This window comes from Dendronephthya gigantea, unplaced genomic scaffold (assembly GCF_004324835.1).
Source record: "Dendronephthya gigantea isolate DGI-Jeju-01 unplaced genomic scaffold, DenGig_1.0 000011F, whole genome shotgun sequence".
Taxonomy (NCBI): Eukaryota; Metazoa; Cnidaria; class Anthozoa; order Malacalcyonacea; family Nephtheidae; genus Dendronephthya; species Dendronephthya gigantea.
This window is the reverse complement of record NW_021163021.1, coordinates 2,319,619-2,391,707: the sequence shown is the minus strand read 5'-3', so window position 1 is coordinate 2,391,707 and position 72,089 is coordinate 2,319,619. Positions and strand designations below refer to the sequence as shown.

At 36.6% G+C, this 72,089-nt stretch overlaps 4 protein-coding genes and 1 long non-coding RNA gene across 5 annotated transcripts; 4 read left to right on the top strand and 1 right to left on the bottom strand.

Moving 5' to 3' along the window:
- Positions 1-11,394: 11,394 nt before the first annotated feature.
- Positions 11,395-12,057, top strand: LOC114518690 (stress response protein nst1-like). The gene has a single exon (XM_028538695.1). It carries the CDS (start codon positions 11,395-11,397, stop codon positions 12,055-12,057), a length of 663 nt encoding a protein of 220 aa, XP_028394496.1.
- Positions 12,058-27,864: 15,807 nt separating this feature from the next.
- Positions 27,865-30,270, top strand: LOC114518689. Its single transcript, XM_028538694.1, has one exon. It carries the CDS (start codon positions 27,865-27,867, stop codon positions 30,268-30,270), a length of 2,406 nt encoding a protein of 801 aa, XP_028394495.1.
- Positions 30,271-35,866: 5,596 nt separating this feature from the next.
- On the top strand, positions 35,867-37,986 carry LOC114518552. The gene is made up of 3 exons (XR_003686502.1): positions 35,867-36,020; positions 37,524-37,640; positions 37,903-37,986. It is a non-coding gene; the product is annotated as an uncharacterized LOC114518552 (long non-coding RNA).
- Positions 37,987-63,859: 25,873 nt separating this feature from the next.
- On the bottom strand, positions 63,860-65,029 carry LOC114518688. Its single transcript, XM_028538693.1, has 3 exons — positions 64,802-65,029; positions 63,975-64,580; positions 63,860-63,883 (listed from the first exon to the last, which is right to left on the bottom strand). The coding sequence occupies exons 1-3, from the start codon at positions 65,027-65,029 to the stop codon at positions 63,860-63,862; spliced, it is 858 nt and encodes a 285-aa protein (XP_028394494.1).
- A 1,439-nt stretch (positions 65,030-66,468) lies between these two features.
- On the top strand, positions 66,469-67,782 carry LOC114518687 (ATP-dependent DNA helicase Q-like 3). The gene is made up of 2 exons (XM_028538692.1): positions 66,469-66,696; positions 66,892-67,782. Exons 1-2 carry the CDS (start codon positions 66,469-66,471, stop codon positions 67,780-67,782), a joined length of 1,119 nt encoding a protein of 372 aa, XP_028394493.1.
- Positions 67,783-72,089: the final 4,307 nt, after the last annotated feature.

Genomic DNA, 72,089 nt, shown 5'->3' with positions numbered 1-72,089 from the left:
CATTTTCTGGGTCTGGTTGATAGATCCACCTGAAAATTAATTGATTGTGCTCTTTCCTGAACTCTATCTCGAGCCCTTTGATGTTGAATTGTTTTGCTTGGTCCACAGGTTTTAATAGAGTATAAATCTGAATCCTGCAATATTATAACAGTGTACAACGACAACAATAACAACAATAATAATTTAATGCGCCTCATACACACCACCACTGTTATTTACAATATTATATTGAAATATAAAGCACGTATTTAGCACAGGTAAATCAAAAATAGCATAGCTAATCGAGTCTGATTACCCATGGTAGAGTATATCGCTTTTCCATGAAACTTTTAGCGGTGGCACGTTTTTAAAGATGCTCTGGCACTTCTAAATGAGTGCCAGGACATTATTAATTATCTGTCTATTACTTATATAATATTGCAAAAATCAATAGGCTCCAATTAAACTTTCCACAATCCTCCTCTTCAAAACTGACTTGTTTAATGTTTTTAACTCATCATCAATGGCATTCCATGCCTTTGGACCCTGAAACCTGAGACTAAATTTACCAAGTATTTCTTACAGCTAATCTTGTATAATAATTGTGAACTGAGGAAACATGCTTAAAAATGCTTTGAAATAATGGCAAGAGGTTATCAGAATAATAATCATACATAAATAAAACATTATGAAGAAATACAAGGTAAACAAATTTCAAAATCTTAAGTTGCTTGAACCGAGGATTAGAGTGTTCATCGAATTTAGAAAATGTAATAATTCGAACTATTCTTTTTTGTAAAATTATTAATGGATTAAGAGTAGAAATGTAAGTGTTACTCCACACCGAGACCCCATAACTTAAGTACGGATATATCAAGCAATAATATAATTGAAGGGTCAGGTGTGAAGTAACATAATGTCGGATTTTAGACAAAATACCAATGCTTCGTTTAATTTTTTTCGTAACATGCTGAATATGATTTTTCCAATTTAAGTTAGAATCAATATAAATTCCAAGATATTGGGTACTACTTTCTTGTTTTAATTCAGTTGGATACAGTATAATATAAATCTTCATTGTAGTCTGAATTTTCTTTTGTGGTGGATGAAATCGAACAAAATTTGTTTTGTCAATATTAAGGGAAAGTTTATTACAAATAAACTAATCAGAAACTTTTCCAATATTTTGGTTAACAGTATATTCAAGATCCAATAAACTTTTGTTAGTACAAAATAGGTTCGAGTCATCGGCAAAAAGATGGAAGTCAAAAACTTTTGAGCAATTATGGAAATCATTTAAGTAGAGAAGAAATAGCAAAGGACCAAGTACAGAACCTTGGCATACTCCACAAGGGACAACACATTCGTTAGATTTAGAGTAGCCAATTTGGACAAACTGTCTTTGATTATCAAGATAAGAAGCAAACCATTCTTTTACTACACCACATACACCATAGTGATGAAGCTTAGTTATTAAAATGTCATGGTTAACAGTATCGAATGCTCTGTTCAATTTCATATGTTGTAATTGGATTAAGGAATATACTATTAGTTTGAACAGTGGAATCCATATAACTTAAAGGTAACCTAGTTGTTTCAGGAATTAAACTGGCGAGGTTACTCCCAATATTTGAAGAATAATCATTAAAAACTTGGGCAATTTTCTGAACGTCCACAACTTCTACATCATCTTTTATTATTTTTGAAGGTACACCTATGTTTTTCGCTTTTAATGTCACTATGTCTTTTATTCCTTTCCAAATAGCTTTCGCATTTTTTATGTTCTTTAGAAAAAAATTGTTATAATATTTTTCTTTACTGATTTTTAATAGCTGACTTACTTTATTTCTATATTTTTTATACTGCAGATGATAAATTGAATTATTCGTTCTTAGATATTTATTGAACAGATTATTCTTAACTCTAATTGAAATTTGAATACTTTTCGTAATCCACGGTTTGGAATTAAATTTTATCTGTGTTTTGCTTAGTTTCTTAAGTGGAGCATGTTTTTCAATAACCTTAGTTATTACTGAATAGAATTTATCAAAAATTACATTAACATCACTACTATATAGTATAAGTTCCCAATTTACGGATTTCATTTCATCGATTAAGGAAACAACATTTAATTGAGAATAATCTCTTTTATATACATTAACATTTCTTGGGGGTGTCCTAAGATTGTTTATAATCAGAAAATTAGGAAGATGATCAGAGATATCGGAAAGGACATTACCGCTAACAGTAAGATACTTCACGGAATTAAGAAATATATTGTCAATAAGTGTTGCAGAATGGTGTGTTATCCTAGTCGGCTTAAGTATATATGGAGTATAAAAATACAAACTCATAGTGTTAACAAAATTCTCAGTAGGCACATGTGTTGAATATTCGATAAGATTAATATTGAAATCTCCCATAATCACACATGTCCTATTTTCCTGTTGAATCTTATCTAAACATCGATATAAATAATTAGTAAATGAATCAATATCAGTCTTGGGGTGTCTACACAGAACCCCACATGTTAGTTTTCCATTTTTCTAAGGCTTGGGCATCATCTTTTGATATACTAAAGTCATTTCTTATACTGTAATTCAAATTATTTCTTATATAAAATCCCACACCACCGGCGTTGCTAAGGCTAGGTTGAGATAAGGTTATATCCAGGTAAATCATTATTAGTAACACAAATTTCACCAGTTCTTATTTTAGTCTCCGATAGACCTATTATAGAAAATGGAAAATGTAATTTTTCAAATAAGAGTGACAACTTATCAAAATTTGCCGATAAACTCCTTATGTTAATATGCATAAATGATGATGAGTTGTTACTAGCTTTCAAATTTTGAATATCGGAGAGTCATTAAACGCTTCAGTGGAATAATAATTAAAATCAATGTTAATTGGAATTTGAGAGTCAATATCAATATGCAAGAGATGTGAGATTTGATCGAACTTAGACAGGATCTCAAATTGCGGTAGTGACTCTAATCTACTGTCCTGATATTGTGGTAAGCAATCATCCATCGTAATGAGCAATTTTAATTAGAGATTGTAACAAAACCAAGTTAAGAAGTTAAACAGCGGAAAGCAAAATAGGGCCCAAACTTTAAAATAACTAACAAACAATCAGACATATAAAAATTTAACTTTGCATGCAATGAATACAACACAAATGCAATGACCGGAACTAATAATTGCAAATAGCCTGCCACAAGCATCAAAGTAAAGGTTTAAACTAAAATTAAGTAATTATTAACTTGTATATGTCGAAATCATAACCCTAGAGTAAATAGTAACCCATCTACTCATTATTATCACTATTATTATTATTATTATCACTATTATTATTATCACTATAACTATTATTATTATTATTATTATTATTATTATTATTATTATTATTATTATTATTATTATTATTATTATTTTTATTATTATTATTATTATTATTATTATTATTATTATTATTATTATTATTATTATTATTATTATTATTATTATTATTGTTGTTGTTGTTGTCATCATCGTCGTTGTCGTTATTATTATTATTATTTTAGAACATCAATCATCACGCCTGATTTTAGTACCCCATTTATAAATGTAACTCGTGGAGTTTTACAAGGTGATTGCCTCAGTCCATTGTTATTCAACTTATGCTTCAACACCTTTATCCAGCACATAAAGTCGGAAAAATATCAACAATTTGGTTTTTCGTATAAACTTCTCAACCCGGTTCATTGGTTTCAATTTGCCGACGACGCAGCTGTAGTAACCAGCCAAGAATCTGAAAATCAAATCCTACTAAAACGTTTTGCGATCTGGTGTCAATGGTCAGACATGATCATACAAGTGGACAAATGCAGTACCTTTGGCATCAAGAAAGCTCTCACTAAATCAATTCAATACCTCCCGAAGTTATTCATTAATAGATGCTTAATCCCAGTTACGCAAATTGGTCAATCATTTTGTTATTTAGGAAGATTCTTCAATTACAAAATGACAAATGACGAACACAAATCAGAATTACTCTCCTTATTCACCTGATGAAAGATATAGATCTGAAGCCACTGCACCCAAAATATAAAATTCTTTTATACAGCCGTTATGTACTTTCAAAACTCTCGTGGCATCTCACAGTAGCATCCATTCAAAAAACCTGGATTTCTGAAAACCTGGACTCAGTTTTCAAACAGTACATCCGAAAATGGCTTGAACTCCCTATCTCTGGATCGCTTAGTTACGTTTACCTAACTAGAAACAAATTTGGTCTTAACATCATTCCTCCTTCTACTAAATTCAACCAATGTCAAACAACTATCCGCAGTGTCTTGAAATCTTCTCCTAAAGAATCAATAAAACACCTATGGAAATCTTCTTCTAATCATACTAACACTCAATATGATCAATATAATTCAACGAAAGAAGTTGTTAAGTCATTCAGAAAAAGTCAAGAAGATAAATTAGAAAATCAACTGAAATGTCAAGGTTCGTTCTTTTCCAGCATAACAAAATTCTCTCTACCCGAAGTAAACTGTATTTGGTCAAGGTGTCAATCGAAACTACCAAGAAATATTTTCAACTTCAGCATTCGGTACATCAACAATTCACTACCAATCCGGAAAAATCTACATAAGTGGGGACTCTCGTCGTCTTCTGAATGTTCATTCTGCCTTAACCCTGAATCATTGTTGCACGTTGTCTCTGGTTGCAGTTCCTACCTAGAACGATTTACTTGGAGACACGATTCAATCCTAAATTTTCTTGCCAATAACGTTCCCAAGGAATATATTCAAAACATCTATGCTGACTTGCCATCATTCCCGAATCCCTCAATAATTACTGGTGAAGAATATCGTCCTGATCTACTAATTGTGACCAAAGACAATTGTCTTTATATCCTTGAACTAACCGTCGGGTACGAAACTAATCTAAGAAAAAATGCGCAGCAAAAACACGTGAAATATAAAGATACGATTACGGAACAGCAGAAATATTTTAAAACAGTAAAGTTCGTCAATCTGTCGATTAGTGTTCTTGGTGTTTTTGAGAAAGAATGCTCAGTCTTCATTGATATGTTGGAAAGTTTAAAATCCGACAAGGCTGGTGTACGATATATAATCAGAAAGGTCATTAATATTGCAATTAGGTCAACATATTACGTTTTTTGTTGTAGAAACAAGGATTGGACAAACCCAGATTTACTAAAATTTTAATCTGCTTGTTATACTGTGTACTTGTGTAAATGTAAGGTGTAATAATGCATAATGTATAATCAAATTTTTATATATCAAATTTTTATGTATCAAGTAGCCAATTGTAAATTACCTTTAACAGTGAGATTTACAATTGTAAGTATGTATTAAAGAAAATAAAGTTTCCATTGTTATTATTGTTATTATTGTTATTATTGTTATTATTGTCGTCATCGTCATCGTCATCGTCATCGTCATCGTCATCATTATCACTATTATTATTATTAACGTTGTGTTTAACGTTTGATCTACAGGTGATATTGTTCATTGTATCAACGTTACATCGCAACGTTGTGAGAACGTTGGTTGAAAGCCGAGATTAACGGTTGTTCAAGGTGACAGTTTCGTCGTGTCAATGTTACATCGCAACCTTGTGACAACATTGGTTGAAAGTTGAGAATAACGTTTGATCAGGGTGACACTTTCGTCGTATTAACGTTACATTGCCAGGTTGTGACAACGTTCTTTGGAAGTCGATATTAAGGTTCGATCATGGTTACATTTTTGTTGAATGTGTCTATATATGTTTGATTATGGAAATGCTATTAACATTCAGTTCGAAAATTTCGCATTGCGGTTTTTTGAATTTAAAGTTCAATTTATCATGAAATCGCTGCGCGATGTACGTTCATCACCCAAACGGTTCAGTTAGCGAGAATCTGTGAGTCTTAGTGAGACAGTTACGAACATGCAGGCGGCTCATGAATTACCGGTAAAACATACCAATTATTCCATATTGCGATGATGGACGAAATGCTATATTATATAAAAATATATTAATATATACGATTAAGACGACAGAAACATTTCAATACCGAAATCCGAATAGATGCTGCGAGCCTGTGAATCTGTGATATGTCAATACCATATATGGTCAGTGCTGGGGACCAGTCGATAAAATTCATAGGCTCAGATTGCGATCACACATACACCGCGCGTTCGTTTCCGTTGCAAGCTTTACTTTGCGAGAAAAAAATCTCCCTTTATTTCAAACATAATCTACCTTAGTTTTGTTTGAAATTTTCTTTCCATTGGAAGTATCAAGGTCATCAACGTAAGTAAATATTATTTTATAGTTTGTAATAGGAATGAAAATTTGTGTAAATTATGAAAATGTGTCTTCAACTAAAGTATTTTACATTTATCGTTTTACAGCTTATCTGAGTCGATTGTATAAAGAAAAGGTAAATCTGATTCCCGAGTATTCATATACCTGTCGCAAAGGTAAGAAGAGATTCTCGATTGTTCATTATTCACAAAATATATGACATGTTTTTTTCCTTCAAATCAAACGCGGCGAGATGGACGAGATGGCATATAATATGATGTCAAAAAGTGTATTGCATTGTATTATTGTATTATTACCTATCTAAATTATAAAATAATTTACATGTTTATAGCTTAATAATTTCGTTTTCCGATTTCCTAGGCTTTCAAAGGTCCGTCTTAACGAAGCTAATCAGCTAGACACCTAGAATGTATCTTAAACACACTATAAACAAGACATGGACATACACTAAGAAAATGCTTGATCTCACACACACTATAACGCCATAAAAAGGCACGTACATATACTAACTAAGAAGTCGCTTGATCTTACACACACTATAACGCCATAATAAAGCACAACTTTAGTCTATAAATAAATTCATAGACATAATACTGTAACACACTAAAATCTAAGCAATTAATGTTAGCAGGTTCATTCAGCCACACAATTGCGCAAATCCTCATTTCTTTCGATAGACACCTTCCTTTTGCTTTCTGCAAGCAGAGCAACAATCCTACCATCGAGTGTCCACACTCAACATTAGAACGTTTTGATGTGGTGTGAAATAATTCTAAACGCTTCTTCGTCAAACTCTCTGTGATACTAATACCAGTTGATTTTAACTTTCGTTTATTTCCAAACACCTCAGATTTTATATTGAAAACAGCTCACAAATTAAACAGCTCACAAATTTTACGATAATTGACCTTGGCTTCGTTGTACTGGCTAGCAAGGTCTTTCGTGGCAATCTATGAGATCTATCTAGGTCTGATTCATTTATATTTAACCCTAATTTGTTTTTAACAACATCAATAATTTTCGCGTCTGTATTTTCAGTTGCGCCTTTAGGTGATTCAGAAATCCCACGAAAGACCAAACAATTACGTATTCCATATTGTTCTAAATCGTCATATAATTCACTTAGGTTATTAAACAATTTCTTCATCTGATTACAAGTGCTTTCAAGCGCCATATACTTATCTTGCAAATCTTTATAATCAAAGGATAAACTCTCGTGAATTTCTTGCCTTATCTTGCTAGTAACTGCCTCATTTCCGCCAATCTTATTAGATACTTTAGAAATAAAGCTTTAGTTTCTGCAAATGTTATTGATTATAGCAGATGATACGGCCTCAGCGATGGAGTTCAGAATATCACTGTCTTTAGAATCAAATCTACTATTTGTTGCTGCAAATCTGCTGCTTTTTTCGATTTCGACATAGTAGAATATAGTATTCTTAACTTTAGTAACTTAAATTATGTTCATATATACAAATGTATTGCTTGTGACTGGCAAAAGTAAATATTAGTATGAGTATTATGAGTATTATGCTTTATCCAAATTTAATAATTATCCAACAATCACTGTAAACATAAATATACACAGTATCTCACACTTAAATCGACAAACATATGGTCACTGTCACTCTTTTGAAATTTCAATTGTTCATACAGGTATTGAAATTCTCTTCAATGCACGTGCTTGGAGAAAACTCTTTTTAAAGCCCAGAGATTGCAACATAAATGCGGGTTTTATCGGCTTGTTATAAATGTTTCATTAATGATATACGCACAAAAAATGTTGAATTGCTCCAGGATATATCTTCCAGTGGTAGTTTTTCAAAAGATTTAATTGGTTGTCTTTTAAAAGACAATTGTTGAATGGTTTTATAACTCCACTCCTGGTGCATCCACCATTTTAATTTAGTAAATGAAATGGATTAAAAACAAAACAAAAAAATGTTTAGAAATGACGGTAATCTAGTTCTGCTGGTGTGAAAGACTAGACTGCAAATGCACAACAGAGAACATGGTAATTTTCGCCTGGTCGAAAGGACAAAGGTATACTCTAAAAATTTCTTCACAATTTTTTGCATTTTTTGTATTCGCTGACATAGTATTTGTATTTGTATTTTTGTATTTAATAAGATCCTCAGTTAGCTTAAGCTAGTTTACACGAGGTCTAATTGAAATAAATTATGTAAATAATCTACTAAAATTCTAAGTAAAACTCCTATAGATTAAACGAATAAATATATGATAAATATTTATAGCTATTTTATAATTTGAGTAAAAAGAGATCTAAAACATACTATATAAACCATTCAAGCTGCTTACAGAAGACAGATTTAAACCGAGACTTACAGGCTATATTCCTTATTTCACTATCAAGATTGTTCCATATTTCAATTCCTCTAACTCTAAATGCCCGGGCTAAAAATGTTTTCTTCTTGAATTGAGGTTTCTTTAATAATAATTTATCGTTCCTACACCTTAATGAAAACCTTGTGCCATGTTCATGTAAAATTTCTAATACACGAAGATGCATATAAATTGTGGAAGGTTCATAGGTGTATAATGATTTATGTAACATCATGACAGTTTGGAGATGTATCCTTTGCCTGACAGTTAGCCAGCCTATTTCGCTAAGTAAATCTTTTCTAGAGATTTCATTAATTTTATAATTTAAAACTAATCTAGCCACCTTATTCTGAAGCTTTTGTAGATAATTTATAGAATCCTGGTTTAATACAGCACCCCATACAGTACAACAGTAGTTCAGTTTAGACAATATTAACGCTTCAGCAATCGACTTTAGAACTGTAGGTGGCATGTATTTCTTGAATCTGGTTAATAGGCCAAGACACTTGGAACAGTCTTTGAGGAGTTTCTCACAATGTGGCTTCCAACTTAGGGTATCATCAACCAGAACACCAAGAAGTTCATAGGCACTATAACTCAATAGAAGGTGAGTTATATTTATAGAAATATATCTGTAATTCTTATAGTGTTTTATTTTTAACGTGTACCATTTGTATTGTGATGATGATTCTGTGTGTCCATGTTACCATTATGTTAATGACCTGAATTTATTATTTTTGATATGATTTCATCTTGAGGTGGAGCTTCAGGTGGCAAGGAGGATGGTAAAGTTGAAGAACCCCCAGTTAAAAAAGTGAAATCCCAACATATGCAATGTTATAGACCAAAGGTTAAGTTCAAAGATTGTTGTGCCGAGATGAACACTGATAATTTTTTGAAGCACAATACAAATAACCATAATGGTGAAAGGAAATCCCAAGATGTGTTACAAGCATCACAAACAAAACTTTATTTTGCTACGGTAAACTGTTAAATTGAGTGTTACTACATAGTCTATGTTAATAAATTTATTTATTTGATGTCATATTTAACATGCCTTGTATATCAATATCATGGATAATATTAACTCAAACATTTATTTAACTGATATAACCACTCATGTTGCACTGTACTTTGGAATTAGAAATTGACAACATATATAAAAAAATATTTGAAAGCAATGAAAGTGAGAATGAGGATGATTCAGATACAAACAAAAAATGGTTGGTGGCTTGTGTATGCTACTAATTGATACAGAGTAAATGAAAAAGTTTATTTGACAGACTATTTTATTCGTTAGTAAAAATCATGTAAATCGTTTAAAAAATGGTGTTCTTTCTAGGTTTTTCAAGAGGATTTAAAGGAAATTCCAGTTGATCAGGTGGAAGAGGGAAAAAATCTCTGATTTTGGCTGAAAAAATTGCCTGACCTTCAGAAGGAAAGAATAATTAAAAATGACCCGTACCAACCAAAGCTTAACCGCTACCCGGAAAATTTCCCAAAATAAGTAACATATGTTTTCATCAATGGGGTACAAAGAATATCCCCATATAGAGTACAGTATAAAAGCGGGCTATACATCCTTTTTGTTTGGGCTCTATTGCCTAGTGGACGAGGAAAGAAGAAAGCGTTGAAGGCTTGGATGACTGAGGTTCGTTTATGGGATAGGAGAAGCGTTGGGAAGGATAAGAAAGGAAAGCTGCAGCAGCATTTCTCCTCAGATCCCCACAAAGCTGCATTGAATGATCTGGCACACTTTGCCTGTGATATGAGAAATGTTAATGTGATACAGAGTAAATGAAAGTGGACTTTTTCCTCCATCAGTCCATGTAGGTCCTATATGTCACTAGCCGCAGAACTTGAGATTTTTGTTAACTTTGTAAACAAGATGGAAGATGTGTGTAATCCAGTCCATGACACAGGTGAGAGTGCTTTTAAACATAAAAAATGTTCTCTAACGTTTACAGATGCCACTAACTTCTGTTTACTGCACCCGTTAGTATGGCAGATATTGAAAGGTCATTTAGCAAAATGAAGATTGTAAAAAATTATTTCTGATAAAAAATGAAAAGTGAAAGGCTTGAAGACCTAATTGTCCCCTCAAATGAAAAGGGCTTAACAGATACAAATTGTCTTGATGTAGTTCTGAGAAAGTGGGCATCCAGAAAAAATCGCAAACTTTGAACTCAAGTAAAAAACTAAAACTCAAAATAGAACTGTATTGAATAATATATATATGTATGTAGAGTGTCCCCTGTAATCAAACTTTGTTAGAATTCGAATGCACCTGTTCGTAAATATATGTAGCAATTAAGTTAAGGCTTTGAAAAAAAACATATTACTTTCAATTTTATGCAGCTGGGTTTGCATAATCCCCGAGCCAGTGCGAAGCGCCGTGCGAGGGTACTAATTCCACTGGGAGATTTATTACACCCGGGTATTGTGACAGAACATAGCGGAATCCAAAGTTGCTCAAATTCTATGTCGTGGACCGTGGACGTTCAATGGTCATGGTACTTGTGCGCATGCGCGAAATGTAAGCGAGTAAAGTACTGGTAATTAGTAACTCGCTGATTGGCTAAGATGAACAGTTTGGATTAAAACTAAAACGTCAGAGATTTAACTGTCTTTAAAACTTTTTTTAAAAAGACATTTCGTATCAAATCAACTCTGCTGAATACAGCATTTTTAAAAGAAAAAAAACAAACACTCTTAACAAACGAGAAAATTTTCATTTGGAAGATGGCGAATAGGGTAAGTGAGAAGCTAAAAGATGGGAAAAAAGATGCAGGTAATGATGATGAAAGGCTGGCAAGAAGAAGGATAAACAACCGAGCCCTGTTGGATGCAGAAACGCCAGAGGAAAAGCAGTGTCGGTTAGAAAAGCAAAGGGCTGCGTACAAGAGAAGTATTGAGGTAAGTACAATCGATGAAAGAGGAAAACAGAAAGAAAAAAGACGACAAAAATCTCATCAGGAAACCCCGAAACAAAAGGAATGTTGTTTAGCGAAACGCAAGGCCGCTTATAAACGCAGGACCGAAGCAAATACTAGTGAAGAAATTGAGACAAAAAGAGGAAAAGAACGGCAACATTTACAACAACAAACGCCAGAGCAAAGAGAAAGTCGTTTGGCAAAACGACGAGATGCCTATAAATGGAGTAGTGAAGCAAGTACAAATGAGGAAATTGAGATGCAAAGAGGGAAAGAACGGCAACTTTTACAACAACAAACGCCAGAGCAAAGAGAAAGTTGTTTGGCAAAGCGTAGGGCTGCTTATAAACGGAGAAAGGAAGCAAGTACAAGTGAAGCAAGTGAGATGCAAAGGGAAGAAAAAAAGCAAACGCAAGAGAGAGAAGGCAACGTGAAAGTGTCCAAAAACGAGGAGAAAGACTTGAGAATATGAGGAAACATGCGAAAAAATCATACGAGACAAGGTCGAAACCTCAGGAGCTACAGTCAGAAAACAATCGGGTAAGAATGTGTGACGAAGAAAGTACACATGCTGTAAGTAGCTGTAGTTCAGACCAATATTTGCCTGAAGGTGGTTGGCAAAATGTTGACAACCCCTTGCATGAGTTTGTACGAAATGATATGCACAGTTTTCATTTAGATCAAGAGCATTTAGAGCATCGGCAGTGCACAATTTGTAAAGAGACTTGGCCGACAAAGCAAAACTTGGCGGCAGATCCTTATGTTTGTTACCGGAGTCAAAGAGACAAGCAATCACCAAAGAATTTCAGTGCTGGCAATGACATGGACCCAGGTACTGTTCCAGAGCAATTGAGAGGTTTGACACAGGTAGAGAAAACGCTGATTTCAAGGGTTTGCCCCATCATGCAAGTCTACAGAAAACATGGTGGGCAAAGGGGCTACAAAGGTCATGTGCTAAACTTACCACAGGATATTCAAAGTTTTTTGAATAGGTTGCCTGCACAAGTGGCTGACTTGCCTGTTATGATTGTGCAAAGGCAGGGTGCTGATGAAACACATAAAGATTTTACAGTTCGTCGACACAGGGTGCTTGAAGCTATATTGTGGTTGAAAACAAACAAGCCATTTTTCAAAGATATTGAAATTGACAGGGATATTATCCAAAGTCTACCTGAAAATGGTGTCCCTGCTAAGGTATATTATTGATGACAATGAACTTCCAGTTCATGTTGAAAATGAGGGCCCCCCACAAGAACCTGTAATGAGTGCTAATGCAACAGTTGAAGAATTAGTTTTAGGAAATGGCAGTACATCATTTATTTCTATGCGGCAAAGACAAAGAAAGGATGGTGCAGCTATTCAAGATGCAGTGAATGAGGTTGACTCTTTGGACTGGCCCTGAACTGAAGGTAATGCTGTTAATGAGTTTAAAACAGATGGTTTGGCAAGCATGGCATTTCCCACACTATTTCCCCATGGGAAAGGTGACCCAACAAACAGAGTCAGGCAACATGAGGTAAGTTTGGCAGAGGCATTCAAACACCTGATGAAGTTTGCAGAGAGGCTGCCAAATGGTAAGTTTGAATGGAGGTTTGCCTCACATCCCCGGTTCCATACTGGGCATTGAATATGAAGCAGAGACATCAGTTGTTGTCACAAGCTAACATTTACTTGCGGCAACATCCAGCAGATGCTAACATGACTATGGAGGAGCTGAAGACAATGGTAAACTCGATGAGTGCAAATCAAATGGTAAATCGTTTGCAACGGGTGTGTTATGTTTCAAAAATTAAAGGAACAAATCAGTATTGGTATCAGAGACTACAAGAACTCTTGGCCCTGATTGAACAAAAAGGTTGCCCTACCTTTTTCTTTACTTTTAGTGCAGCTGATAGCCATTGGCCAGACTTGCAAAGACTGTTGCAAAGTAATGAGGGTGCATCAAGAACAGAAAGAGCACAAGCAGTGATAGACAATCCACACATGACAGATTGGTTCTTCATGCAAAGGCTACAGGAGTTTATCAAACATTGGCTTCAAGGTGTCTTGGGTGCTGAATGGTTTTGGTATAGGTTTGAATATCAGGCCAGAGGTAGTATACATGCTCATGGATGTGCTAAATGAAAGAATGACCCAGATATCCGGTTGTTACGTAAACGTGCATGTCAAGCAGTGCTTGAGAAAGAAAATGAAATGTCCCCTGACGATTTTGAATTCTCTTGCCAGGATATTGTCAGAGAGGGTCAAGATGCGGAGAGAAAGCTAATCAGGTGAATATTTAAATTGTTTATTTAAATTACACTCACCATGCATATAGATTGCAAGATTGTGTCCAAGACTTTTTCCAGACTTTTAGCCTACTGTATATTATCAGTTTAGCATACTAATAATACAAATGCCACAATGTTGCAAATATCTAAAAATACAGCTTCCACATACATTCACAAAAAAAACAAAATCTCGTATATTTTCTTCAGGAATTGCTAATTCCTATTGTTAAGGAATTGGGAGTGTAAACAGCAATTATGAAAAAAATATACAAATTAGGTATTAACCAATTTGTAACTTTTTATCCCTTTTAAAGTTATGTTGACTGGCTTGTGACCACAGTCAATGAAGATCTGCCTGATGAGAACTGGAGAGTACCAGATCCACACCCTTCTGCTGTGAAAGCCACATCAGTTGATAATCGTTACGACGATTATCACAGGTTAGTAAATTCAGTAGAGAGGCACACAAGATGCAGTCCAGCCTAATGCCTGAAAAAGAAGAGGTCTGACCTTCCTGCAGAGTGCAGATTTGGGTTTCCAAAACCATTACAAGAGGAGACTGCGCTGATTTATGAAGTTCAAGGTGAGAAAAATAAATCTGTACACTCAGAGTTGCAAACCAAGAGAAACGATGAAAGATTGAATTTGCACAACAGGGTCATGCTTGAAAATTGGCGGGCCAATGTGGATTTACAGGTAATTGTAGATGAAAAGGCATGTGCAAGATATGTGGCCAAGTATGCAGCGAAAGGAAAACCACGATCAAAATCTGCTTCCGATATACTAAAGTTGTCTGTGTCTTCATTACAGAATGATAGCCAAGTGTCTTTTGCAATCAAGAAAGCAATGATCCAAGTTGCTGGTGATAGAGACATGGCTGCTCAAGAGACTGCCCATACGTTACTCAGTTTGCCTTTGGTAGGCTGTACATATAGTTTTGTTACTGTTTCTTTAGAAAACAGCAGAAAAGTGATTCTTGATACAGAAGATGCACAAGAGGAAGTACTTCAGAATTCTGTTCTTCAAGATTATGCACAGCGAACAAGAGTAGAGAGTAGGTACAAGGGGTTATCTCAGTTGAATTTGATGCAGTATGCATCTCAGTTCACAAAAGTCAGAGGTGAGTTGACAAAACGACTGAATCCTTACATTGTCAGGACATTTCCTAAGGTTACAGCCAATCCTGGCAGCCCAACCTTTGGGAAATACTGCAAGTATCAACTCATTAAGTTTAAACCATGGGAAGGTAAGTCATCAAGTGCATGGGATGATATGGAGGAAACTGATGATATGTTTATTAACACATATGCTTCATTTCTTCAGACAGATTTTGCTAGAGACAATGTATTTGGGCATTCTATTGAAACAGAAATGGCCCAGGCTGCACAGCAGATGAAACATATGGAACTGATGAAAACAGTGATGAAAGCGATGACGAACAGGATCAACTGAAGGAATGAGAGAGCAAATGAGGACTGGATGTTGTTATGACTCAACCAACATTATGAGGATGCAGGAAATCAAATGGCAAATAATGAGGCAGTGGATTGGTTCGAAGCAGCAAGAGCTGTGCCGGGGATTTATTGAGAGAATCTCCTGGATGGATTTCGAAACAGAGAAGGGATGCAGAGGAGCAAGGTCTGCAATATCAAACAGGTGACCAACAAGTGGTGGTTGACCCAGGGACCTTGAATGACAAACAGCGACTGGCATTTGACATTATCACTGCATCATGGCTAATGATGAATGTGAACCACTCGTATGATTGTAAGTGGTACTGCTGGCACAGGTAAGACATATTTAATTAGTGCCCTAAAGCAGTATTGCAAGATCAATGTATTGTCACAGCAACCACGGAATTGCTGCATTCAGTATTGGTGGTCAAACTTTGCATTCGCAGCTCAACTTCCGATTCGGGAATACAGGATTACAGGGCGATTCCTTACAGAGATTGCAACTCAGATTGGAAGGTAAGAGATTTCTCATTATTGATGAAATGTCAATGATTGGACAAGATGCTTTCATGGCTTGACAACAGACTACGTGCAGGTACAGGAAAAGAGATGTCCCATTTGTGGCATGTCGATTATCTAATGGGGGATTTGGCCAGTTACCTCCTGTAGGCGATAAACCAATGTACATGCAGGTAATGGTTCCATAATCAGTGACCATGGTCACAGTATGTATTTAACATATTATGTAGTCATTTTAGAGCAGGTCATGCGACAGATTGGTGAAGACCCAGAATAGTTGCATTCAGGGCGCTATTGATGAGAATGAGAGATGGACAAGTACCGAGATGGACTGGAACTATTAATAGAGCACTCCAGACCTAACGTTCAATGGATCGATTTAAGTGATGCTATCCGGCTGTACTTTGATAAAAAAAGTGTCGCTGAATATAACTACGAGAAGTTACTAGAGATTGGACAACCATTGGTTAAAATTCAAGCAAGGCATTCAGGTCGGGGTGCAAGTAAGGCAACATCTGATGAAGCAGGTGGTTTGGAACCAATCCTCTTTTTGTCAACCAAAGAGAGTGATGCTGACATGTAATTTTGGGCAGAAGTGGTCTTTGCAATGGCTCTTTGGAACTGTTGAGCAATTTTGGTTTGCAGAGAATATGGGTCCACCAAATCTACCGATTGCAGTACTGGTCATTTTCCGGCATATTCTGGTCCTGCATTTTACAAGAATGTTCAAAGTGTATACCTGTGCCTCCAAGACTGTTTGAGTGGATGGCTGATGGCAAGTATTTGTCAAGACAACAATTGCCCTTGCTGAGGTATGCATGACAATACACAAGTCCCAAGACAACACTAACCAAGGCTGTGTTGATTTAGGTAAAGGGGAGAGAGTTGCTGGCTGCATTTGTGGCAACATCAGGGTAAGATCGATTCATGATATTGTGTTTGAACCTATGACATTTGATCGTTGAAAGCCATTGGTAGGAATAAAATTTGAAGACTCGACAAGAAGCAGAACGACGACTTGTGTGCTTGCAGAAAGACTGAACAGAGGCATAAGCATTGAATATATGCATATAAGAATATGGATTGTATTGTAAGTTGTTATATCCTTTTGTTTAATGATACTGGGCACCAATGTGCTTTCGAGGAAATCATAGTCGCCTGCTACTAGACACAATTTTAGAAGTGAAGTTTGTATGTCTTATTACAACTTCGCCTCTATAATTTTGTTTTTGAGGATGGCAATGTACTGTACATGTGTCATATTGCCTGTTACTAGACATAATATCAGGTATTATGCTTTTGAGGGTGGCTGTTGACATGTACACTATATCAATCAAGGTAAGTTACCTATTTACAATAACAATCAATGAAATGAAAACCACTATACCATCGCGCGGGGATATTTCGTGATTTGCCTGGTAACAATAATAAAGTACACGCAAAATTCACGTATAACATAAATTTCAAAAAGAACACGAAAATATCCTGCCGATATCCTGCTGTTTTTGGACTGCGGTAAGTCTTTTTCAAAATAAAAAACTTTATAAAATATTAAACATTTCAAAGTTCGCTCGAATAAATTATAATATACTACTCCACAGTCGACAATTTGATTTACCAATTTATGCACAGATATTTTACGGAGAAACTTCTGTATCCTTTTTATTGCATTTTAAAATTGGCATGTTTTTCCAACGCCGACGCGTATTGTCTTTTGTGTTTAACTTTTCTCAATAAACTAATGAAACTATTGTATTTTTTATATATTTTACAGCTACAAAAGTCATAAATATTATTTAAAAAATGTAAGTTTGCCATTTTAAGACATTTCGTTTCTCAAAGACAACTTTTCAGTAGCATTTTAAAATTGGCATGTTTTTCCAACGCCGACGCGTATTGTCTTTTGTGTTTAACTTTTCTCAATAAACTAATGAAACTATTGTATTTTTTATATATTTTACAATGTATACAATGTATCCTAACCCCGCTAACCGTATAGTGCTTTTAAAAGTGTTTTTTTTCCTTTTGTAAATTTGCAGATTTTGCAGACACGCTTTTTCTTCACAAACTAATAAAATTATCATCTCTTTTCTTATATTTTAGAGTATAACAGACACGCGACGCTAAAACAGGTAAGTTTGCTATTAGAGTAGATATATCTTTTTTCAAAACTAATATTTCTATTTTGGGGTTTGAGATTGTCTGGAGAACAGTATGATTTATGGTGCTTTTTTTTTGAATACTTTTGCTCAATATATTTTTTATGTTGACGGCATATACATACATAAAGGTTTTGAAAGGAAGACCTATAAAGAAGTAAGATGCAAAATTAATTATTTTTACATAATACCTAATTTTCTCATGATGGTAGTATTGTAATGGTTGTAAATGTATAGTCATAAATTTTTTAACAAATTATTTTAGTGGAGAATATTGAAGATGAGGCTATTGGTATGTATATAAGCACATGTTAACATCTTTCACTTGTAATAATAGGTTGCATGTTCTAATTCTAGACATCCAGGAGGTAAGTTGAATAATAAAGAAAATGAATGAACAATTAGCAACTGATTAAAATCATCATTCCCCATGCATTTTGATATTTTAACTAAAAAATTTGCTGCACACATTTTAGATCTTGATGTTGATAATGATGATGTTAAATATGATAAAAAAATATTTGACATTGATTTAATTAATTTGTCACAGGCTTCAAATCTTTTCTCACAGAACTAACCTGTCATACAAATCATTTTTCACTATAGAAATAAGCGATGTTGAACGTGAGGAAGATTGTAAGTTACAGCTAATTTTTTTATAGATGCTTTGCCATAACTAAAACACATCCATTTTATCTTAGTACCAGCTGTACTTAATCCTGCACCTCCTCAGTTAGCCCAGGAGGGGCGAAGACCTGGTATGGTGTGGTATATATATGGTATGGTATAGTATGGTATATATGGTATGGTATATATATATATATATATATATATATATATATATATATATATATATATATATAATTTACTAACTATATATCTAACTAACTTATATAATTTCCAATTCAGAACAATTGCTGCCAGGTCGAAACCATGAAGGTATTAGGATGACTAAGTGGCCTTGCTTTGAGTTGTTTTTATGGGCACCTCCTTATAGTATGCCATACAACATATGTCAAACTTGTAATGTTTTATGTTTGTTTTATTTTAGATCATCCACGATTTCCAAGATTGGAAGGCAAAGGTATTGTATTATAAATTATATCCACTGAAAAATTTTGTTTGGGGTTTTGACATTGGGTTTTGACATGACAGTTTGGTATTTTGGCTTTTTTTACTTTTACATGGTCAGATGAAAGGTTATTAAAATTTTATTCATCATGGTCAGTTAATTTTCTGTTTTTGACAGTGAACTAATCATTTCCTAATATTCCATGACAGGGCGGTGCTACAAATGTGGCCTTCATGGCCACAGGGCTGCCCTGTGTCATTCACGTACGTACCTTATGATTTGTCATGTACTCTTCAGTCAGGTGGTCGAGTCATAGGTTTACACAAAAACTGTGGTAAAATTGGGAAATTTAACTTTGGCTCTGGAGCTAAATTTACCATGAATAACTGCCAGGATAAGAATTTTTAGATTATTCCTCTGTCTCAAACTGACGATCCAACTCGTTAACCCAAAGTTGCATTGTATAAACGAATTTGCAGTTAGCTGAAAGCTACATAATGATATTTTTTATTTATAGGGGCGGTGTGTTGGTTGTGTGGCCAACGAGGCCACACAAAAGTCGTGTGCCCCCGGCGTCAGAGGGCACAAAAAAAACCGGAAAAGCCGGTTATGCAGTTAACAAACTGCACGTTTGAGAAGTTTAATGCTTAAACTTCTCAAACGTGCAGTTTAGGCTACATGGACATACAGTCTAATTAAAATATTTCCGTTCAACATGTTACAAAAGTGTATCAACATTTAAAAAAAACAATGAGCTAGATAAGTACAAAGTAGAAACGGGACAATATTGTTTTCAACTAGCTGTCCAGAAATCACTGTATGTCAACGTAGCCTTATGTTGTTATGTTGTTATGTTGCATGTGCATTTTATTCAATTATTGTATATTTGTTTTATCGATTTTATTTGTATTTTTTGAAAATTGTTGTCTTAGGAGCTGGCGAGGGTTGCTGCATGCATGTATTTCTAGTAAATATATAACTATAAGGGTGCCTACTGACAGACCTTTTGTAGGGCAAATTTGCTTGACACCCCCTCAACACTTAGGGTCAATTTATGCTCCTGTCGATCAGAGCTATTGGTTTGCAGTCGAATGTAGTTCTTTGTAAGGGAATTCAAGCAGCAAAAGAAAAACTAGTAGAGCACTTTTAATGAAGGCACTGTTTATTACACCAATAACATGTAGTCAAGAAACTTTGCTATGGATGTTTTCATAAAATACTTGTGTGTTTGACAAATTAAGAAGTGTGCTGTAATAAGTTAAATTATACAATGTTGATGTTTATGTAAACTATACTCCTATATAAACTATGCATGTAAACTATACTCCTATAGTAAAACGGTCCAATGTTATTGTTAGCTGTATATATTTTACCTTGGCTTTGAGGCTGTTTGTTATATGCACACATTTGCATTCGCCTGTCTAATTATTGATTTAGAATTTTGAGCCTATTCATACTCTCATTGGTTATATTGTTTATTCGCATTACCCAAATTTTTCTTGCTAGCATGGGATAGATTTTGAGCTAGTGTTTCGAATTTGTTCTGCAACACTCAACTGAACACTAAGGTTTTCTGTTTTATAATAATTAAATAAAATTGTACAAGAAGTAACACTTTTGTCTCCAAAAATACTCCCAGCTCTGTTTCTCAATAGACAATATGTTGTGTTGTTAACAGTTTGTGTCTTCAATGATTGCAGACAAGGACCTATCTTCTGTAACCGGTGTGTATTCAGTTTTATATTGTCTCCATGTTGGTCTTTATCTTCCTCCATCCTGTCACATAGGCTTGTATGATGTTTGGCTCTGCATTTAAAGAAACCCTCTGCTATGGCATTTGCTCTCACAATGTTCTGTTCTTCCACAATTGAAGCATAGCCTGTTGTCAGTCAACCCAATTATTCTCTTAGAAACACTGTCTCTGTGTACCAGTGAGGAACTCTCTTCTTACTTTCTTTGTTTGGAATATCAATCGTTTTGTTTTGCTTGAGCCTGGCATAAACTTTTTCAAATCCCAATCTTCACAGCTATTATCCACAAGGACCAAATCCGGTTTCACATGAGGAAGTTTGTTTAGGGTAGTAACTACAAGACCCTTTAACATGGTGTCCTCTCCCAGTGTCTCGAGTTCACCACAGTTCTTGTAAAACTCATTAACTCTCGCATAGTTTCTCCCTTCACTTGCTGTTGTAGTAACTATTAGATATTCACTAACACTAAAGTTATTAACATAACAGTAGGATTGGGAATAAGTAGCATATTAATATTATTAGATGCATCACTATATAAGCTAGTACAATAACTAGGCGTTCTTGATTAAATATTATACCAGACTCAACATTTGGCAACGAGGATAAAGTTACAAATAAACATATAATGGCAGATAGTGAAGCAGCAGAGTTATGTGGAAAGCAAAACCACTTTGCAGCCGTTTGTAAATCATCACACGTTGGACTCGCAAATGGCAATAAAGTTAGAAATATGCCACGAACTCGGCGTGAAGAATCAAAGTCACAGGGGGGGCAGATGGATGAGCCAAAGAATAAGACCTACCAAAGAAAATCTAACATCAGGAAGCCAAATATTCGGCACGTCGAAGCAAATCTGGATAATCGCGGTAGCAGTTCTAGCAGCAGTTCGAGTGATGAGGATTTCATTCAACACTTCCATATACGCCATACATCCCAAGCAAAGGCAATGAAAATTAGTAAACCGTGCACGGTAAATATCAACAGAATATCAACCAACATTGAACCGGACACTGGATCAGAAGCGAATATAATGGACGTTGCTGGAGAGCAGTTCCGGCAACTTCAAGCAATGAGACCTGAGATTCAATTAAAGAAATCCAAAACTAAATTGAAATTGCTGATTGAAGATATCTCGGTGATTGGAGAATGTTCGGTAATTATAACAAACCAGACAAGACAAACTCGCACACGAATGATTGTTATTAAAGGTCAGATGGACTCGTTATCGTTGATCGGCAGACCTACCTTATTCAATCTGGGTATGGTGATCATCGACGAGACCGGTCGGTTGTCAAAGGAGACTAGCAAAGTCAAGACGAAAGTTAAGAGAACCAGCACTTCTAACCAGCGTTTAGAAGAGATGTTGCAGAAATACCAGGATAGATTCCAAGGAATTGGACGAGCACAAAGAGATGGTAGAGATATTGAGATACACCTTCCAATTAAAGAGAATACAACGCCAGTCGCACAGAAACCAAGACGTGTACCGTACCACTTAGTAGGACCATTAGAAAAACGTATTGATGAATTTATTGAAAAGGACATTATCGAGAAAGCGCCGAACACAAAGCAATCGGATGGTGTTCGCCACTCGTGGTGCAACCAAAACCAAAGAATCCCAAAGACATTCAAGTCAGTTTGAACCTACGGATTTGGAATCAATCTATGTCACGTACGAGGCAGGTCAAGGCACCGATAACTGAAGATTTTGTTAACGCGATTAAAGATTGTATGGTCTTCAGCAAGGTCGATCTCAATCACGGGTACCACCAGTTTGCCCTTGATGAAGAGTCAAAGAGGGTTATGACGTTCTCAACACCTTGGGGGAACTATCGTTATAAGCGTCTGGCATTTGGAGAGGTGAACAGCCAGGATGTTTTTGACGAAGAGATATCCAAGATTATATCTGGCATACCACGTGTTCTCAATAATCGGGACGATATTATGATACGAGGTAGAGATTGGGAAGACCACAATCGGAATTTGGAGAAGTTACTTGAAAGATTAAGAGCGCATAATATCACCTTGACAAGGGAGAAATGTGAATGGGGTCAGTCATCATTAGAATTCTATGGTCATTTATTTACCAGCGAGGGGCTGTGTCCAAGCCCGACTAAGATAAAAGCTGTTAAAGACATGGAGAGACCAAGGAATAAGGAGGAGTTGGTGTCGTTCATTCAAATGATGGCATATTTATCCAGGTTCGTGGAAAATTTCTCCAGCAGATGTGAACCTCTATGCAGACTGACAAAGAGTGATAAAAAATTCCAGTGGACAGCAGAACAACAAGCAGCATATGATGACCTAAAAAACGCTATTACATCAGAACCCATCTTAATTCCGTATCATCCAGAACGAGAGACTCTGATCGTCTGTGATGCAAGCCCAGTTGGCCTTGGAGGAGGATTATTTCAAAAGACAGCACATGGGTATCAGCCAGTCCACTATGTCAGTAGGACTTTGACAGAAACAGAGACTCGCTATTCCCAAATTGAGCAAGAGGCTCTAGAAGATCTAGAGAGGCTCTAGAGGCTTTATAAAGAGAAAGCAAAGAAAAATCACAATAAACGACATCGAGTAACAACATATCAATTGAACGTCGGTGATGCTGTTATCGTGAAACGAGAAAAGAAGAAGAAAGGAGACACTCCATTTGAACCGCGCACATATATAGAGTGACTGGAATTAAAGGATCAACAGTCATTGCAGAAACAATGAAAGATGAGAAAGTCAAATGTTGAGATATATCGAGATTTAAGCGACTGAAAGAACCCGAAGTTTCCACCAGCATCAGATGGTCCATATCCACCCACAATAGACCAACCAGGACAGCCAGGACAATCTGACCAGCAACCAGATCAGCCAGGACAATCTGAACAATGTAACATCCAACAAAGACCAAACCAGAACGGAGAAGAAGATGAGAGAAGTACAGGGACTGCGCAGATCAAAACGGAGGAAGATTTCAGTATTTGAGAGAAGCTTGAAGGACTTCTGTAGACAAGTATAGCATAGAAATATTATAGTATATGATAGAAAACATTGAAACTTTAGTTAATTTATAAATGATTCATAACTATTTAAAAACGTAGGACTATTATCTGAAAAGGGGGAGATGTAGTAACTATTAGATATTCACTAACACTAAAGTTATTAACATAACGGTAAGGTTGGGAATAAGTAGCATATTAATATTATTAGATGCATGACTATATAAGCTTGTACAATAACTAGGCGTTGTTGATTAAATATTATACCATACTAGACTCAACAGCTGTAACTGTATAATCTCTTCAATGTGTGTAGCAATTATCAGTTTATTTTGTCTGTCTTCAGCCTTTCCCATGCTCTCACCTGGTTTGAGATTAGCAAGTCTATTGTGTACCTTGGGTTTAACTGACTCTAGCAAATAACCAAATTTCTCTGAGTCAGATATTGACTTGGAATCTCCTGCACTGCCATCAAATGGGGATATCTTTAATTCTGATAACTTCAAGGTAGTTGTTCTTGCTTCCTTTTCTAATTACCTTTTCTCTGCTATTTCCAGTTCAGTCATCATTCTCTCTTCCCAGATTTGTTTCTCTTGTTCAGGCATATGACCACATAGAAGCTGTTCCCCCTCAATCTTTCTGTAAGTTTTCTTGTCTTCCTCTCTCACGGATTCTCTGTTTTCGTTTTGCTCCAAAGCCCGTACTAAATTTGTTCTCTTCTTGTTAAAGGGCATATATTCTGCTTTTAAATCTCTATTCCATTGCCTTATTGCCCTCACTGACTCACTCCCCATCTCTATCCCGCTGTTTTATTCTGGTCACACCACCAAAATGTTATCTGTATTGTATCTATCATAATAATCTGTAATTTACATTTTGAAAGATTAGAAAGCTATGAATATTTGCAAAATCATTATAATATATAAATATAAAGCAATCTTGCTTTGACTAAATTAAATAAATATGTAATAAAGCTGTGTTCCTACACTTCACTAGACTGAATTGAATTGAAAGACATTTATTTAAACATGATAAGTATGAGCAGCAAATTGCTGATGTGGTCGTGTGTTTACCAGTAATTTAGATCTATTTACAAACTATGATAAAATATGTCTATTACAAATATATTTACAAAAGATAAGGCTTAAAAATAGATAAAATTAGAATGATCATTGTTTGTGTAAGAGTTAAAATCCATCTCCTCAAGATCTTGTTGCCGTATTAGCATCTTAAAGATGTTATATCGTTTCTTGTTCCTAAGGTTAGCTGGTAGTTTGTTCAACAGAGCTGCTCCCCTAAATGTTGCTGACTTGTGAAGAAAGTTGATCTGTGGCGTTAGAATAGCCATTTTTCCCGATCCTCTTAGATTATTATCTTTCTTTGACTAGTTGGTCTGGTGCATTACCATGACAGCATTTGTGGACAGTGTTTAACAACCTTTGCTTGTATGTATTGCTCAATATTTTCCACCTAGATTTAAGTATCACTTCTTGGCTTGATATATCCCAATCCAGTCTGTGGATTATACATGCAGCTCTTGTGTGTAACCTTTCCATGGCTTTGAAGTGTGTTTTGCTACAGTTTCCCCAGACAGAAATGCAATATGTTACGGATGGGGAGATAACTTTCCGCTGCCACCATAACACCAGATATGAAGGGACGAAAGACGCTGCAAGAATACATGAAGCAAAACAAAAAAAGAGATTCAAAAACACAAACTGTTATTTTAAAATGATTGTGAAGAAATCGAAAAGCAATGTTTCACACCCTTTTTCAATATGTTTGGAATGGAATCACAACCATCCTGTAAATTCTCTTCAAGCATGGAACTTTAAAGATTTATCTCCAAACGTGGCTGAAGAAATAAGATAAATGTATGAGACTGGTACTACCCCTGCTATTACCGCACGCATGAGCTATTTCATATATTCAATTAATAAATATTAATTAACTGAGCTCTGGTTCTGTATAAACAGTCATATCGAAACGTCTAACAGTCATATCGAAACGTCTAACAGTCCGGTAACGTCTAACAGTCATATTGAAACGTCTAACAGTCCGGCAACGTCTAACAGTCATATCTAAACGTCTAACAGCTATACCTAAACGTCTAACGTCCAAGTGTCTAAAGTTATTGAAGCCATAGAAGTAAGTTATAATCTTCCTTTTGTGTGAATTGTATATATGTGTAAATGCGTATTAGACACACCTCTTGTATTTTATAGTTTAAACCGTATCGTGTACAAATAAAGATGTGAACGTGTATCGCGAGACGTGTATTAATCGTGGCCTGTAGTGCATCCTGCATCTACATTAGTTAAAATTCTATGTATAAATATACATTGCTAACAGCAATCGGTTTGATCCTGATGGCAGCGAGTTCCGGCTCCGAAGGCGATATCGGCAAACGAAATGAGACTTTAGCTCAAGTCAGTGATGCGGAGCCAAGTAAAGAGCAAAGTCGATCGAAGAAACGGACAGAAAAGGGCGAATCATATGATATAGAACGTCTCAAGGCGATTCTCACATCAAGATTAAGTTCTGTAACTCGAAAAAGAAACGAAATTACACAGTTAATGAGCGATAACGGAAATTTACATCTAGTGAAGTCGGCTGTAGACTCTATCAATGACTTGTTCTGTCGATACCAATCTGCATATCATAATTATCACGATAAGCTCGGTCCAGAAACTGTTCGTGACGACGTAACAGCGCGTTACGAGGGACGTGAGAAATCGTTTCTCGAGTTTCGAAATCAAGTAAAAGTATGGATATCGTTGACAGAGAACGAACTGTCGGAGCAACTGAATCATGCCTTTAGTTCTGAATCTGGCGAAGGAAAGACTTCACGTCGAAGTATACAATCCAGACGTAGTTCCTCACAACGAAGTTCATCCTCTTCTGCGCAAGTTCTGGAGAAAGCCAAGATCGCCGAGCTAATAGCAGAGAAAGCATTGCTTAAAAAAAAACAGGCAATTAAGGCTGCAGAGGAGGAGCTGAACTTTGATATCGAGATAGCTAAAGCTAGGGCCAGAGAAAAGGTTTTCGAAGAATCAAATGAGAAAAAGTCACAGAGTGATAAAAGTCAGTCTAGCAATAGAGAACAGTCAGAAGTCAATCCCGGTGAGAATATTAAAGAAAAGTATGACATGCCTCGTAGAAATAGTGTGCAACCAACTCTCGATCCAACCTCAACCTCGCGGGTTACCCTGCCGACGTCAGATCTTTCTATATCATCTATTTCGAGTTCCAAGGTTCTTCCAACAAACCAGAGTCATAATGCGACAAGAAACGCTACAAGACCGACCGAATCACTAAATGCTAGATCTTTGGAACAATCATCACAATTTCACCCTCGCACGCTGGAATTTCCTCCAATATCACAGCCTTTTTCTCGTTCGTATTCAGCATATCCACCTTCATCGAATAAAGTAAGAATTCAACGGAATGAGGATCAACATACTATCTACCCGCCGACTGAGAAGTTAGGATATGATCAATCATGGCAAGATTTTATAACAACTCAACAGCGTCACAACGAAAACGTAATTGAAACAAATCGACGTTTAGCTGCGGCGATGACCTTACCACAATCTGAAGTGCCCAAATTCACTGGGGACCCTCTAGACTATCAGCCGTTCATAATGGCGTTTAGAGCCCGTATCGAATCTAAAACACACGCTGCTGATTGCTTATATTATTTGGAACAATATCTTCAAGGAGAACCCAAAGAACTTATAAACGGTTGTTTGTATGGTGACCCTATTGAAGGCTATTTTGAAGCCAAGAGATTGCTTGATCAAGAGTATGGGGACCCTTATAAGATTTCAACCGCTTATATCAACAAAGTTCTAAGTCAGCCAATTTTGAAGTCTGATGATTCGATAGGTTTAAAAAGATTCTCTTTCCTTCTAAAGAAATGTAAGAACGCTATGAAAAGTTTATCTTATATGACGACCTTAGACCACCTATCAAACATGCAGATCGTCGTTAAGAAACTTCCGTTTGCTCTCCAGAATAAGTGGCGAGATCGTGCGGTGGAATTTTGAAAAAGCAAACGACGAATGGCAACTTTGGAAGAGTTAGTTGACTTCGTAAATTCTTGCGCGGATGCAGCGAACGATCCTGTTTACGGTAAAGAGGCGCTGACTACGAAACCTAGTGATTCGAAAGAAAAAAGACAAGAAGGATGGAAGCGCTCGAGTTTTTCAACGAATGTCTCCGGGATGGGAGGAGAACAGACCATAGATGACGGAGCCGGGTCACTCAGTAATAAAGAATTTTGTCTTTCGTGCAAGAAGAATGGTCATGACTTAGACGATTGTAGATTATTCCTAAAGAAACCTATCGAAGAAAGAAAACTAATGCTAAGAGAAAATAGATTGTGTTTTGGTTGTTACGGCAACGATCATTTGGTGAAAGGATGCCAAAATAGAAAAAGGTGCAAGACCTGTGGAAAACGACACCCAACTGCGTTACATATACCTGGTTTCAAACTTCCTGGTAAAAGTAATAATCAAGAATGTAAGACAGATGATCTTGAAGAATCTAATAGGAAAGTCAACAACGGAAGCACTGGTGTTCAAACTAGTCAACCGACGATATTTCATGCCATCCTACCTGTAAAAGTAAGACACAAGAATAGTGACAAACTTGTCGACACTTATGCCTTCTATGATAATGGAAGTGACGGATGCTTTATAACGAACACTCTAAAAGACCAACTAGAAGTTTCTGGAACTGAGATCACATTGAAACTTGGAACAATGCATGGACAAAGTCATGTACCCAGCACTATTGTAAATGATCTAATTGTTACAGATACATGCCATCAGAATCCGATCGAGATCTCTAAGCTATACTCGAGAGAATTCATACCTGTAGACCATAGACAAATTCCAACCCCAGAAACTCTATCCAAATGTAAGCATTTAGCAGAAATCTGTAAAGAAATCCCGTCGTATAATCCTAATCTCGAAATTGGTCTTTTAATTGGAAGTAATTGCCCGATCGCATTAGAGCCTCTGAGAGTAATTCCATGTAACAGAGAAGGCCCGTTCGCAATCCATTTACGACATGGATGGACAATAAATGGCCCCATACAAATAAGTGATGAAACTCCACATAATACTACAGTGAACCGAATTACAATCCGTCAAGTAGAGCGTGTCAAAGAGATTCTTACTCCCAAGTCGTTATTAAGAACATTAGAAATGGATTTCAACGACCATGCAGAATTAAACGGCAAAGCATACTCGCAAGAAGATAAATCATTTTTGAAACGAGCCGAACAAGATATCCAATTAATTGATGGCCATTATCAACTTCCCTTACCATTCAGAAATTCTGACCCTCGTCTACCGAATAACCGTCAACAAGCCACACAACGAGCATACTGGCAAAAGAAGAAGATGTTAAGCAATGAGAAATATCGACACGATTACGTGACATTTGTGGAAAACTTGATTACAAAGGGCTATGCTGAGAAAATACTAACGGAACAAAATTCCCCAACTTCAGGAAAGATATGGTACTTACCCCACCATGGTTTGTATCACGCCAAGAAACCCGACAAAATCCGTGTCGTTTTCGACTGTAGTGCACGGTATGGAAATACATCACTAAACGATCAACTACTTCAAGGTCCGGACTTAACCAATACCTTGATTGGCGTGCTTACCAGATTTAGACAAGAACCATTTGCATTCACAGCCGACATCGAATCCATGTTTTACCAGGTGAACGTTCCAATAAATCAGCGTGATTTTCTTCGATTTGTCTGGTGGCCCAACGGTGATCTTAGTCAGCCGATAGAAGAATATCGTATGACAGTTCACATTTTCGGAGCGGTATCCTCGCCGAGTTGTTCCAATTTCGCTTTGAGACAAACAGGAGCCGATAACGTTGAAGAATTTGGCTCTGCAGTTGCACAAACGATTCATAATAATTTTTACGTAGACGACTGTTTAAAATCGGTAGATGAACAGTATGCCGCTTGTGAGTTAACCGTTAAACTGCGTGAGGCTTGTGCCAAAGGAGGTTTCCGTCTTACGAAATTCACTAGCAATAACCGAGCCCTTCTAGCATCAATACCGGAAGAGGAACGTGCTAAAGAAGTTAAATGCCTAGATTTAACTCATGATACCCTCCCTATTCAACGAACACTAGGGGTTCTATGGTGTATCGAATCGGATCAATTCCAGTTTCGGATAACATTGAGCACAAAACCATTAACACGAAGAGGTGTACTATCGGTAGTATCATCAGTATATGATCCCTTTGGGTTCGTGGCACCTTTTGTATTGTCAGCAAAAAAGATATTGCAAGATCTTTGTCGAGAGAATAAATTAGATTGGGATGATGAGATACCAGAGCAGTACCGAATTAGATGGATGAAGTGGATAAAAGAGCTGCCAGAAATTGAGAAACTATCCGTTGATCGATGTTTGAAACCAACTAATTTTGGTTGAATAGTATCCAGGGAAATACATACTTTCTCAGATGCAAGCTCTCTTGGTTACGGTGCTGTGGCCTATCTTCGTTTAAGAGACGAACAGGATAATCTGCACTGTTCATTCTTACTTGGAAAATCACGACTATCTCCTGTCAAGATTAAGACGATACCCCGTTTGGAACTTATTGCTGCGACATTATCAGCACGAGTGGGAAACATGTTATTGCAGGAACTTGATGACGAAATTAATCTTGTGAAACATCATACAGATTCTACGACAGTCCTTCGATATATTTCGAATGACCAGCGACGATTCCATGTATTTGTCGCGAATCGTGTAGAGACTATCAGAGAACTGTCTGATGTAGATCAATGGAGATATGTAACAACAAAAGCCAACCCAGCGGATGAAGCTTCTAGAGGCATAAATGTGAAAGATCTCTTGCAGCAAAGTCGTTGGCTAAAAGGGCCAGATTTCTTATGGGATAAGGAAGAAAATTGGCCTAAACAACCTTTCCCACTCAACCCAATTTCGGAGGAAGATCCAGAGATTAACAAGAAAATTTCCGTAGCAGTTACTTCAATCAATCCTACCTTACCTACGATTAACAAATTCCTCGAATTTTACTCGAAGTGGAATCGGTTAAAGAGAGGAATGGCAATACTCTTACGACTTCGTTCTATGTTATTGAAATTAATTCGCAATCGTAAGAATCAGCCAGATCAAACAAAGTTCAACCGACATCTTCCATAGTTTCGACAACCCCTATCCGTTCAAGAATTAGAAGAAGCTGAGATATCCATTATAAAGTACGTGCAAATTCAAGCATTCGAGAAGGAAATTGAGATCTTAAGTAATATGGAAAAGTCAAATTATGAAAGTGATCGAGAAAGTAGAAGGCGAAGAAAAATCGAAATTAAGCGAACAAGTTCCATATATCGCCTAAGTCCATTCCTCCACGAAGGTGTTCTTAGAGTTGGCGGTCGACTAAGACGTGGGGACCTAACAGACCAACTTAAACATCCCTTTATTTTACCACGCAAAAATCATGTTACCACCTTACTGATCCGCCATGTTCACAAGAAGTTGGGCCACGCTGGCCGAGGACACGTTCTTGCTATGCTAAAAGAAAAATATTGGATCGTATGTGCAAATGCAGCAGTCCGACAAGTACTATATAAGTGTGTCACTTGTAGACGAAGCCAGTCCTCTCCCAACGTACAAAGAATGTCCGATCTTCCAACAGAACGATTAAGTATAGCTCCTCCCTTCTCCTACGTTGGCGTTGATTATTTTGGGCCATTTCTAATTAAAGAAAGACGTAAAGTAATGAAGAGATACGGTGCCCTTTTTACCTGCATGGCCAGCAGAGCAATACATATTGAAGTCTCCCATTCCCTTGATACAAATTCCTTCATCCATGCCTTACGAAGATTTATTGCAAGAAGGGGGCCGGTTCGGCAGATACGATCTGACAATGCAACAAATTTTGTTGGAGCAAACAAGGAGCTATCCAATGCATTAAAGGAAATAGATAACAATCTCATCCATGATAAGTTAAGTAACATTGGAATCGAGTGGATTTTCAACCCTCCGTCTTCAAGCCACATGGGGGGAATTTGGGAGAGACAGATTCGGAGTATTCGGAAAATCTTAACTGGAATTTTACATGATCACAGTGAAAAGTTGGACGATGAATCTTTTCATACAGTTTTATGCGAAGTTGAAGCTATCATAAATTCAAGACCAATTACCTTTATTTCTAATGACGTGGACGATTTACAACCATTGTCTCCGAATAACTTATTAACTATGAAAAGCAGCATAATTCTGCCACCACCAGGAAACTTTCAAAGAGAAGATATCTACATGCATCGTCGATGGAGAAGAGTACAATATCTTGCAAATTTATTCTGGTCGCGCTGGAAAACCGAATACCTAACAACACTTCAAAATCGGCAAAAATGGGTAGGACGGAAACGGAATATCGCAATTGGAGATATCGTGATAGTTAAAAACGAAAACCAACCTAGAGGTTTGTGGTCGATGGGAAAAATAATAACAACGGAGCCTGATGATGAAGGTTTGGTCAGAAGTGCCACCGTAAAAACGCCAACATCAATTATTCGAAGACCAGTACATAAACTGGTAGTACTTTTGAAAATAGAAGAACAACACAACGATAAATAATAAGGTTGTCTTTATTAAACCATACTTCTAGTATAGTTTAAGGAGCCGGGTAATATTACCGCACGCATGAGCTATTTCATATATTCAATTAATAAATATTAATTAACTGAGCTCTGGTTCTGTATAAACAGTCATATCGAAACGTCTAACAGTCATATCGAAACGTCTAACAGTCCGGTAACGTCTAACAGTCATATTGAAACGTCTAACAGTCCGGCAACGTCTAACAGTCATATCTAAACGTCTAACAGCTATACCTAAACGTCTAACGTCCAAGTGTCTAAAGTTATTGAAGCCATAGAAGTAAGTTATAATCTTCCTTTTGTGTGAATTGTATATATGTGTAAATGCGTATTAGACACACCTCTTGTATTTTATAGTTTTAACCGTATCGTGTACAAATAAAGATGTGAACGTGTATCGCGAGACGTGTATTAATCGTGGCCTGTAGTGCATCCTGCATCTACACCTGCTTTAGCATATTGGGAATTTTTGAATAATTTGAGAGCTGCTTGTGACAGTGATTTGGACTTTCATCTCAAGAAAGGTGACCGATCCAAATGTCCAAGGAAAGGAGATTTTTATAATATTTACACTGAATTTTGCCATGAACACTTTGGTGCAAAGAATGGAGAGGAAATGTTAGCTGCCCTAGATGACAGAATTTCAGAGTTGAAGAAGATGAATCCAGAAATATCCATAGAAAAACAAGACTACGATGAAGAAAAAGATTTGCCACTTGTGCTAGCTATTGTTACACCACTGATGAAAGGAGTGCACTCAAAAGTAAGAATACTGTTGTTTGAATGTTTGTAAGTTTCTCTGAGTGGAACCAACCAAAGCAAGCAAAAACGTTCAATTGACCTTAGTGGGAATCAAACCTGTGACGTTCGGTAGTCTAATCCAACACCCTTACCACTGAGCTACGAGGCCATGATTGTTCATGCCATGATTGTAGCTCAGTGGTGAGAGCGTTGTGCTGAGTGTTAGTGTTATTTGTTTGGCAACGTTTGTTTGGGGGGATGCAATCCCATTTCCCATTTGAAGTTTTGCGAAAATCCCAAGCTCAGTGGGATACTAGTAGAAATTGCAGTCAATATCAATAAAATAGGTTAATGCACTATTACTAACAGACATGACCACTGATTTCAGCACCTCAATCCCATCCCCAATCTTTGGGGACTTTGATTTCAAAATCCCTGTTCAAGTAACCAAAATTACCAGTTCCTTTCTACAGACTACAATAATTGATCTCTGTTTCCATTTGGCATATTTTCGAAATTCTTTTGATGTAGGTTGTAAAGAATTATGCTCCCAAGGAGTTACTGCAAACAACACTAAAAAGCTAATATTAACATTTTTAGGTAAAACAGTCAGGCGAACTTGTGTTCATTGATTCTTCTTCGAACATGGAAGAACTTAATCTGAGAGTTTTTCTCATATGCACACATTCGGTTGCTGGAGCTTTACCACTTGGAATTTTAATCACTAGTGATGAGTGTACAAAAACCCTTGTATCAGGTTTCACAATTCTTCAAAAGTGTATGGGTGAAGATTCATTCGGTGGTCGTGGTGGTCAGGGTCCCTCGATCATAATGACTGACAATTGTTTGGAGCTCCGTGATGCATTGAAAGTTGTTTGGCCAGAAAGTTGTCTTCTGTGCATTTTCCATCTCATGCAACAGATATGGAGATGGTAGCATGACATCGAAATAAAACATCGACCAGAAATTATGGCACTTATGAAAACTGTTGTTTATGCCAGCAATAAAGAAGAAATGACAAAAAGGATGAAGGAATTGTCGGAGCATGATCTTCTTGACTTATATCCTAATGCTGCAAGATATCTTGAGAATGTGATGGATATTCAGGAATCATGGGCACTAGCATTTCGCAGCGATCTTCTTGTTTGTGGTAACAACACTAATAACTATGTTGAGGCTCAATTTCTTGTGATCAAAGATGAAATTCTGAATCGAGTTAAAGAATACAATGTACTTGGACTTTTAGACAAGCTAACAACTGATTTAGAAGCTCATTATAAAGCAAAGTTACTTTCGGTTGCAGATGGTTCATTTGATGGAGTTTATAGTGGATGTTACCAGGGTGTACTGAAGAATATACCACAACTAGAGGTACTTGATGAGATAGCAACTCAAGTGGAATCTGTTGGTAGTGAAATATTTAAAGTCCCAAGTTGTACCAGTTTTGATGTTGAATACCTGGTAGACATGAATTTTGGTCGATGTGAGTGTCCAGTATGCCATAGTGGCACTTCATGTAAGCACCAGTACTTACTTTGGGTTAAGAAATTGTCAGCCATCTCAAAGAATTTCTTGCCAATTTTTGATGCGAAAGAACGAAAACAGTTTGCTGAAATAGCTGTTGGAGCTTCTGGACCAGATTTGCTGTATGAAGGTATACGTGACAGAATTCACACAGAACAAACAGTCATCAGTAGCCAAGATTCCGAGCAACCTATACTTCATTTTTTGGAGACCAACAATATAACCTCTGGTGATGGTAGACAAATACCACAAGCACAATATGAAAACACTGTGTCGGAGTCAAGGCAACTAAGAGCTAAGGAAGCTTTAAAAGGTGCGTTTGAAGTATTAGATAGGAAACTAAATAATGATACAGATATGAACTTTGTGCTTGGAGTTCTTAAGTTCTCAGAGCGGATCCATGGTATGTCCTCTCAAAATCTTACTACTGATCTTCATACATTTGGCAGTGAAAGTTCTAGCTACTCACTAAAGATTTCAAAAGGAGTAAAAAAAGCCAAACGCAACAAAATTAAAGTTCAGCCGGAGGCAGTAAAGAGGAGAACAAATGCAACTGGGACAAGAAGGAAGCAATCCAAAGGAAACTCCCAAGTTATCTGAAATTTCATCCCAAACAACTCACAAATTCAGCGCAAGAGAGCACACAGCTTTGCAATGAATATCTCAAACAATGAACCTGTTGCTAAAAAAGCTGGTCGGACAAAGCACTCTGTAACTGCAAGAGGCCGAAATGCTCTTGTAGAAACAAATTGATACTGGTAATTTAAGTTTAGATTAATACCACCATAAGAAAATAAATAGCCAACCATTTCAAATGTTAACTATATTATTATATGTTACAATCAAAAGGTGCAACAATAGACCTTTTCGGTAATTACATCACAACTACATGAAAGCAAGGCTGCCTATATCCCATGCCTAGCGCCTCCCTATATCCCATGCACTAGATTGTTATTTCATTTAACAGTTTTATTAAGCATCAATAACATGTCCGTTATTTTCGGTTCCTGGTCAATTGCGTAGGTTGGTTGACCATTCAAAAGCTAGAAGAATGTTTCAGCAGTAAATACGCAATTTGTGGTAGTTTCATTAAATCCATTACGTAAGCATTAGTTTGAAGATCTTGCCTATAAAATCCCGTTAAATTTTTGTTTATTTCAGTTCTTTAATGTAGATCTATATGAGTACATAAAATTGTGTGTTGGAAACCTTGGATTATTTAACAGCTTATTTAATTGGAGCATTCTAACTCATCTGAAAGAGAAGCTATCCTGATTGCAAGTCAAAGTGAGTATACATGTATAATAGTTTTGTTTATTTCATCATCTTTATTTATTCACATGCCAGTAATTTGCGCTATTTTACAATTATCGATTTTCAATGCATAATTTATATGATATAACTCCAGTATATTCTTCAAATTTGCGTGATTTACGTAGCTTGCATGGTATATACGAAAGTTAGTAACTATTTATACTTGTCGAATTCTTGTTTCAACACTTTGGGTACCTATGTATATGTCTTTTATGCTAAATTATGCATCATAGGTTATATAATACTGCCCTGAGATGCAGTTTGTGAATTGAGTATTGAATTGTGACTTGAAGTCAATTAGCACATGCTTTACCATGCGTCTTTAACTGTAATTGAGATTTAATTAATTGGTATGTGTGTGCATGGAAAAGTTGAAATTTTAAAAGTTAAGTTATAAAGATTGCTACTAAACATAGTTCTGATCATTATATACGCTAATTATGTCATTACATTTCCCTTTCTTAGCACGCCAAAAGCACGCAATAAATTTAGAGAGTCCAGTTAAGGCAATACGCCCGTGAATTTTAAAAAGGTTTAAGTTGCTATTTGCCGGGCCAGTTTATTTTCTGATTCACATGAGGCGGGCAAGCCCGGTAGCGGTTTTAGGCGGATATTTTTTGTTAATTTTTGAAATGTATATTGTGTTCTTTTGGTTTGCAAAATACGTATAAAATTATTACTTAATATGCCATAATTTGAAGTTATATTCAATCAAACAGGTTAACTTTTTTTTTAATTTAACATTCGTCTATATATTTTGTTTTTAAATTAATCAGGCCCTTGCGTATATGCTTTGAGTGACTGTAACAAGTACGATCGTACTATACAGGGTGTCCCAAAAAAAACGAAAACTATTGAAATCACTCATTGTTAAAATTTGAATGTCGTGTTCACAAATTTCAGCCCGTGGGGATTTAATGCAACTTATAAAATGCTAAATGCTTTGTGTTGCTAGAGAAAGGAGACATGTCGAAGGTCATGGTTTTTCAGTGAGATGCACATTTAAATATTGTTATCCATATTTGTAAATTGTAAATATTGTTAATAAATATCATTTTTGCGAACAAGCAAATTTGACTGCATCATATGCATGCATAAAAATGCTTATGGCAACCCCGATTTATACACTTGTGGGCCCAACAGAGTGCTTAGGCATTCAAACTCTAACAATGGCATTGTTATGGGTGATTTCAATAGTTTTCGTTTTTTTTGGGACACCCTGTAGTGGACGAGGAAGTAAAAATTCGAACTCGGTCAATCGATGCGGAATATTGCTTAGAACAATTGTGCCAAGTTTCATTCCGATCAAACAAGTAATGCTAGAGCCTAAGGGTTTTTTTAAAGAGCGTCGCCCCCTAACAACAACAACAAAAACAACAACAACAAGATTAGCAGCGGTTAGGGACCAGTTCCTGGTCCAAAAAGTATGGCAATTATAGCAGTTTAGTCATGGTGATATTGTTGTTATAATTACAGGTACCAATGAGTGGTAAAGGGATTTCGTATTTTAATGCGAATTTTTCTTTCAAAAAAGATTGGAGCAATAGGCACCAGATATTGGCTCTTTTGTTGAAAATCGCTAATGTGGTAAATGTGAGTAGAATTCATCGCCGCCATAAATCATACAATGCTGAATATGAGCAGCGTTTTATACAACTGAATGTTGATGATTAAGTGGTCTAAACTTGTTAGGATTATGTAATTTATTTTTCATTGCTTTCAAACATAGTTTGACCTTAGTAATTATAATAACTTGTAGGTACAAGTTATTATAATTACTAAAGTCGCCATGCAATCATACAAGAAAATTATAGTTTGACCTCATAGGAGTTCAGAAAATGTGTTGATTTCTTAGGATGCTGGCGGTAAATATTCAGATGATTGGGAAGACATTGAAAATGAAAGAAAGGTTCAAATTATGATTGAAATACCTGAACTGGTATGTTGTGAAATAAAAGCTTGTTTGATTCATTGTAGTTATTTACTTCAGCACCTTTTTGAGCGCCTAGACATGCCGGTCGGCAAGGATGTCTTATTGTAATAAGAGCATAGAGGAGTACTTGGTGCCACATCAATGCCCCACATGCCTGGGTTATTTTGCTCGTTGTGACATTGAAGAGCATGCATACATGTGTGCAGAGAACTGGGTAGATCCTATTGGTGATATTGAACCGAACAAAAACACAGATGATCCTGACGTTGAAGAGGTTATTGATTTCCCCAGTGAATTAGGTGATCTTCAGCATCAGTCTGAGGAATCTCGTAAGAAAGTAGTTGGAAAGCTTCAGAATAATGTGAACTGAATTACCACAAACAGAATGGACATCCGGAGACGTGAATGTTTCAATGACTATGTTGATGCAAGGAGGAAGAAATGGTTCAAGCCAGATGCAATCCTTAAGATTTCCTACTCTGGTGAGCCAGCAGTAGATGGAGGTGAACCAAGGCGAGAGTTCTTTACCGCTAAGGATTGCTTAATGACTATTAACTTAATTAATCATTCAAATAATCCTTTGCTGGGTTATTTGTAATGAATTCATTGCAGATGCTTTGCATCACGTTAAGTTCACTTTGTTCAATTCAAAGGGATATCCATTGGCGAGCATTAGCAAACGAAGAATTCAAGATTACCAGCCCCTTGCTTGCTATCTGAGAATGTGTTCGATTATGTAGTAAGAGGAATGTGTAGTATACAAACGCACAATTGGAAGGAGCATGTGGAAAATCAACAAATCAAGAAGGAAAGGGATAAGGTATATTAGGCTATCCAAGGTTCAGTAAATACACATTATTGTTGCTGTAAACACTTCAGCAGCAACATTTTTCTTATTTTTAACAGCTTATTTAATTTATTATTTAACAGCTTATTATTCATATTTTTTATATTTTTCATTTTCTTTATCAAATGGATTAATGTCGAAACGAACGCGCCCAATGGATCCAGTAGACATAGGAAAAGTCCATTGTTCATTTGATTGACGATTGGATCCGATGGAGATAGAGAAAGTGCATGGGTAATTCCATTGTCCATTGGAGTTTACCTTGTTATGGTATCAACATAATACGATATGACGTCTTTGAACACATTGACTGCATGCTAGGTGAACCGGCGATCGGAAAATTTCCATTGCATCGAATGGGCATTTTCTATCTATAGGCTTTAACCTAAAGTCCAATGGACATTTGCAAGGTGCAATGGACATTTGCAGAGGTAATAGAGAGAGAATTTTATCTAAAGAGAATTTTTAAATTCTCTACCACTTAAGGCGGATTTCCACTTACCCAAAATGCGAAATTTTTCGCGCGAAATTCGATATGGTGCATGCGCAGTTTTTTACTGAGCCTTTTCTAGCAAAAAAAAATTTTCTCTTCGCTGAAAAATGTAGTTGAGAATGTTTCAACTTTGAAAAGCGAAATTGCGAAAAAGTCAACATATGTTTCATCATGGCATCGGATGAGGAGCGAGTGGAGGCGGAAAATTTCAGCGAACATGAAAGTGTTACGAAATGCGAATATATAATGTAATTTAGCATTGTTAAGAAATAGAAGGTCAATATCGACAAGGAACTTACTTGGGGAACATGTCACATAAAATGAAGTGTAAAGTAAATATTATTATGACCCTTCGGAATCACAAAATTACTTTTCCTGTCATAGGTGACAGCCCATGGGATTTCCTCTGAAACAATAGTATGTCGCACAACGTACAAATGTCACGACTCAAGAACATAAGTTTCTTTGTTATATTTTGCTCGGTTAAGCACTTGAAGCCTTACGTCACTAAAAGCTTAATTCGATGAAATTATTTGTAAAATGGTTTATAAGTTGAGATACGGTTCACAGAGTAATAAGTTGATAATTGTACTTTAAGTTAATGATAAAAATTTTAAGTTGTGAACAAGTTTTAACAGTGATCGATTAAGTAAAAGACCAACTTGACTAGTGCGTCACTGGCCTTAAGTAAACAAAGTATGAGAGCTGGACCGAGCTTCTAACGCCAACCCACACTTACAACCTACAACGCTGATTGGATTGTGTGAATCACATCACCTTGCACAGGGCATCTTCAAGATCCCCTCAAATTTTATTATAAAAGGAGGCGCACAGCAACAGATCATTCAGTGGGCTAAACACGAGAGTGGGCTAAAAGGAGTGGACTAGCGGAGTAAAAAGCAAATGAAACGTTGGAGAAGCTCAACCTGACAGAACAGACAGCCCAGACAAGAACTGAAAACAACGAGGTCCGAAAGGACGAAGGATCCGAAGAGAAGAGAAGAACAAGAAAGAAGAGAACGTTATTGAACCTTAGTAAAAGTTGTAAAGATCTCCTACCTCGCGTAAATAGAGAAAATAAAAAGCTACTTAACAAAAGCACCAATGAAAGAAGAGATTTATTGCAGCTTTTAATAGCCGAAGTACAAGTTTATCCAGGCATTTGGAATAAAAAGTTGCCTGCATACAAAGAAGCACAAAAGAAAAAACTGATTTGGGAAAAGATAGCCATAAAGTTGCAGATTGGTGGTACGTCAGTTTTCTTGTATAGTTATTCTTGTATGATCTTTTTTGTACATTGCTGCAGACCAAATGATTGGTTTACAGCACAATTTCTATAAACTAAATTTTAACAATAATGTTAAGGTTTGTGGGTATAAATATATATTATCACTATCATAATAATTTTATTAAAAGGGTAATTATTGTATTAAAAATATTGTAATAAAATCATTTTAGCGCAAGTACATGGCAAGGCCCGCTAAAATTAATATAATTGGTGTTAATTTATAAACATTTAAGCTAATCCAAATTCCTATACAAAAATGACTCTTACTTTAAAAACTCATATTTCCAAAATTAATAAATTGAAAAATGTTTATGGAAAAAATGTGCTATTTGTTTGCATATGATATAAGTTATAATTATGGGACGTTTTAAACCTCCAAAACATATAGGGTAAACATCAGTAGCAAGTGTGTTTATTTATATACTAATGTCCACATAATCCATGTATATTTTCCCAAAGAAGATCACATGAAGGTGGTTTGTACTGCTGTCCATGCATGTTTCCATTTGATAATTATTAAAACTTAAACCCTCAGGCAGGTATATAATAGTACCACTTTCATATAATAAATTGTATGGGAATTATATGGCTGATATACCTCTACATTTTAGAATTATAGTTTTTAGCATACTACTCCAGTTATAATTCTGTGAGGATTTCGAGGTCTTAAAGACATTTTTGTAATACAAACCCAGACCTGTTAATATTAATTACTGTCTTGGAAATGCACTGTTTTTCCAATTTCTTGGCTTGAGATAGTTGGAGACACAAACTGAGTATGATGCAATAAAATAAAATTTGCTTCACCTAGTCGCAGTTATAAACATTAAACAGGAGGGATCATACAGTAATTATGTCTCATAAAATACAATTTTAAAATTTTTTGCTGCAGTTGAAGAAGCAAAAAAGAAGTGGAAAAACTTGTATGACAGTTATAAAAAATGCAAAGAAAGAGAGCGAGAACGGGAAAAGTCTGGTTCTGGTTATACAAAGAATCCCACTTGTCGGTACTATAATGAGTTGAACTTTTTACAAGATATTGTTCCCACTCGTACCACAACCAGCAATATAACTGTGGCTCATCTGATGTATTGGAAGTGTTACCATCAAGTTCCACCACCAGAGCATCAACTGCAGCTGCCCAAATACCAACCTGTCCTGTTAAGCAACCAAAAAAAGGAATTGATCCTGTTGACAAACTGTTGATCAATGCTCTTACAAACGAGGATAAACCATCTAATAAAGGTGACGATGCTCATACTCATTTTTGCCTAAGTTTGGTTGAAGCTATAAAGAGCTTACCATAAAAGAAAAACCTAATGATAAAAACCAAAATAATGTCACTAGTTTATGAAGCTATAGATGACTAGTGGACAATTGTTAAAACTCATACATTTTTATCAAACAGTTTTTGTTATTGTTCTAATTTACCTACCTTGGGGCTAGGGCTAAATGCCATTGTAACTTGACATTGTGTTGTTTTAAAAAATATACTGTATGCCACAGGTATTGTTATGAAAGGTTTGGTTTACTCTGTGTTCATACAATTTCTTAAAACTTCTTTTGTGTGTGCTCAAACATTCTGGCCAAAGTAATGTTTATAATTTTTAAGTTTTTAAACATCTTAATAAAAATTACAGTAATTTCTGGCATTGTTTGAACTCATTTCCTCACACCATTTTAACATGCTATAAGAAGGGCAATAAAAATGGCAATATTTTCTGGTCTTGTTTGAGCTCATTTTTAAAAGGTACACCTTCTTTGTATGTACAAACATTTAGACCGGGAGCCCAGAGGGTCGAGCCTAGCTGGAAAGCAAACCAATTTTAATGCACATAGTGATGTTCTACATGCGTACGAATATACGAAAATGAACGTCTGCCGGGCATACGCTGGTGGGCGTGGTTAGGATGGGCACGTGAAAGATGCGAGAAAATCAGCTAGATCAGCTGTGAGATAACCGAATAAAATATTTGCCAAAATGTTCAGCATAACTTTTGTAGTTACAAATGTCCACTGCCAGACATATTGGGTGGTGGGTTGGCCCCGCCAGACAGCCTCGAAAGCCCACTCCCGAAATTTGTCTAGATCAGCTGTGAGATAACCAAATAAAATATTTGCCAAAATGTTCAGCATAACTCTTGTAGTTACAAATGTCCACTGCCAGACACATTGGGTGGTGGGTTGGCCCCGCCAGACAGCCTCGAAAGCCCACTCCCGAAATTTGTCTAGATCAGCTGTGAGATAACCAAATAAAATATTTTGCATGAGGTTCGGTATAACTCCATTAGTTCCAAATTGCCACTGCCAGACATTTCGAGTGGTGGATTGACCACGCCAGACAGCCTCGAATTCCCTCACCTCTAGAAAATTGTTCATGATCATCTATTTCTAGATAATCAGCAAATTATTACTTCGAATATATATTATTATATATATATATATATATATATATATATATATATATATATATATATATATATTAATAGTTACCAAAGACTATTGTCAGACATTTCTGGTGGTGAATTGTTTTTAACTCAAAAATTTGAATATAACTCATCACAGTTAATAGAAATGAACTTATTTAAGCCTAGACTGTATACAATCGGCCTGAAAAGCAACAGTACAAAATATTTGCAGTCCATTTCTGTCCGACATTACCAATTGTAATCTACGCTGCGTCCAAGATTATATGCAAAATAGTTTTTCCGCTACATTTCATTTGGTTTTTAAAAGAGGATTATGAAATTTCGTATATATTATGAAAACACTGTATCATGCCCACAACTGAAGCTTTTGGCTGATCTGAGCAGTGGTAAACAAACAGCGGCCATTTATGCTTTAAATAGAGATCTTGGGCGTCCATTTTTATATGCATATTACACTTATACTGCTATTTAGCGAATTGATACAATGGAAAAATTTATAAAATGAGACAATATCGTCTATCTAGGTAATTTTAATCAATATATTCTCACACACATTTGATAAATAATAAATTATATAATGATATACCAAAAATAGAAGATTAATATTATTCATTAATGTTTAATGTATCATCCATGATTTGATTTGACTAAAAGTAGCCTTCGATCCATCAATGCGATCAGTTTCCTGTTGCATCAGGTGAAATACCTCTAGCAGTAGTTTTAATTGCATTCCAAAGATCTTCTGTTGACGAGTACTGTCTTCCACCGGCATATACCTCTCTTTTTTCCACAAGTTCTGAATTGGGTTGAGATCCGGAGAGCGTGCTGGCCATTGCATAATTTCACCTTTTTTAACAAGAACTTTACTAAGAAAGCCTGTTGTCAAGTGTGCAGCATGGGAAGGAGCATTGTCCTGCATAAAAACCATATTCCTCCGAAATGACAAATTTTCTTCTTATACCATGGCAAAAAATGCTCCTTTAGGAAAGCTATGTATTTCGGGGCGGTCATTTTAACCCATGCATCCTCGACTCTAAATGGGCCGACAAGTTCATCATTGATGATCGCAGCCCAGAACATAACTCGCCTTGTTGATGCCTGAAACACTGGAGGTAATCCTTTCATATCACACCATCCTCTTCTCCAGCCATCGGATCCATCAAGGGTTGCTCGGGACTCGTCAGTAAATAACACCAACTCAAAGTTCTGTTTCACATATTTTTTCACCAACTCAAAGTTCTGTTTCACATATTTTTTCGTCCACTCGAGTCTCTTTTCTCCATGAACTTTCCTTAAAAGAGGTCGCACCAAGGGTGTCTTACATTTTGCATTACGCTTTAGAATGGAACATCGGCTGCTTAAGAAACGTTACACATACCAACTGCTTCGAAGACCTGCTTGGAGGTCTGTAGAGGATTACGGTGGACTTCGCGTTTAAGTGAACTGACTCCCCGACGAGACACACCTGACTTTTCCTGAATCTTCCCCTTGTCTGCTCTTCCATTGCAGGATTGTGGATTTGTAGCATATTTTTTGATTTTACGATGGTCACGTTATAGCATTTTAGCGATTTGAAGGGTGGGTTGCTTCTGCTGTAGTGCTTGAATAATTTTGGTCTTTTCAACTCCGCGGCCTATCTTGCATATAAAATGGACGCCCAAGATCTCTATTTAAAGCATAAATGGCCGCTGTTTTTTTACCACTGCTGATCAGCCAAAAGCTTCAGTTGTGGGCATGATACAGTGTTTTCATAATATATACGAAATTTCATAATCCTCTTTAAAAAACCAAATTAAATGTAGCGGAAAAACTATTTTGCATATAATTCTTGGACGCAGTGTATATAATTTGCTGATTATCTAGAAATAGATGATCATGAACAATTTTCTAGAGGTGAGGGAATTCGAGGCTGTCTGGCGTGGTCAATCCACCACTCGAAATGTCTGGCAGTGGCAATTTGGAACTAATGGAGTTATACCGAACATCATGCAAAATATTTTATTTGGTTATCTCACAGCTGATCTAGACAAATTTCGGGAGTGGGCTTTCGAGGCTGTCTGGCGGGGCCAACCCACCACCCAATGTGTCTGGCAGTGGACATTTGTAACTACAAGAGTTATGCTGAACATTTTGGCAAATATTTTATTTGGTTATCTCACAGCTGATCTAGACAAATTTGGGGGGTGAGCCTTCGAGGCTGTCTGGCGGGGCCAACCCACCACCCAATATGTCTGGCAGTGGACATTTGTAACTACAAAAGTTATGCTGAACATTTTGGCAAATATTTTTTTCGGTTATCTCACAGCTGATCTAGCTGATTTTCTCGCATCTTTCACGTGCCCATCCTAACCACGCCCACCAGCCTATCCCCGGCAGACGTTCATTTTCGTATAGTCGTACGCATGTAGAACATCACTATGTGCATTAAAATTGGTTTGCTTTCCAGCTAGGCTCGACCCTCTGGGCTCCCGGTCTAATTCTGGTCAAAGTGATGTTCATTTTTATTAAAACAATGATGTTTAAGTTTTTAAACAACATTTATAAAAAAATATGTACAGTAGTTTCTGGCCTTGTTTTAACTCATTGCTCCTGAGAGCCAACTTCATTTGTTCAATAATTTAGCTGTTTATTCTCTCTGCTACATTGCAGTGCAATCATTTCTCTTTGCCACGGAACTGCTCCATCAGATGAGACAAAATAATCTCGAAAATTATCTCGCACTAGCTTTGCATTTCCACTATAGTAATTGGATCCCATACGTCCGACAGCTTGAAGCCCTGTATCGGCTTGCACTACTGTTCTCCACAGACCGTCTCTCTGTCTATTGTGAACTTCTTGGTCAATGAATCTGGCAGGGCAGTATCGACTAGCTCCATCACTAAAACGATCTTTTATAAGGTAGTTGTGCATTGCTACACAAGCTTTTGTGATGGATTCTACTGTTGATACTTTTGCGACAATAGGACGGCGAAATACACAAAACCTTGCAGCCATAATCCCAAATGTATTTTCAATTGTTCTTCATGCCCAGCATATTCTGTAATTTGCAACTATTTCATTCAGACTGAGATTATCATGGGAATATGGTTTGATAATGTCAACACGCAAAGGAAATGCATCATCAGCAACAAAAACATACAGGGCTATAAACGTTGATTGATTGAAACGCCTATATCAAATCAAGCTTGAAATATGCCGCTGGGGAGTCGGTTAGTTCGGTAGCTAGTCGTTCTTCGACCCCGAATTCTAATACTAAGTCTCTATCTAATTTTCGCAGTCGTGGGCTGTCTATTGCATGTTTAAATATTAACAGTCTTATTGCCCACATTGATCAGTTACGTATTTATATGCAAAGTATAAGGTCTATCATTGATGTACTAGCAATTAACGAAACTAAACTAGATTCCTCGATTACAAATAATCAAATTCAAATCCCCGGTTACGACGTTGTTAGAAGTGATAGACAACACCATGGTCGTAACGGTGGTGGGGTGTGTTTGTATGTTAGAAGTAATTTAAACTTTAAAGTCCGTAGTGATTTAGTAAACTCTGAACTTGAGCTACTATTTGTCCAGATTTCTAACCCTCGTTCTAAGCCTTTCCTGGTAGGGACTTGGTATAGACCTCCTAACTCTGCACAGCATCTATTCTCTCTCTTTCAGCAGATAATTGATAAAATTGATTCCGAAAACGCCGAAATGTATCCACTAGGTGACCTAAATTGTGATTTATTAACTCAAACTCCTAATGCTAATTCCCTCAAGCTTTCGGATATATTCGACATTTACAATCTTACTCAACTTATTGAGGAACCAACACGAGTGACTAATACTTCGCAGTCTTTACTTGATCTTTGTGTTACAAACACCCCGGACAAGGTATCAGTCTCTGGTGTCCAGTCGCTTGGTATAAGTGATCACTCGCTTGTGTATCTTGTTCGCAAAACTACATGGCAGGGAAAAACTGTAAATTCGTTTGTTCATAAACGACAATTAAAGCATTTTAACGAAAGCACATTCTTGAACGACTTAACTACGATTGATTGGAATAATTCTTGCTCGTCAGACGATCTTAATGTTATGTGGTCTCAATGGTTAACAAACCTTACACAAGTCCTAGATAAGCATGCCCCTATTAAGAAGAAACGTATAGGTAAAAAGAAGTCTCCATGGATAACCTCTGCGGTTGTCCAAAAAATGAGAGCAAGGGACTATTTGAAAAAACAATATGACAAGACACGAAATACTCTTTACTGGAATCAATACAAAAATGCTCGGAATGAAGTAAATAATATTATAAAGCAAGCCAAATGTGAATACTTTAAAAACAAAATTGATGTTAATAAGAGAGATCCGAAGCAAATTTGGAGCATCATAAATGAATTAAGTTCTCGTAAAATTAGTAACGTAGCTACAGTTAAAGAAATTAAACATCCAGACAGAGTGATAACTGATCCACCTGTTATTGCGGATGCTTTTAATTCATACTTTACTTCGATAGGTGAAAATCTTGCAAGCAACATTGAACACTCAAATATTGATCCCATCTCTTTTATTAAACCTACAAACGCAGTATTTTCTTTCAGTGAAATAGAAATTCAAGATGTAACTTGTTTACTTAAAAACGTCAACTCTAACAAGGCCACTGGTCTTGACGGCATTCCTGGAAAAATCTTGAAGTTAGCAGCTGATATTTTGGCCCCTTCGTTGACAAAAATATTCAATTTTTCTCTCAACCGGGGAATTTATCCAGATGATTGGAAAATTGCTAAAGTTGTTCCTGTCTTCAAAAACGGAGCAAGAAATGATTTAAACAATTACCGACCTATATAAATTATTTTGGCTGTTGCCAAAATATTCGGAAAATTAGTGCACGAACAAATTTATCGTTACCTGACGAGCAATGATTTATTGTCCAAATATCAATCGGGGTTTCGACCAAATCACAGCACTCTTACTGCCCTATTGGAGACTACTAATAGTTGGAGTGTCAATATTGACAACGGTCTCCTAAATGGAGTTGTTTTCATTGACTTGAAGAAAGCTTTTGACACCATAGACCATAACATACTTCTACTTAAATTAAAACACTATGGAGTAGATGAAACTGCTTTGACATGGTTTCACTCTTATTTATCAAATCGAAAACAGAGGTGCTTTGTTAATGGGAATCTTTCTGAAACTTGTCCAATAACTTATGGCATCCCACAGGGGTCTATTATTGGTCCTCTTTTGTTTTTGGTCTACATCAACGACCTACCGGAATGTTTGAATGAGGGGTTACCAAGAATGTTTGCCGATGATACGAATATAAGTTTTCAAAGTAATAACTTTGACGACCTCGAAAGAGTTATGAATACTGAACTTGAAAAACTTAAAGAGTGGCTTAATGTTAATAAATTAAGTTTAAACATTGCCAAAACCGAATTCATAGTTATCGGTTCTCGTCAAAGACTATCAACTTTCGATGACCATGATATTAATGTTATTGTCGATAAGAAACAAATCGAAAAGGTAGAGAGTACTAAATCACTAGGACTTTCTATTGACGAAAACTTGACCTGGAAAAACATATTGACAATATTTCTAAAAACGTATCATCAGGAATAAGTGCTTTAAAACGAATAAGAAGTTTTGTCAGCCACGATACAGCAGCTAGAGTGTATCAGGGGTTAATCGAGCCATATTTTTCATATTGTGCTCCTGTTTGGGACGGCATTGGTAGTAAATTGAGCGACAAACTTCAAAAACTCCAAAATAGAGCTGCACGTGTTATAACTTGCTCTCCCTATGATGCCTCCTCTAGCTCTGTTCTTGAAAAACTTGGTTGGAATAACTTGCATGTCAACCGTAAAATGCAAAAAATGCGATTCTCATGTATAAAGTCAGGAACAATTTAACACCTATGTATTTACAAGATTTGTTTGTCACTAGAGTTAATCACTATAGTCTCAGAAATACAAATGGCAAACTATTCGTTCCTAAACCTAAAACTGACTATCTTAAAGGCTCCTTCAGTTTTAGTGGAGCTTCAATATGGAATAGCTTGCCTGAGCCCTTGCGTCTCTCTGAATCTCTTTCTTCATTTAAAAGATCTCTAAGAATTAATTGTAATTCTATTTAGCTTAATCCGACCCCCACACGGCAACCTGGTAGAACAGTGGTTTTTATATATCGGTCAAATAATTTATATACTATAGTTTAGAGTAATTTATCATCTTTACATGTATTTTACTAAATGGTTTACCGTGTTTTAAATAAAGGCGATGTATGTATGTATGTATTGATCTAGTTTACATGGCTCCGGAATGTCACAGGATTCATTGGTGATGACATGCACAATGTTACTATTAGCAAATGTTCCTCCATCACTTTGTCTCCCTGATTCTCCAATGTCAACCATAATCTATTCATAATTACTGTTGCACACAGCCAATAAAACAATGCTAAACGATTTCTTATAATTGAAGAACATTGATCCACTATTTGCTGGAGCCTGTATAACCACATGCTTCCCGTCGATTGCCCCTAAACAATGAGGAAAATTCCACTTTTCTTCAAAACCACAAGCTACTTTTTTCCACTGGTCTTTACCAGTTGGAGCGGATAAAAAACCTTTCTCCACCAGTGTATCCCAGATACCATCAGACGTTTCTTTGACAATACGACCGACTGTTGCTTGACTTAACCGATAGCTTGCTGAAATGGTTACTTGCGAATCTCCAGTTACGATATATCTTAAGGTGGTGACACATAGACTCTCTTCTGGACCGATTGGCTCTCGTTTAACCGCAGACTTTGTTAATTTTGGTGCTATCCATTGTAATAATTCTTCCAGTTTACTGGGCAACATTCGAAAGTGTTTGAAGAATAATTCATGATCAAATAACTTCATTTCTTGCACAAAGCAATGAAATTCTCCTTTAAGTTTCCTTTCTGCAAATATCTTTCGTATCCAGAATCTTTTTCTGTATTTTTTTCGTTTATTTCTCCTACGCAAAAGTAGCAACAGAAGAATCTGTCTCCTGTTTAGAGCGGCCATGTTTTTTAACTGCGCTTTTTTGTCCCTTCATATCCCTCTCAATCCTTTCCTAGCTCAGTGCGAAAAAGCAGACAAGAAAACAAGTGGAAATTCAACAAAGAAAATTATCGCTTGAAATCTTATTCTTGCGAATTCTTTTCCCTCCAAAATCCGCCTTTAAAAGTAGTCGAGGTGAAATTGTTTAGTATGTAATTAGGTTTATGTCACTTATACATCAAAATTTTTATACAACAAAATTCCTAATGCAGTATTTTCATCAACATTAGCTGCACATGCTGATAATACAAAAATGTTCAAATGCCTCGCGAGTAAGACTGACAGCATCAAGGTTTTTTAGGTTAGGTTTATGTTATGGCAACAATGTTGACCATAGAAGGTGCTGTCTACTTCCAGTTAACTGCTGATAAAATCCTGGATAATATTATTGTGGATGGGAGTGAAGAAGGTAGCAACAAAAAACAGAAGTGAATGTTCACAAGTTTTTTTGTAATTATATCTGAGAGGTTGAAATAAGAGAAGGTATAAATTCCCCACATAACTTTCTTGAAACGTTTGTGCTGTGACAATAAAACTAGACTTCTAGACTTCCTTCTTAATGCAGGTGAAAAAACCCATTGTCGAAGCTGTACAGATTTATAACAGGAGCAATACCATCACACCCCTTGATGCTGAAGTTCACATCATGCTCAAATTCAAGCATGGCTGCCCTACACAATGCAAATGAACAAAGGCAACATTTGTCTGATTGGTTGATTTTTAACATGACATAATTGTGTGGTTACTATGGAAATCATAACATGGCGGCCGGAATTACTGCAAAATATCGATAGAAATATCGATAGAGATAGGTGTTCTTTATCAATTGAGGCATTAACTAGTAGTCTAGGGATTTTCTAGTGTTTGCTACCATATTTGTCTAGACTACCCAGAAGGCTTGCTTGAAAAGTCTTTAGGCAGGAATTTTGTTCAACTGGTTGTAGGTTCAACTGGTTGTAGGTTCAACTGGTTGTCGTTCAATTCCTGTTGTATTTCGGTAATTTTACCTCGTCTGGTCAGAGTTTAAAGGTTTATAAACAGTCTTTTTAAGGACTTATACTGTATCAGCATGAGGTCTAAATTTTCTTGCTCTATTTGCGGAAAGAAGTCCTCGAATTCTGGATTTATTAATCGAGGTTCAAAGGAAATGCCTTTGTAAGCCGTGCTGCGCGCAAAAAATTCGTTCTTGTTTGCAAACCATTGGTGTGCAAACACAAACTGAAGATCTTCATGACAACTTTGAAGCAGGTATGTATTTTTTTGAAATCATCACACCTGAGTATTCTTAAACTCTATGTTCTAAACTTGTATTTTCTGCATAGAAACTCCATTTCAACAAAGCAGGCCAAGTTCTTACCAGACTATTTCTGGTAAAGTATATATTTATTTGAATAAGTATATATTCATTTCAATGTGCAATCATACAGTAAAAATCTTTAAATGTAATAACTTCTTTCAGGTGCTGAAATTGTCAAGGAAGTTGAAAGTCTTCAACGAGCATACTTGTCTGAATTTTCCAAGGATGCATCCCCTGTATATGATCCAGCTAAGTTTAAAGTGTTCTGTCGTGACCATGGTGCCCCTCATTTGTTTGATTTTATTTTTGCTTGCATGAATAGTTCTCGTCATACAAGATCTAGGGAGCAGTTGAATAAGAAGCGTGCTGTGGCAATAATTCTTCAACTCTGTTTTGGTTTGTCACAGAAGTGTTCTTTTTTGCAAGTTGACAATGGCATTCTTTTGAAATTTTCCCATTGTACCAATGTTGGTGTTATACTCAGAGGCAATTGGTACAAGTAGTTGCAGCATGACAGTTGACCGGGCTCTGCATAAATATGCAACTTCACCATAGTGTGACTTGTGCTTTGGATGATGCTATTAAAAATAAAAAATTGTTATTGTTAATGATAGATGATTATACAATGATTCACTCTACAAGAAGGCCCAAAGATCTTAAAACTTTTAAAGTATTTCCAGATATAAAGGCAATTTCACGTCCTCCTCCTCATGAAATTCACAGCAAGACTGGGATCAAACCACATGACCTTGCCAACGAAATTTGTTCTGAAAAGCAGATGACAAAACTCAGCAACACTTTTGCCTCATGTTTTCCAGAGTTAACTTCTTCCTTTTTTGATCCACTGTTAGAGCGACAGCGTCTAGAGAGTCATGATTATGGTGCATCAACTGATGTAAATAATATGCGTAAGTTCAGAAATGTTTATCTGGTTGACTTTTTTATGCATTCTCTTAAATCTAAACAAGATTATATGGAAGCATTGGAGAGAGTTTTAAAGGTAGAAAAATTAAACGAATATTTAAATAAATTTGTTGTAGTTTTTCCAGGTGACCATCCAAGCCAATTTTTTCCTCGACAAATAGTGCATGAGATTCTCAGCAAGTATGTTGCCAACCTTCAATCAAATACACCTGCTCCTCAAGAAGAGCTTCTTTCTCTTATTCCTCTTTAGGGCAATTACACATTGACCTAAATGCAGATGAAGACTTAGTAATTAATTATCATCCTTTTATTAAATCTTTGTATCAGTCACTTTTTTCAAATAGAGTATTAGCTGCAAAACCAAAGCCTTGGAGAATTCAGTTCATTCTTGAAATTATTTATGGTGGATGGACACTTATCAGGAGAAGTGTTAAAGCTGTTTTTCACAACTGCAAAGATGTACAGTATGGCACACTTTTAAATTTCTTGGATAATTATTGTCCTACAGTTTTATGTTTACACTCAATTTTGTTTAAAACTAACGACTTTTATAACTATTATGAATCCATTATTAGAATGTGGGTGATGATGTACTGTTTCAGACACCACCATTACAGGAAATCACTTCTAATTTGGCTCTTTTAGTCAAATACTGGGAAAAGAATGAGTTTTGTACTGACATATTTAATCTTTTCAAAAATCACCTTAATGTTATTGATGAGTCAGTTGTAGAATTTGTGCACTCAGTTGTAAGAAGGCACACAGCTGATGGAGCAAGTGACAAAGCTCTATCAGAAACACTGAAAACTATCTTTGGATGTGGAGCATGTCAAGAGAATTTTCGCTCAACACTTACACCTGCAAGAAATTATGTGTTCAGCCGTGTTCAACTAAAGTATTTACATACAAGAGTTGCTAAACTTTTAGTTTCTTTTTTTTCTAAAATCTCTTTAAATCCAGGTGAAGCACACCCTTTGCCAAGATCTAGGGGTCAAGCACTAGATTGTACTATGTACAACCTTCCAAGTCTTTTTGGTGAGAAACCGGTAAAAAGTTACTTCTTACCTCTTGGGTATCAGAGTGAAAAGAGGCCAGATGAAAACAGCCAATGTGATTATTTATGTGTTGCTTCAGAAGGTGCTGACTGGAAGATTTTTGAAGGCTGTTGGCATTCCTTCCACAACGAGTGTTTGAAAGATTTGACATTTTGCCCTATATGTTCTAATCATTCAAAAAATGTTATTTTGTCTTTGTCAGAGTCAGCTAACTTTTCTTTTGTTAATGGGGGAAATTATACTGCAGATGATGATCAAACATCAGATCCAGATGATGACAGTGATGATGAAATGGAAAGCGACAATCTTGGAATTCCTTCAAACGAGTCAAATTATGAACATATTTTAAATGAAATTAACTTATCTGTGATGCAATTAAGGCCTCAGTCAGCAACTACTACATCTTCATGTTTTTCTAATGATAATTTAGATTCTGATGATACAACATTTAATCTACTGGCTAGCGTTCAACCTCCTAAGCGATCACCACATTGTTCAACATGCCAGCACACTAGAACTGGTTATGGTATCAGATCTTCAACAACACCCTATGCTAAATGTACTATGTGCCCAAATAATATATGCTCACCAGCCGGACGCCATAAACCATGCACATGCCTTTGGCACATATATGAGCAAAACTTTATTCACCCTGAATTATTTCCTTACTCTATAGTTAGATCAACTACTATTAATCATGTTAATCATGTTAGGTAATCAGTTATTGGGCAGTAATGCTTGTACTATAATTGCTGTGTTGCTTTCTATTCTATTTCGTCATCAGTTACGTCACTAGGGAGTCACATGAGATATATATGCGCAGATCGAGTATTCACTTTTGCACGCGTCGTTCAAAGTATTCAGCTGCAAGTTTTACATGATGGAGAATTACGACTTAGAAAAACCAACTGCCGAAGCACCCGAGGAAGACGAACTCCTTGCCGATGTAGACATCGATGGACCCACCGAGATTGATGACCTATCGGCAAAATCAAGTTTTTTCCGACAGTTAAACCAGTCATTACAAACAATGGTTGGCTCAATCATGGAAAAGTCGTTGAAACGCCTACAGGAAGAAAAAATTCCTCCCGCGAAACGAAAGAAATCACGCCTGGCTACAGTGACACCTGAGTCTGAAGAAGTGGAAGACAACCAGAGCAGTGAGACACACAGGCACTCTGTGGACCATCAAAGGCCGACTCGGCAGAAAGCTCTCAAAACGCTCGACACGAGCAAGACACTGTCCCTGACAACTGCAATGACTCATTGCTGTCAGAAATTGAGAATGGTTTCTCTCAAGAGGACGATATGGGTCCAGCTATCACAGAGAAACTCGCTGCCATAATCAATAAGCGCTGGTCCGAAAAATTGAGCGATCAAAAGCTGAAAGAAAAACGGGATCAAAACCCCCGGCCAGACAACTGTGACAGACTTGTGGCGCCACGAGTAAACCCAGAAATCTGGGCGAGAATAGACCACACAGCAAAGCAGTTGGACCTTCGCGCCAGCGCAAACCAATCTAATCTGGCGAAAGCAGGAGTTATTCTTGCCAAATCAACCGACAAACTCCTGTCACTTTACGAAAAAGACTCGAAGCCCGAGTACCGAGAGCTCATCACGCTGAACACAGACGCCCTTGCTCTACTGGGACACACGTCATGTGAAATGTCACAACGAAGGCGGGAAACGCTAAAACCGCACCTTAACAAAGAATACACGACCCTTTGCGCCTCGCATGTCCCAGTGACATCTTTCCTTTTTGGAGACGATCTACAGGGCCAACTATCAAACATACGGGCCACAAATAAAGTTAGCAACACAGTCAGTGATGCAAGGAGACAACACAAAAATACACAACAATGGAGACCACGATCAGATTCCGACAAGAAGCCTTTTTTATCCAAAGGCCCCAGACAGCGCCAAAAACCGCCTCCTGCAAGGAAACCAAACCAGTGGAATCGAAACCGAAAAAATCAGTAACAAACCCCACCTACAACATTAATTTCCTCAGTACTTTACAGGTGAGCAACCTTGCGTTAAATATTACAAATATGCAATCATTTTTTCAGACAAAAATCATGCACTTCCAGGGTGGCCAATTATCAAAGCACATTGCCAAATGGCATGAGATCACCTCTGACCCAGAGGTCCTAGATTCTGTTTGTGGACTTCACATTGAGTTCTCAACTGAACCACTTCAAAGTTATACCCCTAAAACTTACCAGACCACTCACCCTGATGAAGTAGATAATGAGATCACTAAACTTCTGACAAAGGGTATAATAAAGAAATCCCAACATGAGCCAGGAGAGTATATCTCTCCCATATTTCTAAAAGAGAAAAAAGATGGATCATATAGAATGATTCTCAACCTCAAGAGACTAAATGCTCATGTCCAATACCACCATTTCAAAATGGAGTCAATACAATCAGCCATTAGATTGCTAACACCAAATTGTTTCATGGCATCGATCGATTTGAAAGATGCTTACTACTGTGTCCCAATAGCAGATTCCCATCACAAATACCTCAAATTTGAGTGGCATGGGTCTCTATACCAATTTACTTGCTTCCCCAATGGCCTAGCTTGCTGCCCACGCAAGTTCACTAAGCTAATGAAGCCAGTATTTTGTTACCTCAGAAAATTGGGTCACCAATCCTCCCCCTATATAGATGACTCTCCCCTAACAGGTCAGACCTATGATGACTGTGCAGCAAATGTGATTGACACAACACAGCTCATAGACAATTTGGGGTTCATAGCTCACCCTGACAAATCTGTCTTCATCCCCACTCAAGAATTAGACTATCTTGGCTTCACACTAAATTCCATAACTATGCTAGTAACAGTAACACCTGAGAAGAAGGCAAAACTCAAAGAAGCATGTAAGGCACTCCTCAATACTAAGTGCCCCACCATCCGTGCAGTCGCCAGAGTAATAGGCCTGCTCATCTCAAACTTCCCAGGTGTTGCAATGGGACCACTATACTACAGAAACTCTGAAGCTGACAAAATTGCAGCATTAAAACTTTACAAAGGGGAGTTTGATGCCTCTATGCAACTCTCAGCTGAAGCCAAGAAGAACTTGTGTGGTGGATAGACACATTGACACTGCATCTAACCCAATGCATAGAGGGAAACCCAATATAACCATACAGACAGATGCCTCGAAACTAGGATGGGGCTGTGCTTTGGGGGATAAGACAACTGGTGGTCTCTGGACCCAAACTGAGTCTTATGAACACATTAATTACTTAGAAACACTAGCAGTTTTTCTGTCACTTAAATCCTTTCGACTTGCTCTAAGTGGCAAACATGTAATGATCATGGTAGATAATACCACTGCTGAAAGCATCATACGAGAAATGGGGACCAACCATAGTGAAAAATTAAACCACCTAGTAAAACAAATTTGGCAGTGGTGTGAAAGCCAGGAAATATGGATAACAATGGCACACATACCAGGGGTTGAAAACTGTCAAGCAGATTTCCAGTCTCGGTCTTTCAACTGGGGGACTGAATGGTGCCTTAATAAAAACATACTTACCTTGGCATGTGACATGCTCAGTTTCACCCCTAACATTGACCTATTTGCTTCCAGAATCAACCATCAGTTCAAACCCTATGTAGCATTCAGACCAGACCCTGAAGCAATTGCAATTAATGCCTTCCACATGTCATGGACTCAATTTGCTTTCTATGCTTTCCCACCATTTAGTGTAATAATGCAAGTGTTACAGAAAATCCAAGAAGACCAAGCCTCAGGGATTCTAGTGATCCCATACTGGCCAACACAGATATGGTGGCCAAAAGCAATGAACATGATTGTCCAAAAACCAATTGTCCTGCCAAAAAGCAGGGAGCTATTATCACTTCCCAACCAACCCAACGAGATTCATCCCATGCATCCAAAGCTCTGTCTACTGATATGCCACTTATCGGGGATCAGCTCAAAAAGCAGGGGCTTTCGGACACAGCTTCAAGAGTCATCCAAAACTCTTGGCGCACAGGAACAAAAAAGCAATATGCTGGACACATGGGTATGCTACTGTAGTAAGAGGGATATTAATCCCATTTATCCGGATGTGAGTGATGGTATTAACTTCCTCGCAGAACTTCTGGACACGGGTGTTGGGTACAGCTCCATCAACACCGCTCGATATGCACTTTCATCAATAACAAACTTGTCCTGTCAGTTCAGTTTCGGTACACACCCCCTTGTCTCGAGGTTCCTTAAAGGAGTATTCACCGAAAAACCAAGTCTACCCAGATACCAACAGATATGGGACATGAACATCGTCTTAAACCACCTTAAACAGTCTAACACAGCCACAGAACTATCACTGAAAGACTTAACTCTAAAGCTTGTTATGCTAATGGCACTCTTATCTGGGCAGCGATGCCAGACTTTGCAATCACTAAGTATTGATAACATGAAAATTGGGGATGATGAGTGTGTTTTCCATATTAACAAACTACTAAAAACCACGAAACCTGGCTCCAAACCACTGAAACTGTGTTTCAAGGCTTATCCGCTGGACAAAAAACTATGTGTCCTTCACCACCTACTGGAATATATACAACGCACAAAAGGCGTCAGGGGAGACACAAGACAGCTACTTGTGGCACACCAAAAGCCCCACAAAGCGGTCTCTACAGATACCATATCAAGATGGATAAAAACTGTCTTACAACAGGCAAATATTGACATTTCTATCTTTAAAGCTCACAGCACTAGAGCCGCTTCCACATCAGCAGCAAACGCAAGTCAAATACCTATAGACATTATCATGGCTAGTGCAGGATGGTCAAGTGAAAATACATTCACAAAGTTTTACAAAAAAACCATTATTGAGCAGGACACCAACTTTAGTGAAACATTATTAAATTATGCTCAAATTAATGATTAAACTGATATATTGTGAGAATGTCAATGACAGACATCGTTTTCTTTAGTTCTTCTCCAGTTGTTATTATGTACACTTGGGTTTGTATAGTTATACAATAAACCTTGTTCCCAAACTTGCTGTGATTGCACGGCTTTGAAGTCTCATGTGACTCCCTAGTGACGTAACTGATGACGAAATAGAATTTAAAAATTAAACGAGACTTACCTGCAAGTGTAAGTTGAAGTTTGATTGTAATTCTGAGTTATCAGTAAGGAACTAGGAAGTCACCCACCCAACACACTGTGTGGGAAAATTTACACATAACTAACCCACCCTTATTGGGTGCAATCACAACTGCTTCAAATACTGAATACTCGATCTGCGCATGCATATTTCATGTGACTCCCTAGTTCCTTACTGATAACTCATAGAATTACAATCAAACTTCAACTTACACTTGCAGGTAAGTCTCGTTTAATTTTTAAATTAATTTCCTTTCTGGAACTGCATGGTTCTCTCAGCACACTATTGTCTCAACTCTGGATTCTACTTTCCTTGGCTATTGTCACCAGCTCTTTATTGAAGGAAACCAACTGTACGAATCCCTTGAAGAAGAACAAGTGAACTATTGTGCACCTGAAATTATTCAACATCCACAACTTGGATTTAAGGATATCGCTGAACGAGGAGATGAGTATCATTTTGATAATTTTGCTGATTTCTTGTTGCAGCTACAACTACTATCATCATCAAAAGTTAAAATAGCTCTAGTACTTATATTTAATCCAGATAAAGCAATGACATTATTAATTAATGAACTAGGACAGAGTGTGTTAGTAGAAAGTCACTCACATTTAGATACCGGTGCTATTATAGCTACGACTTTGGAAGACCAACTTCATAACATGATTAATTACCGTCAAGAAATGATTTTTCGAGATTGGGCCCTACAGTTCACCCACCATTTGATGTAACTATAGTTAAGCTAAAGTGATATCTTACTGTAAGACTTGTTTAATGTAATATACAACCCTTCTATATAGTAAAGCAATCATATAATAGAATAACAATCATGCATATACACTTATTTGCACATAATAAATATATACCACATATTTATAGCTGAAATATAATTAAAGCATATACATTATTTTATAATATATATAGGACCTGCAGTGCAGAACCATTTTGTAATCTATAATTTATATAATATATTTTTATATAGCTTGCATGTAATAATAATATATATAATAATAATAATAATAATATATAATAACAGTATATAATAATTAAAAAACAGTATATACAATATTCATTAATAATAAAATATAACTTAATTAAACTGCAATGCAGCACCATTATAATAATATATGGTTATTTGCCTCTGTTATTGCATGAGGAGCTTTTAAAGAGAATATAATTGTCATATCCATGTACACATATACTGTATGCTAGGGGTACAACATTCACATACATACTAATGACACCATACATGCAATACTATATTATATAGTATACTACAATATAACCATGCAGGGAACAGCGTGGCAGCATCTTCAAACAACTTAATAAGTGGCATCAAATGTGGTATGACAACTGCCTAAAATAGACAAATCACTTCTGGACATTTTAACCTGAGGGCCTTCGTCAGGAGAATTAGTATGCACTATACCAAGGTACTATTTCTACTATATAAACAATTAAATTATCGCACATGCAACCATGAACCATCTTATCAATTCTACATTTCCCTGTATATGTAGAACCTATGCTTATATATAGCTACATGAATGAAAATCATTTTCTCTTCCTTCTATACTTTTTCTGCTTGAATGAATTAGCTAATTTAATCCAAATTACTGATTGATTAAAATGTATATTATTTAACTAAAAGGTTATCTCTAATTATCTAGGTATGTTCTTTCTTATTAAGATTCTTTCTCTTCATAGTTTCTTTTCAAATTTTCTCTTTCGGGGGGACCCCATAGGCATATGTTTCTTTTCTTGTATACTAGTGAAATAAAAATTAATATAATATAGTTCTCTAGTATAACCAAACCATATATAGGTGCTAACTTTCTTTTTTTCAGTAACTGGCTATGGATTTTTAGTTATGAAACTGTTGACATCACCCCCCCCCCCTATGGAAATTACTGTACAATTAAGGCAACTATAGTTAGATGGTTATTCTTTTAGTGGGGGAACAGAAAAAGATGTGACAATTCTTTGTCATATGCATCTACCCTTCCATGCATAAAATCTCATATTATAGATATATAGAATAGGATAGGTTTGGGTAGGCAAGAAACAAGTGGTGAACAATTTCATGCTAAAAATGCATAGTTATATTCAAATAAACAAATGTTAGAATGGTTGTATAAACATGTTGTACAACAACTCAGTCAAATTACTGGGTGTTTTAAGTTAGGTGGGAAAGTATAATTTTATTCAGCTGCAGTGTCTATATTTATAAGGTCAGGGGCAGGCAATTTAGCTGTTGGTGTGCACTTGTTTGTGCCAACCTCGTACCCAGGGTCCCCGCGTTTAAAGTTCTGGTGACGCGACAACTTGGTGGTGACGCGAGGGGGACCCTGGCAAACTCCGATTGCCAGGTTACCACATAATCCAAAAATCTTGGATTATTTGGTGACCTGGCCTTTTATAGCAACGTCATACCGGGGGGGGAAAAATAGAAAAATTTCACAAATATGGCGTAAAAATTTTAAACATATGTTAGGTGATAAAAAGTTATTCAATTACTGGTTAATACCGAAGATCTTGAACTCGTGATCCGCGTGGAAATGTATAAATCTATATACACACGACATATCGAGTTCTGGATAAAGAAACAGGTACTGTAAATTAAATATCAGGGGCCGGTTGTTCGAAGCCCGTTTAGCTTTAATATACGGTGGTTAAGCTCAAAATAAAAAGCAAGTCTATAGATTCAGCAACAAAACTAAAAGTTTTAAAACTTAATAGAACGTTGATAGTCACAACTACATATTTAGTAAATAATATTTAAGTTAACTGATTCACGAGAGATATGAGTGTTTTTAATTTTGACTTATCCACCGTTTAAGCTAAACGGGCTTTGAACCGCCAACCGGCTCCAGTATATTACCATTATGTAACAAATATATTCTCATGCTGTACGACATATTCTCATGCTACGAATTTGTCTTTCCCATCGCAATTTGCTTTTTATGCTTTTCAAGCCAAATGAAAAGACTTTTCATGTCAAGCCCACTTGTTGGTGTAGCTTGAATCTTGTGTCACTTCTGTCTTCTGTCACGCTTTTGTGAGTATGTGCTTGTGATACCCTCTTCACATCTGAAACATTGTTCAATCTCTGTACAATCTGCTGAACTCCAGCAGCTGCTTTGGAAGCTCTTTCCATTGCCTTCTGCGTTTTGTTTGGCCCCATGGCTTTGACAACATCTTTGCTGACCCGGTTGCAAATCTCCTGTGCCATGTCACAAGCAATGTTTCTACCTTTACCACCATGCCAGTTCACAAATCTGCCCCATGTAAGCCTATGGGCCATTTCCTCTGATGCAAGAGCTTCTATCTGTGCAATACTTGTGAACATTTCAAGTGAATAGTTGTGGAAAGAATTTGATGACTTGAAGTACAAGAGGAGTCTCTTTTTGTTGATGTTGTTTCTCAAGCCATCACCTTCCTTGCATGTATCAATCAGTTGCATCAAGAACACAGCCAGCTCTATCATGTTTAAACCGTAGAATCTGTAAAAAATCAGATATCATTGTTTGAAAACATTTACACCATATACTGTACTTATTATTCAAACTGCCAAGGTGACTAATTATCAGACAAATTGAAAGTTATACTAATAATATGGCTTTTGAATAATAGCTTTTTTAATAAAGCTTGAATTGAATAATATCTAACACTTGAACCCCTTAGATTAAAATATTATATAATATTATTATATAATACAGTACATATAAAGTTTTAATTGTATTTTAATAAGACATGAATACAGTATATTAGAACCAATCACTTTATCTTCAAGTGGTCTATCTGGCATTATACAAAGTAAACAGTGAGTGGCAGAGCTTCCCCACTGACAAATAAAATTGTTTGGGACTAGTAGGGCACACTGTGGTGCATTGCCACTTAATGGCACTTAATGGATTAACTATAGAGATTTTCAGATGTATGGTTTACCCATTAGGTTGAGGAGCTTCCCCACTGACAAGTAAAACCGTCTGGCATTGGACAAGTAAAGAAAAAGTAAGACACTATCCTTTACAAGTAAAATCAACTAGCATTAAAGTAATTTAAGAGTAAATTTAGGCCCAATGCCAGTTTGTGGGCTACCTTATTCTGTCTGGTTCATCATAGCATGCTTGTTCTTCCAAATCAACCTCTGAATCTTCAGTTTCTGGTTGATGGGTAATGGGATCTTCTTTGTTTGGGTCTGGGGTGACAAATTCATCAACAAATGCACCAACAACTGTATTGAAGTATTCCAATTTGGTTTCGTTTTCCATGTCGATGATTCCTGGTGGTGGCACATGTTTTGTTGGTGCCTCTGTGACTTTTTGCAACCCCCAAAACTCCATTGCTGCTTCAAGAATGTAAGCTTTCCCAACACTTAACAGGAACTGTTCTGAGCCTTCATATGAATTGGTAACCTTTTCTGGTGTTACATTCCGTTGATTGTATTTTTCTCGGAAGAACTTCAAAGTGCCTACTTCTCTGACTGATCCAGCCTTGTACAGTAAGTTGTAAACAAACTAAAGATGTAAATTGGTAAACATTCTATTGGTATAATAATAATAATAATATATTGGTATAATATAATACATTAGCCCATTGAGCGGCCATGCACTCCAATTCGACCTGACTTTTTTCTCTACACTGTCTAATGCCGGGCAATTTTACTCAGCAAATGGAGATTCTTGCTGCTTTAACCTATAAACCATACTGAAACACCACATGTAATATTTTTGTATAGAGTTTATAAGGTGGTCTGGCGATGGCCAATAGTTGGCATAAAGTCCACATTTAAGCTGCAGCATACATACTTGCTTTAAAAATTGTTTGGTATTAGACAGAGTAACATCCCCTGGTGTTAAGCCGAGCATAGTTAAGTCATTGCGTTGCACTCATTAATTTAATCAATCAAACTTGCACCAACAGTAGTCAATGGCTGGTTCCCCTTATTAGCTAATCTTAGTACAACTATTTCAGATCTTTTCTCAGAGATGTGAAAAAATAATTTCACATGAATACAATTAACTACCAGACTGAGTATGCTTCTTGGACATGTAATTCCATAATAAAAAAAATATTTGCAAAGTATCATTATACTGTATTATGGTAGTTGCATTCAGCAAATACAATAAGGGGAACCAGCCATTCTAATGTACTTTCATGACATCACATTTGATACAGTATTTACTGAGTGATTAATATTTATCTCAATACCTGTAGGTAGGACATCTTAGTGTGGAATAACTCAGAGACAAATGGACTGCAATGGTCCAGCCTCTCTTTCGCAGTATGTGATCCAGCTCGCAAGTCCTTTGCACCAGCAAACCTGACTTGGGTCATTTGATCACCACCAAATGGAACTGATACAATTTTCATATGGTCACTTTCATCCACCCTATTGTAATGTGCCCTTGGTTGATCTGGTAATGAAGACTGTCCTTCAATTGATACAGGTTGTTGTTCATTCTGCTTAGCTGGTTTCTCAATAACTTCCGCCTTGGTGTAAATATCCTCCAGTTCGTTTTCATAATAATCGAGGATGTCAACTACACTGTACTTTTTCTCGTCTTTCAGCTGCATGGGCAGAGGAACAATAATTGATTTTTCGGACATCTCTTTCTGGTATTTATGGGGAATATGTTCAGGTATCACACTCTTCAGGAATGATAAACTTTGGATACCAGTGACAAGGACTCTTCCAACCAGCACTTTAAAATCTTCCCGTAACTTAATTTCTTCTTCGTCACTAAGTAGGAAAATTGAGTTTGACAGTTTTGTGATATCTCTTTGCGGTGCAGTTGATGAAAGATTTTGGCATGGCACTCTTTCAACAATCAGGTTGGAGGCAAAGTAATGAAGATCTTGATTCTGATGGGAGGATTGCATGTCATGAACATGAATCTTCATGTCCCAGTTATCGCCAGTGCCTTGCAGATTCTTACCGTCCTTGACAGCTTTAACGACACTGTCTGAAAAGTGGCTGCCAATAATATCTAGAAGGTTGGTCTTGCTTTGATGCGACAAGGAGAAACCCATTTTTTGACATTGTCTGAAAAGCTATAATAATAAACAATAATACAAATATAAAATTAAAAATATAAATATAATGCAGTAAGTAGTTTTAATGCTCTGACGTTGTTGTAAAGTGCAATGAAATATAAGAAATAAAAATATTAGAATTATGTTATTTTGCAAGCGCCAATGATTAATTTATATAATGAATAACCAAACGCGCTGACAACGGGAATCAGGTAATGACAAACATGCATGTAAATTACCTCTTTCTTTGCATTTCCATTCGTCATCAACACAGTGTTCAACCGTTGCACCAAACTAAGCTCGCGATTCCTTGTTTGCATTAGAATTGAATAACAAAGGCCAAGTCTTGGGAGGATATCATGTAGATCTTCCTTTGTCTTTTTCATCACCACAAGGAGCAAATCGAGCAAAAACGGACACCGACTTGACATTTCCGATACAAGTTTTTTCCAATCAAATACAGCCATATCGTCAAAACAATTTTTCCGCAGTTCAGATGGTTTGCTTTTCGTACAGAGTTTTATACACTCTTTGTCAAGTTCATGAAGTACGTTTTCCTTGAAGCTACGGGTCAATGAATCAATTGATGCAACTACGGCGGTTATATTTGATGGCACACCAGTTTCTATCACTTCATGAAGCTTAATCTGGTCTTCTTTACTTAGGGATCCTTCAAATGTTTCAGTTAGTATATATTTGAAAATATGCAATTTTAGGCGCTTCCATTAGTACGGCCAGACAGGTCAGATTGTTTGATCTGACATGAAAAATGGGATAAATTGAGAAGCCAGTCAATTTTCGCTTGATAATTGTCGAGAAACCCTAGTCTGACAATCTGGCCATTAAATTGAAAGCGCCTTAATGCTTGACGAAAAGTTCTACTGAATATTTCCACTTTTTCATCATGAAATACTTTGATTATTGTGTAAAATTGAACAAACTACGGTAAATTGAAAATGACCGCGTACCTTAACGCCAGGAATGGAATCCATACCAATTGCCGCCTGGTCTTCTCCGTTTGGATTTCGCTTAAAATGTCCACATTGCTTCTCTTCTCGGTCTGTAATCCGGATTTACTTGGAGAAAACGTAAGACATCTCTTAGATGATGCTTTTTCCCGAATATTTTGCAGCACGGTAATTGCACATGTTTGGAAATCAACTGATTTTGTGAGTTTTCCTTCGCATGATCGGCAGACTTTCAAGGATCCTGCATTACTGTCGTTTCTTCCAACTCAAAATTTGTCAAGGAACATATCAGTTCAGATAACTTCTTTTGTCTACCAACAGCACTGAAAACCTTGGTAAATCTGCTGGGTGATTTATCGTCACCACAAACGCAACAAAAATTGACATTTTTCCATCTATAATATTCTTTTCGAGGAGTAAGTTGCAGCGTAGCCATGCTTTGAGATTTCTGAATAAAATAGGCGTGGCAACGCGCTTTTTAATTAGAGACTACCGCTTAAAAAAGAGATGATTGCGTTTAAAATAGATGTGAACGGGCGTTTAAAATAGAGATGAATAATGGGCGTTAAAATACAAAATTAGAAAATTCTAAAAATAGTAATTACTCCAAGCGTTTATAATAGAAATGACTGATGGGCGTTAAAAATAGAAGTGAATGAATGTTTAAATAGAGAGGAATCCATAGTGCATATACGAAAGTTTGACGTGATACTATAGTTGCATAATTTTCAATTTTAATGAATAATTTTTTTAACGCTATAAATTACGCTTTACGCGTAACAAATTACAATGATCTTTTTCTTAAAGTTAAACAATATCAAATATTGGAATCAATAGTACTGAAAAGGAGAGACACTATCGGAATACTTCCAACTGGCTATGGGAAATCAGTTATATTCCAACTCCTCCCATACGTAGCTGACTATCTTGACAAAACCATGGATGCTAAGAAAGAAAATACAGGCGGTAACATTGTTCTGATCGTTGCTCCACTGAACGCTCTAATCGATAACCAGATCTCCATTTTGCATGAACGTGGAATTGAAGCAACTGTTTTGAAAAGCAAGAGCCATACCGCAAATGAAACTAGTAATGAAGAATGCGAGACTGATACATCTAATGATTGTGAAGAAAATTTTGCAGAACTTTCACTTGACACCACCACAGTAAGGAACATCAAAGAAGGAATGTTCAAAATAATATTCTCTCATCCGGAAGCTTTCATTTCTTGCAAAAAAGGGAGACGACTCCTTATGTCTAGCGTATTGCAGAACAACGTTGTAGCATGTGTTATTGACGAAGGGCACCTTGTTGAAGAATGAAGAGTGGAGTTTCGTAAAGATTTTGCAAAACTATCCCAGTTAGGATCGCTTTTTCCTAATGCCCCATTGTTAGTTCTAACTGCAACAGCGCCTAAACATGTACGAGAAGCGCTAACAAACTCTCTTTTGCTCAGTAATCCGAGGGTGGTAGTTGCTAATTTAGATCGATCAAACATTTTTATCCACAAGCAAAAACGAATGCCAGCATCTGCAGGCGAAGAAAGTTTCAAAGCAATCCTACTTCCCATCGCGAATGATTTGAAGAATCTATTAAGAGAGTATCCACTAACATTGATATATTTGCCACTGAAGTGGTGTGGTTATGCGTTTAAGCTTTTCTCCGATATACTGGGTAAAAAAAGTTATTTCCCTCCAGGAGACGGAAAACCTGAGAATTGCCTTTTTGCCCAGTTTCATTCTCCTCAAACTGAACTAATGAAAAATGAAATAATGAAGCAATTGCAAGGTCCAGACAAATCAAGGTCTATTCGTGTTGTTTTCGCTACAGTTGCAATAGGAATTGGTGTTAACATTCACGACATTAGGCATGTCATTCACATTACAGTTCCAGGAACGATTGAGTCCTATTATCAAGAAATCGGTCGCGCTGGAAGAGATGGGAAACCAGCAAAGGCATCTCTGTATTACAATGGTCACGATATTTCCTTGAACAAACCCGGGATGACGTCTGCAATGCATGGGTTTTGTTCCCAAGATGATAAATGTTTAAGGAAGCTAATCTTGGATTACCTGGGATCACCTTTGGCATTGTTGTCAGTAAAGTTAATGGAGCAACACTCTTGCTGTAGCAACTGCTCAAGAAAGTGCAAGTGCCTGTCCTGCCAAGTGGATGAAGTGGAACTACTAAACGTTTGTCAAGAACGCGATAAACATGTGGAACCTCCACTACGCAATGTCAGTGATGCTTAACGGGTTAAAATAAAACAGCGAATGAAAAAATATAGGCTAAACTTGGGACAGACTGGTCATCATATAGGAGGCATTGACACACGTACAGGTGTTACATTAGAACTCATTGAGTCAATTGTTTCAAAATGTGACCATATTATGTCAGCTGAAGATATGTTTGCGAGCTTTGAAATTTGGGACATACAGCATGCATATACTTTTTTTAAGATAATTACTGACATTTGTGAGAAATAGGTAGAAATGTGAGAAATTTTATATCATACTGTAGTTTCTATGACAAGCAAAGGCATACGAGCCAGGCTGCAGCACCACCCCACCCCCCACCCCCGATTCAGTGGAACATACATTTTTTTGGGCAATATATTTCGGTTTTTCAGGCACAAACATCAGAAAATACTCAGAATAAGAACAAATATAATTGAAATATAATTATATGATTGTATAATTGAATACTATAATACTTAAAACTTTTTCACAAGTACTGTTAAATGCCCGTTTTGAGGCTCCAAGTTCTTCTTTCATGCCAAGCATGGTGGCGCCTTGTGAGATTTCCCCCCCTCGCATATCGAAAACGTTTCTGTGCCCTTGATTCATATTAGAAAATTTTGGTGATGAAGAAAATTTTCGGGCAAATAGCCTCAGCCCCCCCCCCCCCAGTTGAAATTGGCCCTGTACGCCTATGATGACAAGTTCTTCAAATGTTTGCAAGGTGGAAAAATACCACATATATTTATTAATGCAAACTATTCTATCCATATGCCTTGATTATCACTGATGACAATTCAGGCAACTATATATATATATCATATATAGTTTCTGTTTTCTAGTGATCTATTCCTAGTATGTACAGTATAAGACAAATGTGCTCTGAAACCTATTCCTCTTGTAGTTTTGTGCAAGTTTGTGTGTGCACAGTTTGATCTGGGTTGATCATATTGAATATTAAATTGCTGACATATTTTATTCTGAACTTGTCCAACATAAAGTGGGAAAAGGTCCTAGCTTAGAATCTGCAATTACAAAATATTTGGAATGAAAACTGACTTTATATCGTACCAAGCTGCATTGATCAACTGCTGAATGCCAAAGCATGGATGTCTGTAGATTGTACTATATCTATAATAGAACTTAAGTTACTTATAGACCTCCACTGGGAAAGCATTTTGAAACAATCGCAGAACAAGTCTGCAATTGAAGGACAGTTTATTTGTTGACAACCTCAAGTAACTATGTAAGAATTTTGCTGATTATTGTACATCATAATTATATATTTTTTATATCATGAATTATATATTTGAGATTTCTACATGTCTTTTAAAAAAATCTGCTATATCATATAACATATACATGTGCTTTAGAAGTGGTGTTTTCAAACTTTAGCATCATGATAAAAAATAAGGACAAACAAAATCAACTTAAAAGTTTAACTGTATTTTAATAATAAGATATACATACAATTTTATATACACTGAATTCATAGCCTTGCCAGTCACTGTCACGTTCTTAAAGTTGTTGTCTTTTTTATCCAATAATGAGTCCATTAGGCTATAGCTGATGTACCAAACGATTCCTATCGATACTGATTGGACTTTAGAGATATATCATAACCACAGAATAGCCAATCTTTGAATTGTAAATAGCCAATCTTCGAATTGTATAAAATGTGATTGTGATGTGATTCATCTTTCATCTTTTCATGTCAATTTTCATACATCTTCGATAAACAAGATTGCAAAAATATGTAGACTGCTGCTGCCAGTAGGGAAACCAAAGTAAGAAGAATCTTGTAAAAAGAATCTTGTAAGAACGATCTTTGTGTCTATATATCTTTTATTTGTGTTATGTATTTATTTGTCTTCGCGAAGTTTGCTTCTGCATTCTGCACCAGTGTTCTGCACAGAGCCATCACCCCCCGGATCAAAAAGTTACAAATTACGTAATCTCCAAGATTCATGACGTCACAGCATCTGAGTTTGCCAGGGTCCCCCTCGCGTCACCACCAAGTTGTCGCATCACCAGAACTTTAAACGCGGGGACCCTGGGTACGAGGTTGGTTTGTGCAAGAGTTCTAACAATTGTTTATTTCACATGTAATTAACAACCATTGTTGTAAAAATAGTGTTTAGATATTAATCCTGTATAGGCTAGCTAAAAATGATATGGCTATGCATTGTTTGCATGTTTTGCATAATACAACGCATTCAGAACTATTTTCATTTTTTTTATAAATAACAACACATAACGAAATTTCTGCGTAACTAAAATGTGTACATCAGATGTTAATGCAAGCAACATAACTGTATCATTTACACTAGATGTAAAGTTTGACTGAGTTGGGTTCCGCCGATGGCCTACATAGGGTCCGGTACGAGGTTCCTCCGGTAAACTCCTTCAAACCTTACTTGTATTTAGTTAGGATTACAGTTTTAAAAATAAAAAAGAAAAATTTTCAATTGCTATAATTTTTGGAAATAAAAATATGATGTTCTGCAAGTTTTAAAATGCCGCGCGGCAACAGAAAAATGCGTGCATACTGCAAAAATGCTTGTGGATGACATGTCGGTTATCAACTTATCAAAACATTCCAAAGGTATTTCCTTCAAAGAAAACTTTCGTCAGCTATTCGAATCTTCAAACCGCGGTTAAAAAAATATAAAACAACCAAGTTCAATGCCTTAGAAAAAATGCAGTGCAAGGTCTGTAGCCAAAGTAAGAGCAGTTTTCGAAATTTTACAACTTTAAAAACAAGGTCAGGAAGGGTTTTTACGGAACACTGCCCCGTTTGTTTACAAGAGATGAAATTATAAAAAGTTATAACTCTGTAGTTTTTTATTGATTTTCATATAGTATAATAATATGCTTTGGTGGACAATAAATCAAAAACCGATTGCTTTTTGTTGGGATAAATTGGAGGAAATAATTTGTATATTATGTAGGTCTGTTGACAAATTTTCATATTAAAAGCCGTTACAATGTGTCTCCGGCGAGCTGCCAAACATGGGCGCACAATTTCAATAAAGATTTACCCCAAAAAGTCACCTGCACTACTAAAAACGGTCTTGTAGATGAGGTGCAAGGTCGGTCAAGAAGGGAACTGCAGTTTTAGAAGCAATAAGACATCATATTCACTTATGTTAGGGGAAATCACGGAACTCTAACTTTTTGCAAATGTGTAGCTATATTAGTGAAATTAACCAGAACACCAAACAAAATAATTTACAAAACATAATTTAGAAATCAAGGCTGGTTACTTCAGTTCGATATGTTAATTTCCTATTGTATTAAATCTGTGGGATAACATACCTTGGTAGATTATGAGTGAGAATTCCTGAGTTGATTAAGCGAATACAACTTGTTGAACGGACCACCGATAGGAGCACGGGAATTTTTTTGGCTTGCACTTCACAGAAAATCACACCTCTTATACGGCATGCCCTATTTCATGTCAACCAAATTCCTATAACTCGGCTATGGTGCCATTTGATAACCTGTATTCCACCATTACAAAATACCGAGTTAGACCTCATAGTCTTTATCCATAAGAAATAAAAGTGGAAATAAAACAAGTCCTTCGTGCAGGCGTTCTCGTCCCGTCGCACGCGTATTTTCGAGACATTTCTTTCGACGCGATCAAAACATCAACAAAAACCCCAAATCCTTCGATACTTCGAGGTACGAAAGATGGACTACTTTTCTTTTTGTATAAATAAATTTCAAACCAAAACATTGTCCGATTTTTCTACAATCCGGATATGAAAATACTATGTTTTGTGTTTTTTACTTCTTTTCACGCTTTGCCCGCGCTTGGAACAGAAGCCTGAAACAAACCTGAAATGTCCAATACATTCAGCATCAATTTTACTCATAACAATGCAGGGCTTGTCGGTTTAAATATTCCTCAAATTTTGGATTTTTCTGTGCAACTCTAGTTTGTATAATTAAAAAGCATATTTCAAAAAATATAGCAGTTAATATTACGGACAAGGGATTACTTTAAAAATTACATTAGAAAAATGCTAACGCTTTACTGCACATTTATGCAATTTTAATATTTTGCCACCAAACTTTTGTTGCCACCCAACAACGATGTTAATGCCCTTTTGTGGAAGTACGTTGATGATACAACATCTTCAGAAATCGTAGAAAGGGGGTTTCCGAGTTATTCACAAAACATTGCTGATAACCTCGCCCAATGGTCTTCAAATAATAAACTGAAATTAAATGATGAAAAATGCAAAGAATTACGGATAAGCTTTGCAAGAAATCAAGAAGACTTTCAACCGATTTATGTATACGGAAAAGAATTA

Bases quoted from the DNA above. Each gene is read 5' to 3' on its own strand.
- LOC114518690 (XM_028538695.1), top strand. From the start codon at position 11,395: ATGGCGAATAGGGTAAGTGAGAAGCTAAAAGATGGGAAAAAAGATGCA.
- LOC114518689 (XM_028538694.1), top strand. From the start codon at position 27,865: ATGGCAACTTTGGAAGAGTTAGTTGACTTCGTAAATTCTTGCGCGGAT.
- LOC114518688 (XM_028538693.1), bottom strand. From the start codon at position 65,029: ATGGCTGTATTTGATTGGAAAAAACTTGTATCGGAAATGTCAAGTCGG. The intron at 64,581-64,801 runs GTAATTTACATG...TTATTATTATAG, and splicing joins ATGGAAATGCAAAGAAAGAG to CTTTTCAGACAATGTCAAAA. The intron at 63,884-63,974 runs GTATCAATTGAA...AAATTGTATCAG, and splicing joins AGCAGAATGAACAACAACCT to TTCCATTTGGTGGTGATCAA.
- LOC114518687 (XM_028538692.1), top strand. From the start codon at position 66,469: ATGGATGCTAAGAAAGAAAATACAGGCGGTAACATTGTTCTGATCGTT. The intron at 66,697-66,891 runs GTAAGGAACATC...AAACTATCCCAG, and splicing joins TTTCACTTGACACCACCACA to TTAGGATCGCTTTTTCCTAA.